The following is a 72,089-nucleotide window of genomic DNA, read 5'->3' on the forward strand; positions in this document are numbered from 1 at the left end:
CTACCATATTAGATTTCTCCATATTAATCTCTTGTTCGGACACCGGTCCACATAATTCCATGACATGTTCCAAGGACCCTATGGCTTCCTGCGTAGCATTGCAAAAAATAATCGTATGATCAACGAACAACAATTGTGAGACTTGGGGGAATCGCCATCCCCTAATATTTTTGTAATAGATAGAGCGTGCTGACGTCATTGAGGGGGTAATAAAAATACAATTATATTGTAACAGCCAAAACTGTTACAATAGCCGTTAAAAATTTTGTGTGTGCCTAAAGCCATTATAATTTGTAGGCCATTACTAATTTGCTATGAATTTAATAACAACTACTTAAATTTGTAACGATTTTTGGTGAAATAAGGAGCTGTTACAAAGACATTCAAAAAAATTATTGGAAAACATACGAAAAGACGGTGTTACAAAAGTCATTACCAAAGACCGTTACAATATATTCTTTTTATTTTATTTATTGTAGAAATTCTTATACTAACCACACACACTCTCAACACTCTGATTTTCGTGCATATGCATTTGATTAGTTTGTAGATTATTACTTGAATTTTGGACCATTAACTAATGTTGATCATCACTTAAGTTGGTTGACCAGGTAACAGAGACTAATTTAATACTTTATTGTGTTTAATTTATTTAATTATAGTTTACTTATTTTAGTTTTATAATTTTTTATTAATCTTATATTATATTAGTTATTATGTATTCTCCTAAATAGTGTAGTGTAATATTTATATATAAATTTATAGGTTGTCAAATTAGAAAATTAATCTTATATATATTTATGTGTGAATATAGTGATATATATATATATATATATATCATTATGTTATTAGAATTGAGGAGATGGATGTATTAATAAGAACCTCCTAGGAGGGCAGGTCTTACACCGGAGTTTGAGGATGGGCTTGAGACCTTCATAAAATGTGCAAAGGATAAGTGTGGACATATTGATGGAGACAATATTAGGTACCCTTGCCGAAAATGTGAAAATATAAAGTTCAGAACATCCAACGATGTTAGTTATCACTTATATATGCGAGGGTTTATGCCAAAATATGATAATTGGACTTTCCATGTCGAGAATAGGGTGCAGGAGTACTTTGAGGCTGTGACTGTCCCTCTAGTGTTGGAGGAGCAAACCCTAACTGCCATGTCGAGGGTAATTATTCATATTGGGAGATGAATAACATATGAATTGGGCGTTAGAGGATGGTTTTTGATGCAGTCGGGTCGAGTTATTTTTTTTCTTCTCAGGATAGTGTGCCTGATGATGGTACGAGATCCTACCCTATTGATGCGGGTACTAGTTCATATTATTATAATGGTGGCCCCTATGATTATGAGTTAGAGTTGGCAGACCATTTTTACAATGTAGTGCATGCTGCCGACCAACCATTATGGTACGTTTGGACCCAATCTCATTTTACATATGTTGTTGAGCTGGTGGATATCATGGTGGATGGCCATATTTTTGAGCGATCATATGATCGAATATCCCAGTGGGTTTAATAAAATATTTCCCTCAAGTCACACTCTACCGAGAGATACTACAGCACAGACAAGTTGATAAAGGATTTGGGTTTACCCATTGAGAAGATCGATGCGTGCAAGAATGGATGCACGCTGTATTGGAAGGACGATGTCGATTTGGAGTATTGCAAGTTTTGTGGAGACATTAGGTACAAGCCAACGCAAGGGCGAGCCCATGCTGCAAGAAGTCCCTGTATGCCATCCTTAAATACCTGCCACTTACTCCCCGTCTGCAGAAGTTGTATTCCTTGAGGTAACTAGCAAGCACACAAGTTTGCAAAGGGTCATTGTTCACCTGCTGTATGAAGCTCACATTTGGGGGCCAGTGCAATACAGATGGATGTACCCATTTGAAAGGTTCCTACATGAGTTGAAAAAAAAGGTGAAAAATAAAGCACATGCCGAGGAATTCAATTTGTTTTCTTCACAGTACTTTGAGCCGGACGTGCTATCCAAATGAAACATGCCTCGTAGAAATGATGAGCGTATGAGTAGCGACAATGGAATCCAGGTGTCTATTTTCAATTACCTTGGTCTGGCTAGTAGTGCCTCGAAGAAGTGATGGCTCAGTAGAACAGAACGACACATCATCGAGACATACATTTTAACCAACTGTGAAATAGTCACACGATATTTTGAGTAAGTTGTTATTTTCAATATATATATTTGTTAATTAGTGTATTTATGTATATATATATATATATATTTGTTAATTAGTGTATTTATGTATATATATATATATATATATCATTTATCTGATTAATATATGTACAGATCATACTTGAATGAAATGTACCAACACCATTATTCGGTCGACCCAATTATTGATCGACTTGTATCGACTGAGTTCAAGTATTGGTATAGACGACGTGTAAGTTATACATTTTTTTTAATTTTTAAAGGTACGTTGTGCAACAAACAAAATATTTGATTAATATATGAACGTGCAGCTACATCCCGAGTTTAACTACATGGACAACAAGCTTCAGAAATATCATTATTAAAAGAGGATTTACAAAAACAATTGAGAAAAGAATATTGGGTTAAATTCATTTTGACCCCCTGTGATTTATCAAAATATCAAAAATCCCCATATGAAACTTTTAATATAAAAAATCATCCCTATGTTATGAATAAATAATCACACCACCCCCTGATCAACTTGAACCTATTTTTTTAGAAACAATGACTAAAACACCCCTTCTAGTCAACTGGTCAAACTAAATGCATTAATATATAATTATTTTAATTTACAATATATATAATTTATAACTATTAAAAAAAAATAAGAATTATAACCACCCACCCCCGCCTCCCCCCCCCCCACCATCTTTTTTCCTGCGCCCGTTTTCTTCCCCCCCACCCGCACCTGCTTCACCCCCACTCCCCGCCTCCCCCTCCCCTTCACTCGCCCTATCGCCTGTCTGGGCAACACCAGATCGGTCGACCAGCGTCGCCTAGAAGTGGAGGGCGACACGGTCACTCGCTGGATTGGCAATCGCATCGCCCTCGCTGGAGATTGGCCATGGCCATTGCACAAGGGTGAGAAGGGTGCGCGTGCACCCTCCTCTTCAGCAACGGTGGCGGCGAAGACGTCGCCGCTGCTGTGTTTTTTTTTTAAAATATATATTTTTAATTAATTTAATTAAAATTATATTTTGTTATATAAATAATTAAATAATTATTATATAAAATAATATTTTATTATTAATAAATATATATATTAAATGTGAGAGAACGGAAAAAATGTCAAAAAAGGGTATTTTCATAGCAAATTCACAGTAAAAGCGCATATGGTCAATTTTTATATGGAGGAATTTTTTTAACTTTATTTTATATCACAGGGGGAAGGTATTTGATACTTTAATTTTCATAGGGGTTTTTTAAACATTCATATTATCACAGGGGGTTCTCTGGATTTTTTCCTAAGATAACCCATATTATGGCATATAGAATATTTAAAAAGTGAAAACTTGAGGAGAAAACATAGCGAAATAAACCAAAATCGAATAACTATTAAGAATGTGAATGTGAGCTGGGATCCAGTTTGATGCACAGAGGCAGCAGCAGGAAGAAGACTCGCATGTTTGTGAATGACATTTTCCCTTCTTTCTTTAGTTTGTGAATACGATTTGTATAAGTTGAGTGACAAGGCTTGAGGTGTGCGCCACATGTTGCTGACGTGTGGCTAGGCAATTAATTAGTTAATAGATTTTTTCTTTTCTGTTGGTCATCTTCTCGACGTCTTTGTATTTAAGAATAGAGTACTACACATTTGTTCCTTGAGTTACAGAAATAAATTCAGGTTCTTCCACAGCTTCTCTAAATTACTGTGTTGATTTTCTCTTTCTCAACATGGTATCAGAGCCTTCACAATGAAGGACTCTGAACATCAATCTTCTCAGATAAAATATCTACAATAAATTGAATATGGGGACAACAGGCAGTGGTGCATCTTTGCACATTACTCAAGACCAAGAGCTGATGCAATTACAATCATCCGATCACCCTGCTATGGTTATGGTTTCTGCGTCATTGATTGGAAACAATTACTTCGCCTGGAGTAGAGCTGTCAAACGAGCTCTCACGGCAAAAATGAAACTGAACTTTATTGACAGAACTGTAGTGAGGCCGCCTGGAAACACAGATGACTTTAAACGGTGGAATCGTATTTATTCTATGGTTACCACTTGGATATTGAATTGCATGTCCAAAGAATTGGTTGAATCCTTTATGTATGTTAGTTCTTCACGTGAACATTAATTGGAGTTGGAAGCTTAGTTCGGCGAGAGCAACAGTCCTATGGTATACCAACTACAGTGAGAAATTGGACAACTTGTGCAGGGAAAAATGTCCATCACGGAATACTACAAGAAACTGAAACGTCTTTGGGATGAACTCTTGTGCCTAGCTCCCATGCCGAAGTGTATATGCACAGGCTGAACTTGTGGAATCACCAAATCCATGACTGAGATGACAACCTCGAACCAGTTGATTCATTTTCTTGTAGGATTAAATACTACTTTCGATCATGCACGCAGTCAAATACTGTTGTTGGAGCCTTTACCTTTGGTGACGAAAGCGTATTCCATGCTTCTGAGGATGAAATAACATATGCAGAAGAATTTGAATGGGGTGGATATGCTTACTGGTGCAGTGTTTAAGTGAAAACACAGAGCTTTAGAAGGAAATCTCCAACGGATAAACAGCAGCAGTTCTGTGATCATTGCCAAGGATCAGGGCACTCTAGAGAGACTTGTTTTAAGCTTCATGGTGTACCTGATTGGTACAAAGAGATGTCTGATCAGAGGAAAAAACTTGTAGGTAGAGGGAGAAGTTTTCCTGCTACAGTCACAAATGAGCAAAGTTCTATTTGGACTGATGAAATTACAAACATTGTGGATATCATCACAGAGATGAAGAAGCTATTACACGATGAATTGCCATCGGATCCCTTGCAGGTGAACTTTGCCCAACTGGACAGCAACATTGCAGGTAATAGTATGGACTCTACTTCTGTTTCTATCGATTCTTGGATTATTGACAGTGGAGCTACAAGCCACATCTGCGCAAACCTTCATCTTTTTCACTCTTATACTAAACCTACACATCCCCTCACCATTCAATTACCCAATGGACATACACAGTTAGTTTCACATATAGGTTCAGTCTATCTTTCCTCGGATATCATCCTCACATAAGTCCTTCATATTCCCTCCTTTTCTATCAACCTACTTTCTGTTCGTCAACTATGTCATTCTTTACCTATTCAATGCAAGTTTCTAAATTCTACTTGTATTTTGCAGGACTTGAGGACTGAGAAGGTCATTGCAACAGGAAAATTAATAAGGAACTTGTATATTTTTTAGTCTCCCATTGTATCTGAAACAAGTCATCCTGTATCATTGCAGTTTCTTAATTCTTGTGATGTTGATACTGTAAGAAATGTTGTTGTTTGGCATCAAAGACTCGGTCACCTGTCCAAGAGCTCAATGCAACATATTCATTCTTGTCCTTTCCATTTCCAATGAAAGACCCATGTGATATCTGTCACCTTAGCAAAATGCATAAATTGTTGTTTGCTTCCAGTGAAACTCGCTCCACTTCTATTTTCTCTCTTGTTCATTTAGACGTTTGGGGGCTTACAAGGAGCCCACAACTTCTGGTTTTCACTATTTTCTAACAATTTTGGATGATTTTAGTCGTTCAACATGGACATTCCTCATGAAATTCAAGAGTCAAACTTCAAAAATTTTTCAAAATTTCTGTAAACTTATCTCAACTCAGTTCAACAAATCTATCAAATGCATTTGTACAAACAATGGTTCTGAATTCCTTGATGAACACTTCCAGTCTTTCCTTCGTTCCTCTAGCATTCTTCATCAATGTAGTTGTGCTTACACTCCACAGCAAAACGGAGTTGTGGAACGTAAGCATAGGTCCCTTCTTGATATTGCTCGGTCTATTATGTTGTAAGCTTCTTTTCCTCGTCATTTTTGGGGGATGCCATTCTTTTTGCAACATATCTTATCAATTATTTTTCCACTATATATCAAGACTTCTTGACTTAGTGATTTTGTCTGCTAGTCTACTAATCACGATTCTCCACCCATCATCGCTACTTTTAGCTTTGCGTATTGGGGTTTTGTTGCTTCATTGTCTGTTTTGCAGGAACCACGTAATTATAAGGAGGCTTCATATATTCCTGACTGGATGATGTTATGAATCAAGAATTGCAGGCTTTGGAGCGTAACAAAACATGGGAGATTGTTCCTCTACCTTCTGGAAAACGCCTTATTAGATGCAAGTGGGTTTACAAAATCAAGCTTAAGGATGATGGTTCTGTGGAAAGGTATAAGGCCAGATTGGTGGCCAAGGGCTATACACAGGTGGAAGGGGTGGATTATACCGAATGTTTCTCCCATGTTGTGAAGGCTATGATGGTCCGTTTGTTCTTGGCTATAGGCACTGCATTCAAATGGCCCATCCACCAAATAGACATCAACAATGCCTTCCTTCATGGGCATCTTGATGAGGAGATTTTTATGCTTGCGCCTGAAGGTTATGAGGTTGCTCCATGTCATGTTTGCCTCCTCAAACACTCCCTCTGTGGCTTGAAACAAGCCTTTCACCGGTGGAATCAAGAATCTACTGGAAGCTTAGCTGCCTATGGCTTTCAGCAATCTACACACGACCACTGCTTATTCTTCAAATGGTTGGATTCTGGATTCATTGGTTCTTGGTTTATGTTGATGATGTGCTCATCATGGCGCCTTCTGTCTCCTTAATATCACATGTAACGTCCTATCTTCATGCTCTGTTCACAATTAAGGATCTGGGTATTACTCGGTTCTTTCTTGGCCTGCAAATTGCTCGATCAGATGTTGGGACCTCTGTTACCCAAACTAGGTATACCTTGGACATCATCTTTGATTGTGGCCTACTTCACGCCAATCCTGCAGTCCGTTACCTCTAGGCCTCAAGTTGAAGTGTGTTGTGATGACTTGCTTTTGGACCCTGAACCTTATCGTCGTTCGGTGGGTCGCTTGTTGTGTCTTACCTTCACTAGTCCTGATATCTCTCATGGCGTACAACAGTTGAGTCAGTTCCTTTAACGCCCCAGCTCCTCTCACTGGCAAGATGCTTTGCACTTGGTTCGTTTTTTAAAAAGCACCTCTGCGAAAGGTTGTTTCTGTCTTCCTCCAATTCCCTCTATGTTCGAGCTTTCTGTGACTTTGATTGGGCTGCTTGCCCTAACACTAGACGTTTCCTCACTGGACTTTGTATCTTCCTTGGACCTGCTCTTATCTCTTGGAAGACCAAGAAATAATGTATTGTATCTCGCTCTTCTACCGAGGCTGAGTATCGCAACATGGCTGCCACGGTTTGCGAACTCCGGTGGATTTCCTTCCTTCTTCGTGATTTTGGTATTGCCATTGATGGTCCTATTCCTTTCCACTGTGATAGCCGGGCGGCTTTGCACATCATGGCGAACCCTCACGAGCGCACGAAACATTTGGATATCGATTGTCATGTCGTCCGCGATGCTTACAAGGATGGGTTCCTTGCTCCTGTCTTCATTCGCAGCAGAAATCAACTTGTTGATCTTTTCACGAAGTCGCTCTCTTTTCTTCCCTGTGTGCAAGTTGGGCTTGTTTCTTGGCTCCCTAAGTCCAACTTGTGGTGGGGGGGGTGTTGAGAATGTGAATGTGAGCTGGGATTCAGGTTGATGCACAAAGGCAGCAGGAGGAAGAAGACGCAAATTTTCGTGAATTATGTTTTTCCCTTCTTTCTTTAATTTGTAAATACGATTTGTATAAGTTGAGTGACAAGGCTTGAGGTGTGCGCCACATGCTGCTAACGTGTGGCTAGTCAGTTAATTAGTTAACAAATTTTTTCTTTTCTATTCGTCATCTTGTCCACCTCTTTGTATTTAAGAACAGAGTACTGCACATTTGTTCCTTGAGTTATAGAAATGAATTCAGGTTCTTCCATGGCTTCTCTAAATTACTGTATTGATTTTCTCTTTCTCAACAATAACTGATTGATAACCTCAAATTCACGGTGAGATGGATGAAATGCTTCATTCAGATCCAATGCTCACACACGATGGACAAATTAAGGTAGAGTTTGTAGAGTTTGGGAAAATGGAGGAAGGAAGCTTGCTTAATAGGGGAGGAAGGCAATAGAAGTAGTACAACCCAAGCCAAGTACACGATGGAATGATATGATAGCTTTGTCTTATCAGAAGGGCAAAAAGTTATTTGTTAATTTAATCAATTCCAATATATTATATAGTAAACATGACATAGACTAATACTTCCATACTCCAATTTTTAATAGTATTAAATAACATATCATAGTACAATTAATCACATGTCATTATTATAATTTAAATCACAAGTTAATATATGACACGTTTATCCTATTGTAATGTAAAGTAGGCCTTATAGTCAATGTAGTATGATATTAAAAATATAATTTTCTCCTTAAAAGAAAACAAGAACATACCTAAAGTATATATCATAATTAAGCCTAGTACTGAAACTAAATGGTGAAAGTTTGAAGAGAAAACTACCCCCACAACCCCCTCTTTCCCCCCCTACCCAACACACACACACACACACACCAAAAAAAAAAAAAAGAGAATTTAATTTAAGGGTAGAGAGAGTTGATCGAGCCCTTGAATTTATTTATCCTAACCTAGCTACAAGTGTTCTTATCAATTATCATACAAAAAATATTACAATATTACTAGCCTGTAAAAATCTCATTGATGATACCATCCAAAATGGCATCTCCAATCTCCATCGAAATTTCCTCTTTCTGCTGCTCTAAACCCGTGCTCCATTCTTCTGCAGAAGCCAACAAATCATAGCCCAGCAGATGAACTACATTGGTTTCATCCACTGGATTTTGGCTCCACACCCACACACTTTCACACACAAGTTTCCAAAGCTCATCAGCTCCCAAGATTTTCTTCAGCTGTTCTCTCATTTTCTTGGGGTCTCTTTTCCTATGCTTTTCTATCACTTCCCTCACACAATCAACCAGAAGCTGCTTCGTTTGCTGCAACGCTCTCTTGTTTATAATGTACTGATCATAAGAATTAGACCCCACGAGTTCCTCCAATTCTTCGGTGGCCTGCTTTGATTTGTGTTGAGATATTGAGGTTGAGCATTCGCCCTGTAACGTCGTCTTCGAGTTGTAGTCCTCTGTAGAAAGTTTGTGTCAGTTTCTTCTGAAAGGTAATTTGGTGAAGTAATTAAAACCTGTTGTAAGTGAAGATTTTTGAGGAATGGATAGCTTACCTTCATCTGATTCGGTTTCTTCAAGAACGGAAACTGGGCTGAGCTGGTTATCTCTATGCTCAATAGATCTCCATTTCATCTCTCCGTCTGCATCAGCCTGTTAGCTTCAATATCGTCGAAACGTCAATCAGTTGCACAAAAATGTGAACAATCTAGCTATGGCATGAACAAGATTCAACTCTACCTCTTCTTCTGAGAAAAGATTGCCATTTTCTGGGGGACGACGTCCAATATCTGCTGCGACACAACGTCTATCCTCCTCTCCACTTTCTGAGCAAGAATCAGACAGATTTGTGTCTGTGCAGCTCGCTGAAGAAAATTCATCGTCATCCACACATTCTCCGCTTCCATGATTGCCAGTTGGAATACCTTTTCTATTGCATCTTCCACGGTTCTTGATCTTGTGCTTGTTATGCAGCACAAGCCTGCCAAGCACTGCTTTAACGAAGTCTGAGCAGTTTGAGACGGCGTGTTGTCGCTTCTTCAGCCCGCAACAAGTTGATCTCTTAGCAGAATTTAGGAAGTTGGAATTTGCATTATCAAGACTCGTAGCTCTGGAATAATAGCCTCTTTCAAGAAGGTAAATCTCCAAGGCGAATGGCTCTTGCTGCTCCTGGAGAAAGTCTCCTAGCAATTTTGGCATGATTTTTGGAGCTGGAAATGAGCTGAGTTTGAAGTGTGGGTGAAGGGCATAAATGTGGGGTTTTTAAATAAGGAGATAAGGAGTTGGTTTTGCTGTAGCGTGCAATAAATGAAGAAAGATAATGAATTTCTGTTCGGTTTAGGACTGAAGAGCATAAGGCTGCCGAGTCTAAAGCCCGGAGACATAAATTTGAGGGGATGGGCATACAGTCATAGACAGATTACAATGTTCGAAGTTGTTGGCCTTTCAAATACGATAAAGCATGAGATGCAAACTCACGGGGTTTGTGGTATCACAATGCACCTCTATAAAGTTGAGTGGCAAGCGTGCGGGTTCTTTTGAAAAACATGCATTTTTCGTCCTATAACTTTGACAATTGTACTTCACTTTTTCTTTCATCCAAGTTAATATTTTCAATAGAAATTTAACAGAACGAGCTACTCATTTTTTTTTTCTTTGATTATTGTCTCAATTACAAAATTGAAATAAGAATTAATAAAAAATGCCGTAATATCATAGTTATAGATGTGGCTTTTGCAATTTACCCCATGTGATATCGCAAACAAATAAATTACCTCTGTATAGTAAAAAAAATAGTAATTTAACACCCTATACTTTTTAAAAGGGTGAATAGTAATTTATCCCCATGTGATATTGAAAATGAGCACATTACACCCCTATGAAAAAATAATATAGCAATTTACGACCCCTTTTACATTTTAACATGATGCAATTTACCTTCCTGTATAAGGAGGTAAATTGCTTCATTTTAAAAAATATAGGAGGTTAAATTGTTGTATTTTAAAAAATACAATGAGGTAAATCGCTATTTATTTTTTTATAAGGGGGGAATTTGCTTATTCGCAATATCACAAGAGGGTTGCTTGCATTTTTTCCCTTCTTAATGAAGCAATGTATCTCCCTTCATTTTAAAAAATACTAAGTAATAAATTATTATATTTCAAAAAATACAGAGAGATAAATTGCTATTCTTTTTTCATAGAAAAATAACGTACTTATTTATAATATCATATAGGGTTGCTTACATTTTCTGTGTGATCTCTTGGCCTGGTGCATTAGTGTAAGTAAAACGCGAGACTTGAAATGCTTAATTTTTTTGAATTTAAACTAACTAATTTATGGTAATTATTATTAATGACTACAATTAAACCCCCTCACATATTAGAATCATTTATTGAATCAGAAATGTGTAATTGATGGAGATGGCATTGAACAGCCACTTAATGATTATTGTCTTCTGGCAGCTGTGTTAAATCGTCATAAAAAAATAAAATAATATATGGGTAAAAGTGTGAATTTCCAGTTAGTTGAGAGACTTGAAATTTGAGTTTGTATAATACCAAACAAAATATTTTAACTTAGTTGTTTTTTTCACATAATCATTAGCATAAATGATTACTTCCCTTAGAAGGCTCAATCTTGAGGTCAAAGTAAAACTATTTTTTTTTTAAAATAAATGGATGAATAAATAAGTTAATAGAAGTTGTGTTGAAACATGAGTTTGTTGGATCTATAAACAAGCAATGTTTTAAGAATCGCATCAGATCGGTCAGTTCGAACGATTTAATCGAGAATTGATTGTGTCTGGACAGACTTGTAGGGGCAAAATTGCTCCAGTCAAAATCCGTGCAGATAGGTCAAAACCAATGATCCAATAATCGATCAAAAATCAATTTAAACTTATTTTTTTATAAAAATTGTTTATATATGTAGTAAAATATTGTTTTTCTTTTATTTCGGGCTTAAGCTTTTCAGTATTTATAACCTAAAGTGTTTAAGGTTTGCTTATATTTTTCCAAAGTGGGATTATACATTTGATTCAAGCTTTTTCATATTTATAGCCTAAAATATTTAGATTTGACTTGTACTTTTTCTTTTATGTAGGACAATAAACTTGGCTTAAATTGGTCTTAATATTTTATAGTCTAAATTAAGTTTGACTTGTTTTTTCAATGTGGGACAATGAGCCACTTGTAACAGTCGAAAGAGTTTTTTTCCTTCTTTTTCTTCATCTATTTCTTCTTTTTTTCTCCAATTCTTTTTAGCTTTTTTTAAAATAAATAAAAATTATGAAGACACTAGTTGCTACCTCTATTTAATTCAAAAGATGAAAGCAACAAAGCATTCAATCTCCAAGTGTTTGTGGGTTTTAAATTTTTGATAGTTTAAATTTTATTATTAAATTGTTATAAATTGTATTTCTTTAAAAGTATTGTTATACAATGTATTATTTAATCAATTGATATCTTAATATGCTATAAATAAATATATATATATATAATATATTTTAAGTCAATCAATTTTTTAATCTGATCCAATCAATCAGACTGATGATCCAATTACCCAATAATTTATTCAATCCAACCATCGATTCAATTTTCAAAACATTATAAGCAAGTAAATAGAAAGTTGTGCTGCAACATCAGTTTGTTCTCTCTCTCTCTCTCTCTCTCTCTCTCTCTCTCTATATATATATATATATATATCTAATCACATCACCTCAACTATTCTTATCCCACATTATAAATTAAACGGGTTAAATACAATTTAACCCCTATAATATGTGAAATGAGCAAATATCCCTTGATGAAAAAAAAATTAGCAAATTATTCCCTTATGTTTCAAAAAATGAAGCAGATTACTCCCTCTATTTATGGTTAGATAGAGGGGTGCTTATTTTTTTAAAACACAGGGGATAATTTTCTATTTTAATTTTCACAAGTATTTTTTTTACCCATTTATCAAATCACAAGGTGGTAAATTGTATTTTTTCCTAAATTAAACTAATCATACTTGGGATACGAGTAAAATAGTTAAACTCCTCTCAATAAGTGTGTACTACACGAAATAAAACTAGAGACGACATATATCCCTTATAAAATAATAGAATTCGTTGTCAGTGTAGATCAGCAATGAATTTAGTAATGATATTTTTTTATGGAAAAAAAATGCAAGGAACTTCCTTGTGATGTTGCAAATGAGCAAATTACCCCTTTATGAAAAAAATCAAGAGCGATTTACCTCCCTATATTTTTTAAAATACAACAATTTACCTTCCTATGATTTTTAAAAATGAAGCAATTTACCTCCTTGTATAGGGAGGTAGATTGCTTCATTTTAAAAAGTAGAGGAGGGTAAATTGCTATTTTTTTTTCCATAAGGGATAATATTCTCATTTTCAATATCACAGTGGGATATATTCACCCTTTTTTTATTGATTGATCGTCGTTAATTCTAAAATTAAATTATCCCTGATGAGGAGAATTACACAATTACAGAAATACTCCCCTATTTTTAGCAAATTACTTGCACCCTATGACTGCGCAGGTGGGCCCATTACACAGGTGCAACAGCGGCGGTAGCAGGTTTGACAGAGGGTGACGTGGCACGCTTTCATTGGAGCCACGTGTCGCACATATAGAGGGTACCGTATAAGTATAAATATCCTCATTTATGATATTCCAAATGCGTTTTCAGCACTTACTTTTACCGCCATATTTGTGTTCTAATTCGATCTCATTTTCGACCCCACCTTTTCTAACTTAAGCATCGGAGGGCCGTCTAACGTTTGTTGTGTTCTCAGGATCCACTCTAGGTAACTTAAAAGAAGGATTTAGCGATCACGATCCAGCGATCCGACCTAGCGACCCCGATCCAAAAATCCTAATTTTGAGCAACCTACATTAATCCCGTATCATGTTTTTTCTAAAAATTTCGAACCCTTACATATTAACAAAAATTCATTTTAAAATTTTATTCACTTTATTACTAAACCAACGACTTACTGATTCTCTCTCTCTCGACTCTACCGCACGAACGCAATCTTAACGTTGTCACAATGGTCCCATAACTGTTTGTCTTCTTCTAAAGCTACCCATTACCCTCATCAAACACATAACACGCGAATTGGAAATCCATATCCCCTCCGCCGATGGACTCATTCCAATCCAATGATTATATATTTCTATAGAGTGAATAGTAATTTATCCCTTTATAATATTAAAAATGAGTAAATTATCCTCTTATGAAAAATATATAGCAATATAGTATAAGAAAGTAAATTATTTTATTTTAAAAAGTACAGGGGAGTAAATTGACGTATTTTAAAAAATACAGAGAGGTAAATTGCTATTTATTTTTTATAAAGGTGTAATTTGCTCATTTACAATATCACAAGGGGTTGATTGCCTCCCTATTCCTATATATACTATATATAATCTCTCTTACTTGGGATTCTAAGCGGTCATTTTAAGCTTTCCGACCAACCTTTTTGATTAATTAAGAAACACACATTTAAAGAATAATAAGTTGGGAAAATACAAGTAATTCCATGTGCGTAGACCTCAAACCTCGTTTTCATGCAACCCCCCTCCACCCACCATTTATTTATTTATTTAAAGTTACCCAAAAAGAAAAGAAAAATGATTATATATTAGATACACTGGCTTGAGGTGACAATACAATATATATATATATATATATATATATATATATTCTCTTTAAGTTATAATTATGTTTTGATATTTAAATTATTATCCTTTTTATATTTTGACGTTTAAATTCTTTTTTTATATCAACTCATCATCTCATTTTTATAAAATTTTGCACATTCGTTATAACTATTTTTTAACCAAATTTTTTGTCGTTACATGCAATACTACAAGAAAAGTTTTGATGATAAAGTCAATGTCGAACTGATTAGCCAATAAAATATTCGTTATTAACTTACATTTCTTAAACAATTCGATGCTAAATTTGTTAGTAAGTAAATGTTCGTTGTTAAATTCATTAATAAGTAAATTTTTTATATTAAACAATGTAGATTAACAACGAGAATTGTACTTGCTAATTAGCTTGATGCTAATTTTTTTTTCCGTTGCTATTCACGAGTCATTTTCTTGTATTGAACATGTGATATATTTTTTCCGGCAGAAAAATTAACAAAAAGACAGCCGTACATGACAAAGTACAAATTTCATAAAATTGAAATGATAAGTTGATATTAAAAAAAAAAAAAAATTGTGATGATAAAGTGTAAAAAAGGCATAATTCAAATAACAAAATTAATTTACTCTAAAGATTATAATAAATTAATACTACCTATCACGGTTAAATAAAATAATATAAATACATAATGTTAATCAACATTTATTAATAGGTTTTTACTTTGATCAAAATATATAATTATTAATTATGATTAATATTTTGATCACGTCTGCAAAAAGAATAACAAATAGCGGTTTGTATGCCGCTGTTGTTAACTGGTATTTGCAAGTTTGCACTTATGATCATACTATCGATTTTTACCCAAACAATTAATATTTTTTAAAAAGTAATCAATCATATAAAAATATTATCAAAATTGCTATATAAGTAATTAATTGAATGTCACCAATAAATATTTAATTTGCTGTGATCTTAGTAAGGGACAAGGAATTGTTGGTCGTTGATTTGTTTTTTAGTGGGACAAATTGGCTACCTTGATTTGCTACAATAAATTTAATTATGGTAGTAAAACAATAAGAAGATTCGAGACATTTAAAAGCCGAATTGGGGATTTTCTATTTCTTTGTCATGTTCTATTTATTATTTTAATTCATATATATACGTTTGGGATAATTATACTTTTCTCCCCTGGATTTGGTATAAATACATATAATCCCCTTGTATTTTGAGAAATTACATCTTGCTACCCTAAGGTTTGCTTCTATTTAATAAATAAGTCCCTCCATTAGTCATAATTCACTAAATTTGTTGAAATTAACAGAAAAATTAAATAAAAATTAATATTTACTCTCAGTTGGCTTATTACTGATTTATTATAGGCCAAATAATTACTTTTGTACTAAACTATCCTTGTAACGATGAAATATACCTCCTCACATGCATTAACGCGTGGAGACGTTTGAGGGCAATTTGGTCATAAGAAGATTTATTTGACAAGTAATAAGTCAATCAGGTGTAAATATAGATTTTTTTTTTCAATTTTTTTGTTAACATCAACAAATTCACTGAATTTTCTCTAACAAAATGACTTATTTGCTAGATGGAAGCAAAAGCTCAAACCACAGGGGCCCGTCTATGTGCAATTACACCGAAACTCAAGTGTGCTAGATGTGATTTCTTAAACCACAAGGGGTTTTCATGAAATTACACCAAACCTCAAGGGTGCTAGATGTAATTTTTCAAATCACAAAAGGTTTACGTTTAATTACACCAAACTTTAGGAATGGGAGTGTAACTATCTCTATACGTTAGGTGTATTATTTTTTTAAATAAAATAAATAGCGTATTCTTTGTATATGTATATATATTAATTAAAATAAAAAATTCAATTCTTTGAAAAACAGGCAAGGCTACAAAGTATTCGACTTGGAGAAGCTAGCCAGCAACAACTATTACGCATATTTACGCAATTATTGGTAGGATGTGAGGCTGTTTGTCTAGCGAGCATCAATACGGCCCTCACCCACCATGCTATATGAAAATATTTTCATTCAGGTGCTGTTGAGAGATCAAAATATATATAAATAAATAAATAATCATCTAACATTTTTTTAATTATTTATAATCATGAATTGATTAAAATAGACTATTAGAACAACATCACCACATTCCATGATTTTCCATGTATAGTCGTTATAAAAACGGTAAATTTATATTGACATTTTCTGAAATTAAGTCTAAATGTATAAATATTTTTTATCTTTTGTAAACTTATAGAGACATCTTCTGATAGGGTGTTAGTGTAATATACCTAAGGTGTTGTTTGTGTTATACTTTTATAAATGAAGGAGTGTACATGTAAATACAGTTACAATTTTAAGGAGTTATTTGTAATTCTGTAAATGGTAGAGGGTGTTTGTGTATTTGAATATAAACTCATGGCGTGTCCATGTAATTTATCCTCGTAAAAATTACGAATCATGAATCATGATTAATGTTGTTATAGCCAAAAGTAAAAGACCGTGGTGCATAGTAATCAACAACGGTTTTACAAGGGTTATTGATCATGGTCTTAGCAAGCGAAACAAAACATTAATTACAACTAAAAGGGTGAAATAGCTTTTTTGGTCTCGTAAGTTAGGTCTGTTTTATTTTTGATATCATTTATTAAGGAATTAATACTTTTAGTCAAGTAACTCACAGAAATTAACACTTTTGGTCCTCATTCACTTTTTTGTCTACAATTTACAAAGGTCGGTCACATGGGCTATGTGCCGAGTGTATGGCTGGTAAGTATTTTTGGATGGAGAAAAAATTGACCCATTTTTCAACTTGGGACCACCTTTAGGGGTTATACAACTGTATTTGAGGGAGAAAAATAATCTTAAAGGAAATTAGGGCAAAGATGGGGGTTTGTTTTTTGATTCTCACCATTATCATATTTTTGTAAGTCGAAGCAGATTGTAGAAGCAACAAAAAAAATCATCTCTTTCACAAGTGAATCAAGTTGGCCAAGTGGAACATCTATATACTACTGTTGAAGGAAGGGCCAATTTTCTTTCCAGTGAAAAGTACTTAATGGCCACGTGTTGGGCACGTGATATATATCGTTATATTGTAGATGAAAAAGTAGATAAGGACCAAAAATACTAATTTTTGTATGTTACGGGATTAAAAGTGTTAATCCAGTAATAAATGTAACTAAAAGTGAAACAGGCCTCACTTATTGGATAAAAAATATTATTTCCGTCAACTAAAAATTACGGTAGACGCTCTCGAAAGCAAAAAAGCCATAATAAATATTTTCATTATGGTTAAAATTATGACCAATGTTGATAGTGGGAGTCAAAACTTAAGTTTCATAACCATTTGTTTGGCCGTATATAGTTGATTGCATTAATTTAATATGATGTTTAAGCAATAGTCTTATCTGATGTCGGAAAAAATCAAATATTTTTATAGTAAATTTTAATTTTATTTTTCATAAAATGTCTTCTCTGCCAGATGATTTTTCAGAAATTAAGATTTGTAGCATTTTATTTTAATTAATGTTTGAGAATTTGGAACCTCTGGGATTTTAATTTGGTGAAGGAAAGTGAAAGAAGAAAAGAACAGTCAATTTTCTTCGCAATTTTCTGTTTGATAGAATAGACAAAACTTATTTGTCTCTCCTGGCAAAGTTTCCAAACTTTTCTACAGGCTAATGTTGCCCGTTTGTCAGCTAAGTTCCAATCCATCTGCAACAGTGTCACTGTTCAAAGGTTACTACTTATGATGTCTCCATGGCCAAAAAAAAAAAAATTATTCACCTTTCTTCATCCAGATAGCAATATATAAATGGAAATTTAATCATCGACTTGGCGTAAACCTACTTACCCAAAGGAGGTATTGCTTCATTTTAAAAAGCATAGAAGGGTTGTTATTATTTCTTTACAGAGGGGTAATTTACTAATTTACAATACTACAGGGGAGTAAATTGCTATTCACCCTTTAATATTAAGGATTAAATGAAATTTTGGTCCTCTAATTATAGTCAAATCCCATTTTAGTCTTTTAATTTGTTAGGATTTGGGTTTGGTCCTCTATGTATTTTAATTGCTCAATTTTGAGACTTTTTTCGTCGGAAAATATCCAGTCCGCCGAACAGTGGCCGTGAACTTCAAATCCTTGGATCTCCGCACCACGTTGATGAAAATGGCTAGGACTTGTCTCGTTAGAATCGCAAGGAAGAGGCGAGTCGAACTGTAGTGGTCCGCGATTGCCGTTCGTACGGATCGTGGCGAATTGACCCAAAGAGGATGCGGCGGTGAAGGTCAAAACCCAGTCTTTGTGGTGATCGAAACCTGAAATTGATTGAGGGGTTTTGTGCATCTTGAGCTGGGGAATCGAACTGTATATGTGGCTCTCAGCAATTTTGAGTGAAGGTGGCAAATTTTTAGAAAGAAGGTGGCAGAAAAAGAGGGGTGGAATCAAGAATCGTTCGGACGGTGGCCGTGAACTTCAAATCCTTCGATCTTCGCACCACATTGATGAAAATAATTGGGACTTGTCTCGTTAGACTCGCAAGGAAGAGGTGAGTCGAACTGTGGTGGTCCGCGACCGCCGTTCGTACGGATCACGGCGAATTGACACGAAGAGGCTGCGGCGGTGAAGGTGAAAGCCCAGTTTTTGTGGTGATCGAAACCTGAAATTGATTGAGGGGTTTTGTTCGTCTTGAATTGGGGAGTCGAACAACATATGTGGCTCTCGGCAATCTTGAGTGACGGCGGCAGATTTTTAAAAAGAAGGTGGCGGTGAAACTAGGGCGAAAATAGATATTTTTCCGGCGAAAAAAGTCCCAAAATTGAGTAATTAAAATACATAGAGGACCAAATCCAAACCCTAACTAGTTAAAGGACTAAAACGGAATTTGACTATAATTAAAGGACCAAAATTACATTTAATCCTAATATTAATATCTTAAAGTGCCCACCTCACACGCAAATTCCACATATACTGAATCCTTTTTTTTATGTATGAACAGTAAAAATATATGAACCCCAAAACGTATTTGACCTGATTATGATACAATATCAAACAACTAGTTCTCTAACAGCAATTTTCAGTGCCATAAAAAATGAGAAACCTTAGGTTTTTGCAGCCGACGTGGTCGATCCCTCACCGGGGATTAAAACCCGTAATCTCATTGGTATTTGTGGCCAATCCAGTGATAAATAATAAATTTGGTACAACATTCCCTGAGCATGTAAAAAATGTTCATAAATGAGAGGTTCGACAGCAGGTGTAGATAGGCCATATTATGGGCATGAGAGCTGCTTCACAGCGCAGGCCATGCCCAGAAATGTGGTCCCTTCCATCAACTACGCACATAAGTTTACTGATCAAAACTAGTCTCTGCTTAAATTGCTATAAAGTTCAGATATATCTGCAGGTGCAGTGCGGTTTCCAGAAATCATAAAAAAAAACCCACTGAAAGTTACTTCACAAACACACAACATCCAGACAGAATTGTTGGTAGCAGCTGGTGATAGGCTTTACAACTATCATGTGGTATTTTGGAAAATTTGCACTTTTAGTCCCACATGATAGAATGTGTTACATTTTTGTTCCCACTGTATACAGATTTAGTACATTTAATTTCATAAAAAAAATATTGTAACATTTTTCGTCCAATAGAATAAGAATCATGGCACATTTAATCCCATATATAAGATTATATGTGGCACATGATTTGATCCCATAGGATAGAAATTCTATGGAACAAAAAATTCTACAATATTTATCCTATAGGACTAACTGTATTAAGCCAGTAAATTGTGGGATAAAAAATGCAACACACCTTATCGCGTGGGACTAAAAGTGCAATTTTTCCTAATTTCTTCTTCTTCTTCTTCTTCTTCTTCTTATTATTAATATTATTATTATTATTATTATTATTATTATTATTATTATTATTATTATTATTTTCATTTTTTATTTTGGGTGTATGTTATCTTTTTCAATTGGTTTTACTTTCTGAAATTTTTGTTCACGGCTAATGTTGGTTTTTTGTTTTAATTTTATTAGCTTATTAATATAATTTTAAATGGTCATGCTTTGAATTTCGACACGATATCACTACAAAAAAATATTTCAATAATAATGAAAAAAAAGATAGTGTTAAGCTAATTAGTAAGTAAATTTCCGTTACTAGTCTACATTGTTTAACAAGAAATTTACTTGCTAACAAACTTAGTAATGAAAATTTACTTGCTAATGAATTTAGCAACAAATAATTTAAAATATATATTAAATAATATAGGTTAAAAACGAAAGTTTTACTTACTAATTAGCTCAACACTGATTTTAGCATCAAATATTTTCAAAGCTATTGAGTCATTTTCTTATAGTATGGTCACTAAGTCAAATACGACTCCATAAACACACTAACGGTTAACTATGGCTAATTACCATGGTTGATAATAAATAACAGTAGTAAATAGTCATTCACCATAGCTACACAACGATTTGTTGAGCGTAGTTTTTGCAAGGGTGGCAAAAACATTTGACATGACGCTTAGTCATGGAAAATACTATTTTCATAGTGGATAAGCTAAATTTTTACATTAAATAATTTTATTTAATCAATTAATAATAGTTATTTACCACGACTTTTAGTTTATAGCCATTAAAATGTAGGCAAGAGTAATTTTTTTTCCCTAGTGATGGGTGCGATTTTAGCACAGGTTCAAAGTTCTTGGATCTCGATGTTAAATTTGGGCTAATTGAGTAAAAGCTCTTGAGAAAGAGAACCTGCAAACCAAAAGATTATCACTCCAATACTTAAGTTAGTTACGGATTTAAGAATAGATGAATATAGAAATAAATTATGATGAGAAATTATGATAAAAGTGCGAATTTCGTATGCAAGAGCACAAAATTTGAGCAATAAAGTAGTAGCAAGAAGAGTTTTAGAGTGTGGGAGAGAGGGATCCTTTGGGGGTTACTCCCTGTATTTATAGAAGAAGAGTCCTTCTACAGAAAGAATCCGAGGAAGTCTATCTGGTGAGGGGGGAACCGAACATCCAGCGGAAAAGGCAGGATTTGGGGATAAGGCTCCTCCTTATCTGTTTCTTTAGCAAAAAGTTTCCGAATGAAGGTGGAGTCCTTCCTCATGCAGACTCTTATCCGATGAGGAGTCCCTTCAAGCTGCAGAGTCCAACTTCTTAGGGGCACTTCTCTTCCTTTGGTTTGGCTTGGAGGGTATCCGGATTGGGCCTCCTCCTTAGGCTATACTCAGTAAAGCAAGCTTCCTCCTGGGTTGGGATTTGGGGTGGGGGAACCCTTTTGGGCTAAGCGAGATGGGCATTCCCTATAGGCCGACCTGAATTGTAGGAGGTTCTTTTTTGGGTTAAGCACGGTGAGTTGGGCGGGCTGCCTCTCTCTTGGACTGGTGGGCCTATAGTTGGGTCTAGTATCTCTTCGTGGGTCACTCTCTTCTAGGCCATACCCATCATTCAGTCCCCCTCCCCCACATTAAGGAGAACGGACGCCATCTTGATCCTTAGAGTAGGAGATCCTGCTCCGCCAGAAGGGAAGACCCGTTTTTGTCTACGAGGGAGGAGGGTACGTCCTACTTCCCTGGATGAAAAACTCTAGTATTTTGGAAAGGAGGCACCTTCTTGTCTGGTGTCCGTCCATTCAGCTGTTGTCGTCTCACTCTTATTGGAAAACGGAGTAGCAGCCTTCTGGCAGGGTGATATGATGGCTGCAATGATGGTGGGGTTAGCGTGTCCTTGGTGAAACCGCCACACGCACGTCCAGTGGCCCTCCTTCATGAGCATCGTAACAACCCCTCAATATGGCAGTTACCAAAGACGTGGGTTAAAAACCCCTTCCTTTGCAACTTCTCGAGTCTTTCTTCTTCCTCCTCGAAAAAGGTTCTCCTTCAAGGGCACCAAGATCTTCATCCAGCTTTCCTTTTCTTCTGTAAGTACTTCTGCTTTTTCCTTCAAAAGTTTCTTTATTTTTTTTAAAGATATCGTCCTCCAATGAGTCTATTCGCTTCCTTAAGAAAGTTTACGCGAGTGATGATCCTTCCGAAGCCACCTCCAAGAAGGCAGACCTTGTTCCTCCTTGTTTTAGGGGGGTTGAGGAGGAGCCTGAGGCAACCACTGCAGCTGCCTGTCGCTTGATAGATGAGGCCACCAACGAGTAGGAGGGGGAAAACGAAGGAGAGGGTTCCTCTCCTGAGGGAGAAAGGGTGAGGTCTTCACCCGAGGAGGCTGAGACACTCGAGTCTTCAGCCATGGATGAACCCTCTGCGTTCATTCTAGGGGGAGTCCCTTTGGTGGAGGAGGAAGAGAAGGTATCTCAGTCACCATCAGACTGGGGGCCTTCGATCCTGCGAACGTCCTCCATCAGTATGCTTCTCTAGGAGTCTCACGTTCCTCTCGAGTTTGTGGTATACACTCCGTCCCCTATGAGTGTCCTTTCTTCCCCTCCCCCCCAACTATTTGTGCTTCTTCGCTGCCCAACTAAGGTCTAGGCTCCGCTTTCCCATTCCTCTTTTTTATTTCGAGATTGCTCATATATTCCAAGTCCCTTTGAACCAGTTGGTTCCGAACTCATTTAAAATTTTGGCCCATTTTTTTTTATAGTTCTTCGATTCCATGTTTACCCCGCGACTGCTAATGTATTTGCTATGTGTTACCGTCTTAAGAAGGCAGAAAAAGGTTTTTCTATTTTGTTCCTCATCCTGGTGTGTCCTTCTTACATTTCCCTCATGTTCCAAAGCAATGGAAAGTCAGCTATTTATTTGCCCTTCCCCTTCATGCCTGGTCTTTCCCCAGGCAATGGATTCATATGAGACCCTCCCCCTGCACATGTAGGAACAAGGATAGTGGTCTTGCCTACTTTGTTTGAAAGGTTGAATGCCTCTCCCTATAACTGACGATCCTTAATTGATGAGAGGTTACTGGGGCATTTTGGGTTGGCTCCTGTGATAGAGCCTTTGAGGGATTCTCTGGGTATTCCTTTTAAGTCCTTTACTTGTCATTGCTTCTCCTTCTTTATGTCTTCTTGGAGTGTTGATTTGTCTTGTTAGTTTTTTGTGCAGAGAATATAATGTTCAGCAAATTGATGCAAGACCATGTGCTAGGGGGTCGTTCCAAGGGGACCCCGACTCCTAAGTCTTCAAAGGGGGCCCTTGCTTCTAATGACTCCAAAGGTAAGCGCCCTACTTCCTCCTTCTCTCCTAGTCCTATAGCAGGGAGCTCCTCCAAAGAATCGAGGACAGGAGCACTTTCTTCTCAAACCTCCCCCATGCCTCCTGCGGCCCTCCCTCTAAGGAAGAGATGGACTCCAATACGCCCTTCCCGTGCTCCTTCTGTATGTCTCCACAGTCATCACCTGCTCGACCAAGACAAAGGAAAAGCTTCCCTGGTGGTTGATTTGAGGAAGGGGGTTCTATCTTCTTAGGACGGACAACTGCTATCTCCTCTTGCCAGGGAGGAATTAGAAGGGAAGGGGGGCCTCTACATCTTCAAGGTACCCTCCTGTCTAAACTTGATGCCTGTATTCGTGTAGCTTCTTCTGACAAATTTTGTCTTTTTATCAACCGCCTCAATTTCTGAAGAACTTTCTTCCAGGTCACAGGAGACCCCTCTTTCCAACGATACCCAGACGCGCAAGAGATTTAAAGAAGTCCCTACCAAAGAGACCCTAAGAGAAGGCACTGGCCTTCACTTTTTGCGTGGCAGAGGGCACCTCCAAGGCTGCAGCATTGAATCTCTGCAGATACTCCCTCAAAGTCTCGTTGTCTCTTTGTTGCACAGCGAAGAGGCTAAGCTCCGTCTTCCGCAAATTTCAGCTACTAGGAAACTGGTGTAAGAAGAAGGATCTGAACTCCTGAAAGTTTCCTATTGCTCCAGGAGCAGTTGGTTAAACCATTGTTCCGTGGCCCTAGCGAAGGTAGTCACGAAAACTCGACACTTGATCCCGTCCGTGTATCTGTGGAGCAACATGTGTTCTCAAAACATGTAAGGTGTTCTTGAGGGTTAGTCGACCCATCATACTCAGCAATGGTAGGGTTACGGCAATTGATTGGGAGCTCGTCCGCTATCACAATGTTTGCGAAGGGGACACTCAACAATTTTTCTCTTGGAATTCCCGCTATCTGGTGCTAAACATCTTGGAGGCCTTTTTAAAGATACTCCAAAAGGGCCAACCATTATTAGGGGACCTTCGGTGGATTTGTTGGAGGGAGCACTTGTATCCCAGTATAGAGGGCTCCTGTCACATCAACGCCTTCTCTTGAGGGAGTTCCTTCTATTCCTTCTTGAAGGGTACCCACTTCCAGCATGGGGCTGGACGAGCAAGTATTAACATCGTTATCTGCTCTTGTACGGCTGCTGCAACAACTTGTTGGATCGTGCCCACCAAGGCTGCGAAAATTTTGCCTAATGTGGTGTCAGAGGAGGTACTTCGCCTTGGGGATCAGCCAATGGCTCGGTCACTCTAGGAGACAGCAGCGGAGCCGGGAAGGTTGGGGCGGACCCTCCTACTAGTGCTAGGGAAGCCCCTGCAACAACCTGCAGAGACTAATTGTTCTCATGTCTCTCCGCAGTCTTCTGCTTGTTAGCGGGATTGTTGGGAGTCTCCATGGTATCTCACACGTTTAACTCAAATTTCCCACAGACAACAGCAATTGATGCATGCAATTTTAGCACGGGTCCAAAGTTCTTGGATCTCGACGTTGGATTTGGGCTAATTGTGTAAAAGCTCTTGAGAAAGAGAACCTGCAAAACAAAAGGTTAGCACTCCAATGCTTAAGTTAGTTCCAAATTTAAGAATAGATGAATATAGAAACAAATTATGATGAGAATTATGATAAAAGTGCGAATTCCATATGCAAGAGCACGAAATTGGAGTAATAACGTAGTAGCAAGAAGAGTTTTAGAGTGTGGGGTGAGAGGGATCCGTTGGGGGGTACTCCTTGTATTTATAGAAGAAGAGTCCTTCTATAGCAAGAATCCGAGGTGTATCTGGTGAGGGGGGAACCGAACATCCGGCGAAAATGGCGGGATTTGGGGATAAGGCTCCTCCTTATCCATTGCTTTAGCAACAAGTTCCCGAACGAAGGGGGGGCCCTTCCTCATGCAAACTTTTCTCTGATGAAGAGTCTCTTCAAGCTGCAGAGTCCAACTTCTTGGGGGCACTTCTCTTCCTCTGATTTGGCTTGGAGGGCCTCCGGATTGGGCCTCCTCCTTGGGCTATATTTGGTAAAACAAGCTTCCCTCTTGAGCTGGACTTTAGGGGTAGGGGAACCCTTTTGGGCTGAGCCAGGTGGACCTCCCCTATGGGCCGACCTGAATTGTAGGATATTTCTTTTTTGGGCTAAACATGGTGATCTAGGAGGGCTGCCTCTCTCTTGGGCTGGTGGGCCTATAGTTGGGTCTAGTATCTCTTCGTGGGTCACTCTCTTCGGCCATACCCATCACCTAGTGACATCTGTTAACGCAAATTCATATACCTATGAACATAGAATCTTTGAGCCAGAACGTGGATGATGTCCTTAAGATCCTTCCCCATATACACAAGGACCTTACAGATCTTATCGCAGAAATTGCAGATCTGAAGAGAAACCAAAGTGAGAGACTTGAGACATCAAAATCCAGACAAGAGCAAATCAGGGATGCCCTTGGGACAGTACCTCTTCTACATCAGAAGGGGAAGGCCATAGAGGTTCCAAAACCGAAGACCAAAGAAAATTTGATCATCGCATCCATTAGATCCATAAAATAATAGAGGTGATGAGAGCTGATCCATCAGATTCACAAGAATTGACAGAATCCTTTTCCCAACTCGGGATTGTAGATTTAGTCAATATCCAAACCAATAAAATCACTCCAGCATTACCACCGTGGAGGGAAGCACAGGTTCCAATGATCCTCCACAGGATCATCCAATGAGAGAAAGTGCGGATTTTCATACTAATGCCACTCCAACATTCGTGGGAACTAGGCTAAAAGAAATTCCAAGTAGAAATCCGAGAAGAGCGCTTGAAAATACACCTCGGGTGAGGACCATGCTCCAGCCCTTGCATCCATATTGCGCTATACTTAATCTGGATGTTATCGATTTCCGAAATATCGAGAAATTGATCGATAATTGGGTTGCAGTCATCAAGATAGCAGTGAGTTAAGTTTGGAGGGTTATGTGAAGATCGGACGGGATAATACCCCAGAAGATACCAAAGCTAGTATCCTTGGGAGAGATTCAAAAGGCGCGATAGTAGACTGGCTAGGAAGGATTATCAAAACACACTTCATCGGAGATGGTTACTTCGAAAGAAGTATGGCAGAAAAAGCTGAAGAATATACACAAGCTCTCTTTAGCTTTGAACTAAGAAGTATTTGCACGGCAGATGAATATATCTATTGGTTTAGTAAGTATTTTTTCCAGAGTGGAGTAGCAACTCCAATGTTCTTTGAAAAAATATGCAGTCCATGGAGGGAAATGTTGATTCAGTCATACAAAGTACTTGAAGGACAGTTAGATTCAGTTGCAAGGAGAATGTGGTTCCCTAACGACAAACTGAGGGATTGGTATTATCAAGCATCCATCTAGAAAAACATGAAAAGACTGAGACATACAGTCAAATGAACTCCGCTCTGTTGTGATAATAATGATTTTCTGACTATTATAAGAGAATCAAGCGAACCAAGAAAAAGGAGGAAGCAAAATAGTGTCTCCTACCTTAGGAGTTCCAAAAGCCAGATCATATAAATCTGGACAGAAAACAGGAACAACAAGGGCTTTATCCCAAGGATCTAGACAAATAGATGCAAGATCCTCCGAAAGAACCCCTACAAGAAATACTTTCAAACGGGCCCATACCCGAGCCAATAAAAGTTTTAAAGACAGTAATTGTTGGACTTGCGGAGTAAGAGGACATATATCTCCTAACTGCCTGCAGAAGTGTGGTGAATTGAGAAAATTTGGAGCCATGGATGATATTCTAAGCACAGGATATAATGGAGATTTGGTACCCATCTACCAATTCAAAGATCTTCCATCAGATGAAAGTATCTATGGGGAGCAAATAGAAACTGACTTGGATGGATCTTCAACCAAATCAGCATAATTACAAGAAGGGAGATAAGCTTCAAGCCTCAGAAAGCCTGTCAGGATTCTTTTCTAGAATAACGGTATCAAACAAAACTATGGAAAGAATCATAAGACAAAATTGTAACCTCAACCCATACGATGGATTTAGGATTGGAGGAATTGGGAAAGTCCTAAACTAGATAAGACTGAACTAAAGGAAAAATCACATAATCTACAAAGTAAGTACAGGTAAGTTTGCTATACTTATGGAACTTACTGGTAATGTGATGGAAATGCAATTCATTCCTAAAGAAGAGATTTTTGAAGAATTAAGTAAGTTTAGAGAAGTAGTTGTTACTATGAAATGGATCAACATAACAACTATTGAAGTAGTAATAAAACCAACTTTTAAAAAAAAAATTGATTCAGAAATACATTTATCTATAATGGATAGAAGAATCAATAACCTAAGAGACGGTTGTCTTGGAACAAAGAAAGGGAATCATAGGAAAATTAATGATTGACATTCATCCAAGAATTGCATACAACCTAACAGACCAAGATTTCAATAGAGTCTTAACCCTTCATCAAGATTTTAAAAAGAAAGACCTAATGAAAGAAGGTAATACACCATATTCTATAACTTATAAAATACTTATGCCCTTCACTAAAGTTTATTTCTTAGGAAAGAGTATATTGAGATTCCTACAATATCAAGGAATTTGCTAAGGTTATAACACCAGATTCGATTAGGATACCTAGAATAGGTGGTGTCGATATTGTAATAGAAGATCACCTAGTTTTAGATCGAACATTTAGCTCGAGAACTTAGTTTAGTAGCAAGATTTCCTTTTCGGAAGATAGTATTGAAGGCTACAAAGGACAGGATGAAGAGTTATTAAATGCTTTAACTTCTCAAGAGGTTAGGGTAGATAACATAAAACTTAGATGCCCTGAAGGATGGGAAGAATTACAAGAAAGAAAAAAAATTTCCCTTGTGATGGCTTATGTCATTTGCAGCAACCTATTATTGATAGATATGAAGGCATATTAGAAATAATAGGCCATGAAATTCTAGTTGTAGGTGTTGTAGGATGAGATATGACTTAAGGGTTAAGTTTCCTCAAAAATCATAAACCACGGGGAAGAAAATATAATGGAATGGAATTCAGTCTTAATGGTGTTACCATAAGGATTGAATGATGAGTCCCTTTTCTATATACATATATGTTGGTATGTTATATGATCAATATAAGATATAATATTTTGTAGCTTATATTGATTCAGGGTCAGGGATTTGCACAACAAAATCTGGAGTTTTTCCTAAGTAAGCAAGGGAAACCTTACCCATTATTGTAGGTAGGAATATTTCACAAAAATCCTAATACTCAATAAGGGAATACGAGAAGCTAAGATTATGAGTGGAGGAGCATTTGGATCACCCTAGTTTAGGGTAAAAGCACCCCCAATTTACTTTTGTGATAAGGGTGGCGATATTATGCTTGGCAACAATTTCATTCAAATATTTGCAAGATATATGCAAGATAATCAAAGGAATCTGTTAATCTTTACTACTAACTGTGGTAGTGAAATACAGGTTTTGAGAAGAGAAAAAGGCATTTAGTAGAATAATGCCTATAAATTCTCGCAGCAAACGTGGTGATTTCGATGCCAGATTAACTCATCCAAAAATGCAGGATAGGGAGAAATTTGGTAAAGTTCTTTCGTCTTTCAGACAACAGGGACTTCTTGATAGCAATAGCTTCCACAAGGAATCCGAGGAGGATATTAGGAACCTTAAAGAAGCACTACAGGAAATCAAATCGCTATAAATTACGAGGAAAGCGAGTTTTCTATTGAAAACATCAACAAACTCATCCAGAAGAACTTAAGTGAAAACCCTCTAGCCTGGTGGGATAAGAACAAGATAGAGGCTACTCTGAAAGTCGAAGAAGAATGCAAGTACGAGTAAGTTCCATACAAACCCATCCAAATGAACATGGAGGATAAGAAGGATATGCTGATGATTATCAAAGAGAATATCAGTCGTGGACTCATCGAACCTGGAGTTTCCATGTACAGTTGCCCTGAATTTCTGGTAAGAAACCATGGTGAGATAAAAAGAGGTAAACCCAGGTTGGTAATAAACTATCAAGGTATTAATAAAATGTTAGAATTTGATGGTTATTACATTCCCAGTAGAGAACACTTAATTTATTGCATTAAAGGAGCGAAACTGTTTTCTAAATTCGATTGCGAATTTGGTTTTTATCAAATTAAGATGGAGAGTGACTGAAAAAAGTTTAGTTAATGCAACCCAGATATTTCAAAGAGAAATGGATAATCTTTTTAAGGATTATTTTGAGTTCATTTTTATCTATATTGACGACACACTGGTTGCATATAATGATATGAAACAACTTACGAGAACCAATTCGAAAGGTATCACTTTCAGGGATGACTCACGAGTTGAGGAAGCATGACCCTAAACATGCCTTTAGAGTACAGGGCTCTAGACCTATAACATCGGATTCAAGTACCGATTGCACAAGACCGTCACCAGACTCTGGTGAAATGGCAATAATTGAGTCGTAGGAAGTGCAAACTTCTGAGGATTTAAGTTAACCCAGCACCTCTAGGGCTAAAGAGCGAGAGATATCCTTAGTCCAATGATAGGCACTTATAAGGTTAATACTAACGAGTTGATATCTTGTTCTGCTTGGCAGGACTACCAACACGTGTGGAAAAAACTAATTTCCCACAAAGGAGTGAAACCAGGTAAGACCATTATCAAAACATCCGAAAAATATAATAGGGTTTGGATATTAGAAGGGTCCAAACTAGAGGATGTTAGAGAATGGTATGATTTTTGAGCTCTTGCTTCAATTCATACTATGTCACAAAGTTTTTCGAAAATTTCAAAACTTCTGGAGTGGATTAGTGGGACAGTTTTTTGGTAAAATAACCCCCGCAAGAGGCTATGTTCAGTAGATAGAATTTGCATCAGTTGCTCCAGAAACAGCAGGAAAGGGGTCTCATCCAACATTTCATTTTATGAAATTGCAGAGATCGGATATGGTGGCTTTCAATAAAATCAAAGCTTCCTCAAGAGAAGTTCCCCTATTATCAACATTAGTGACGACAGTATCTCTACTAGAAAAGCTTGGGATTATGGGTCTGTCTCACTTAGATGGACACGGTCGAGTATCCATTCAAAATTTTCTCCAACAAAGTAAATGGGTCGTTCCTGTTAAATTTCATGACGGGAAAAAGCACTGAGTTTGTGGATAGCTTATTTGAGAAGAAAAAGATGTTGATTTGGAAAATAAGCGACCAGCGACCGAAGCTACAAGGATGAACAGGTGCAACAAGTTGCATATTGGGCAATGGCATAACTATTTATGTCCTTGCTGTGAAAAATAAGAGGAGCCCCTATTCGGGACAAAAATTCGGGTCACACAAAATAAACCCAAACCAAACCAGGACAAGGAAAAAAGAATTTTTTTTTACAAAAAGAAGTAAAAAAAATTAAAGAATGTAAAAAATATCAAGGATAAGACTGTCGGTAGAAAAACGACAAAGGCCAACAGTCAGCAAAGCAGGAAAGCCAGTTAGCAATCACATGGCCGACAAGCCATTATGACCAACAGCTGGAAAGGACGCATTAATGACGAACGCAGTGATGTCAACCGAAAGAGACAAGATGATCACAAATGCAATGACGTCATCAAAAACAAGTTTGGAGTCCAAATTTAAAGTCCGGGACGCTTATAAATAAGGATGCAATGAAGCAGATTGGGATTATCAGAAAAACTTCTCCAACTCATCAAAATATAATATTCAAATTCGGAGTCTTTGTATTTTCAATTTTCATAGTTTATGGGGGTATCCAACGAGTCAAGCCTCTATCATATGAGAGGGTAAATAGTTGTCTCCTCCAACTGAGGACTAATATCTATGTAATATTCCATATTTTTTTCACTAAAAGTAAGGCTTCTGTTCAACTTGTTTGTCCAAAATTCTATTAAGTCTCTATATTAGAGTCTCTTTTACGCCCTAAGATAGGAAATGAAATAGGGCTGTGTTGTTTTGACTGAAGGAATCAAGTGCATGCGAACCATCTGCTGCGATAGTGTGGTTGGAGGAAGTCCGTAAAATCGAGAACTTGGAATATACAGAAATAGAACGGTCAAAGCAATGTATGAATTTATGGGGTTTTAATTTATTTCGGAAGCATGTTGGGCCTAATTCTGAGCATGATGGTAGATTACCCAATAATAGCAAAAGGATTTGATTATAGGACGAATAATGTTAAAATTCTGGAAACTTTGGGACCATAAGTTCAGACCAAGTATGGGATTAGAAGTGATAACGCCTTATCTAATAGTTCAAAAAATACAATTTAACCTAAAAAAGTAGGGTGAAAAAGCCTTGAGAACAAAAAAAAAAAAAAGAAAAGGAAAATTTTCCTTAATGCATTTTAGACCAAATAGATTGCTTTTTCCTACATTTTAATGACTTGTTTGATTGTATTTTTATTTTCAAATTTTGAAACAATCATGATTATTGAAACTCATATTTTTTTTGTACGTATTTTATTTACTTTTTACTTGCAGCCAATGGCTTCTTTTCCCACAGGCAATGAGACTGAGTCTTATTCTTTTTTTCCTGGATTTCGATTCTTTTTATAATATTTGGTATAACTGCATGTAGTTTTTTGTAATTTGAAAAATTACACCTAGTATTCCTAACATTTATTTTCTTTCAATAAATAGATTTATTTTTTAGTAAATTTTAGAATTTGCAGACATTAGCAAAAAACTTGAATGAGAATTCATATTTATCCTAATTGATTTATATAATTATTGTAGTTCAAACAAATTTTTTCTAACCAAATTACCCTGTATATCTTCACTTTACACAGTAATACACACGAGGAAGTACATCTTCACCTTTATAATGTTAGTTTAATTAGAAAAGATTTGTTTGAGATGGAATAACTAAGTCAATCGAGGGTAATATGCATTACCACTCTTTTTTTTTTTCCCTAGATATCAACAATGATGCCACTAAACCTTTCATGAACTAAGGCCACAAGTAATGCACTTGCAAAGCCCAGTTGGTCCATTAGTTGGCGTTAACGCCCATAAGATTATCTCACTTTAACTTTGCTAAACTGCTAGACCTAGGAATCGAGGCTATTTCAACCAAACATATCATCATATTGTTAGGCAGACACATCAAACAACTCACCAACATATTAAGATGCATCATTTTAAAACATCTCTAGATGGATCCTAGTAAATTGATGGTAACCAAGCTAGTAATCTACAGGTAATCAATTTTTAGATTTCTAGGCAGACCTAGCAAGACTTAGTCAATAAGGTGTATCTTAGTCAATCCAAAGAGCTCTTATATAATTCTGTTAGTTAGCCGTCCAAAGAGCTTTCAAATGGTATAGAACTCTATATAACAAACTCCCACATTATGCTATAAAAGCCTATAAAAATAGAGCTCTTATATAGTTCTTTGGTAACATTAATCTCAGACTAACACTATAAAAAAAGGCGGGATTTGGCACGGTCAAAGCACCCATTCTAAAGCCCATCCCATCTTGGAAAGGTCCTTGAGAAACAGATATTGAAACATAATGTCAGGTTAAACATTTGTTTTGGGTTATAAATTTAGAACAGTCCAACCATTCCAAGTTGAGTTCCAAACCAACAATTACTAAACCCGTTCCACATTCCGTGCCAAATAGTAACAAAAAATCATTGAAACTCAGTTGGAAATACTATATTAGATTTAGCAACGGTCACAACCAGACCGTTCCTATATCTATTGCAATAGATGTACCAAAATTGGCAATTCAAAAATGTATTACAAAATGAAGTACAATTTTGAGTGATTTTTCTACACACTTAACAAAATATGCCAAAACTCATTCCAAAATATGATTTTTATTTAAGATCGTTCCAAAAACTGGTACAAATTGGAATAGTTCTTTTAAATTATTTTCTAGGTGTTGCCAAGTTCGTTCCAACTAGAATTCAACGTCTATATTTCAACGGTTTTACTGTCCATTCCAAAAACAGTCTCAATTACCGTCCCAAAAAATATGAATTAACGGTTACTTTTTAACGGCTAGATGCGTGTTCCTACGCTATCCAACACAACAGTATAAGATGCTATTTACATCTATGTAAGACTAACAATTTTGTACATACAAATATACTTTATCTTTTGAACATTTATCGATTTTATTCGTAACATTATATATTTTCAATTGCCTTGATTACTTGTTGGTCTACTTTTTTCTCATCATTAACATATCTCGGACGATTTTTTTCTATATTTTTTATTTTTTTAATTTTTTGAAAATTCATTTTGTGACACTATTAGGAACGGTTTGTCATATTTAGGAACGGTCTTGTTAAGATCATAAAAAAATGACACCGTTTTGTTTCATTTGGAACCGGTTTTTGGAATGGTTACAATATAGGAACTGTTTTTTAATAAATGCTCGTTAACAAAAACGACGTCGTTTTACTCACTAGGAATAGGCTTAGACGGTTCGTTTAAAAATGACTGTTCCAATGCCCATTCTAAAAATTAATATATATACAATACTTAGCAGATTTTTTTCTCTCCTTCTTCCTCTTCTCCCCCCCCCCCCCCCCAAAAAAAAAAAAATTGGTCAAACCCGCCTAGCACCCCTCCTTTTTTTCTGCTTCAACCCCCACCTCCCCCCCCCCCCTTTTCGTCCATTTTTTCACAAAATATTTTCGAACTATTTTGTCAAAATATTTTCTAAAAAAATATTTTGAAAATAATCTAAAAATATTCTGAAAATAATTCTTATTATTTTTCTGTACATTTTTTTTTTATTTTCAGAATTTATGTAATTTTTTCAAAATTTTCTAATTTTCTGTAAATTTTTGGAAACTTGACAGAAAATTTTTGTTCATTTTAATATTTTTTCTGTCAATTTATGCAATTTATTCATAATTTATGCGATTTATGTGTAATTTATACAATTTAATAAATTTTTATGCAATACATGTGTAATTTATACAATTTATGTGTAATTATGCAATTTATACAATTTAGGTGTAATTTATGCAATTTATTTGTAATTTATGCGATGTATGTGTAATTTACACAAATTTCTTTAATTTATGAAATTTAGGCAATTTAATAAAATTTTACATAATAACCACATTAATAAAGATTTTTTTGACCAATTTATGCAATATTAACAATATTTTACATAATAAATGTAAATAATCATAAAGATTGGAACATTATTCATATTAATAAATTTTTACATAATAATAAAAAAAATTAAAAAAATAAAACAATATTCCCAATAATACATTTTTACATATTAGTCTAAATTAATCACAAAATTAATTTACACCAATTTGCCTAATATTAAACAATATTCACATTGATAAAATTTTACATAATAATCAAAAACATTAAAAAAAAATTGGAACAATATTAATTCCCAATGATATATTTTTACATAATAGTCTAAGTTAATCACAAAGTTAATTTGAACCAATTTGCCCAATATTAAACAATATTCACATTAATATATTTATGCATAATAATTAAAAAATAAAATAAATTAGAATAGTATTCCCAATATAGACTAACATTTTTACATAATAATATAAATAATTACAAAATTAATTTAGTCCAATTTTTTCAATATTAATATTTTTACATAATAATAAAAAAAATATAGTATATTCATTCTTATTAACATATTAATATCAATAATCGAAAAATTTAGACTAATAGTTTTAATTAATTTGTGTAGATAATGTCTAGTGGTACGCCGTCTCTCCCACATGGTCGAGGGCGTGGATGTGGTCGTGGCCCGCCACTTCCACCGGTACCGTCGTGGGAAGCATCCCTTCGACCACCTACACCACCTGATACACCCGCAATGTCTCCCATCCCGCATACTCCAGATGATGATGGTATATTTAGAGTTGCATATATGGCTGCTGATGATGCGTTACAGCAGCCTGCCACACCAGCAGTTGCTCCACCACCACCATCAGTGCACCAGTACATCAGCATTGATGCCGCGAAGTAAGTTTGTTTAACTAATTTTTTATTGTTAATTATTTTATCTTAAAAATGTAAATGTTTAAGGTCTGACCGCCAGTTCCACAAGCGCATCAATGCGGTTATGTGGGGACATTTCCCCCACCCATGGTGTGTCTAAGGCAGGTGTCGCCAGACACCAACATTTCTGGTTCGATAGCATGAAGGTAATCAATTTTAAATTAATTTAGTTTTATCTAATAATCTAATTGTTTAATTTATTTTACTAATATTTTGTTTAATTTTATTACTGCAGATGACCTACTAGTGGGACTGTGACGATGAGTCTATGTTCCGGGTCTTCCACATCTGGGCCGGGAAGTATATCCAGAAGACTCTTTCTGTTGCCCAGTCCAGCCTGGTTAGGCCACTATGGCTGGCCAACGAGGTCTGGCTCTAGCTTCCAGCATATTGGGCCAACAAGGACTTCCAGCAAAAGTCCTCCAAGAATAAGGCGAACGAAGCGGCGAACCGCATGGCGTTCTCAACTGTGTACCGGGAGGGTCTTCCTCAATCGGTATGCATAAGAGGAAGCTAGTAAGTAAATAATAGTATTTGTCTATTAAATCATTATTTTTAAATACGATGCTAATTAACTATTTTTTTCTTATAAAAGAGATAGAGCTCGGACAGCCGCCCAAACAAATGGAATTATTCAAGCGCTGCTACAAGAAGAAAGAGGACTGGGGTTGGAGCTGGCCGAGGGCGACGGAGGTGACGGTAAGCAGCTAAATTATTAATATTATTTTTTAATAATTAATATTCTTCATTTAATAAAAGTACTAACGATTTTGTTTGTTTTGCAGGAGATGTTCTAAAAGATGCTGGAGGATCATTAGCCTTAGCCCACGGCCAAGGACTTCGATGCCCCCATCGAACCGGGGGTTCAGTGGCGATGACGGGGCAGCAGATGTGGCTGGTTGCAATCAGGGACAAGAACAAGGGTTGAGTATTCGTCTTTGCCCACGTCTCTAGCTGCACATTCACATCACCATCGCGACCCCCACCGACACCGCCAAACCTGGCCATGGAAGACCGCATCAGCCGCCTCGAGACGATGATGGCCGACATGATGGCCATGATGAGGGAGATGTGGGCCTCCTCGTCAACTGCAGCACCGCCTCCGACGAACCCCCTGGGCGAGAATGAGGACGCTGACAAGAAGTGTTTATATTAGGTTTTATATTTTTTTTGTAATTAAATATTTTTTCATATTAATATAATAATTTTTTAATTACTCATGTTTCATAATGTTTATTAAATTCTATTATTTTATATTTATTCAATTAATTAAATTTATAGATAAAATTAATTAAAATATTATTAAGTTAATTTATATATTTGAAAATGTATTAAATGTATAAATTTATTTATTTATTCAAACTTATTAAATATATTAATAAATTAACAAAAAATTGTAAAATTCAAAAATTAGGAACGATTTTAGTAATATTAAAGAAAATATTACAAATTTTGATAAAAACCCGTTCCAAAAACAGTTAGAAAGACCGTCCCAAAAAAGTGTTCCAAAACTGGATGAACTGTTCCAAATACAATTGGTAAAACCATTTCAAATAGGTGTTCTAAATTAATGCATAATCGTTCCTAATACAATTACTAATCAGTATCTAATATGTGTTTCAAATTATATAGAACCGTTCCTAATGCTATTGCTAAAATAATTTTAGAAACGTGGTCCTAATTCACTAACCCATTGCAAATTATAATTCCAAAAATAGTTCCTAAACTGATCCCAATTAAAAAGAAAAAAATAATTCTAAAATTCAAGCTTGAGTATTACAAATACCATTCCAAATTTTCACCGATAAACATAAATTATCCATTCCAATAACTGTCCCTAACTGTTCCATTTCCTAAATTACAAAAATTTTGGACAAAATCGACATTAGGAACGGTGTATGATGACCGGTACAGTTACTGTCCCAAGTTGGAACGATTTTTCGTAAACCATTACTAAATTTTTGTAACGCCTACTGTACGAATTTCTTTTCGTTTCAAAACTATTCCAAATACCGCTCCAAATAAATTATGTGTTCTGCAAACCGTTCCAAAGTAAAAAAAAAAAAAAAAAAGTTCTAAAACCTGCCCCAAATCCTGCCTTTTTTTTTTTTTTTTGTAATGTAAACTCTCACTTATTCTCTCAATTCTCTCTCATTTTTTAGGCCGTTATAAGCTTATATTTTGCAGTTCACACAAATATTTATCACCTTAACATCAAATTTCACCAATATTCTCACTTTGATTTAAATTATCTTTTCAATACTTTTAATAACCGTTATTAACTTAAGCGACGAATTGCTAACATTCGTTTTGCAGGGTTGTTGTCTTGTTAATTTTAGGATTTCTTTGAAAATCATTCGACACATATGGTACGACTAAAATTTGGTATGCATGAAACATATTCAGTAAATTTTTTGCAACAGATGGATTTATTCATTGGATGTAAATAAATATAAGAGATACTAGATAAAATTTATCAAATCATAAATGATCTACGTGTAATTATACCAAGATTTAAGAAAAGGACGATGTAATTATCCCTTATATATATACATACATATAAATTTTTCAATCATTAACATTATAAAGTAATAATATATATTTTTTTCATAATATCCTAATATGACATCACTAATAATTTTAAATTCATAAAAAGATATTAACTATCAATTTTATTTAAATAAAAATTATACTTGATTTGACACTACCAACAATAAAAAATAAAATTATCATTCACATCAACTAAAAATAAAAGATTTGACACTAACAACCACATCAAATACGATCTCATCAACTAACCAACATACGTTATTATTTTTATATGAAATTTATACAAAATTTTGCAACATATATTTTTTGATTGATCAAATTTGCTTTTATTATGTTCTACTTCTGGATTCTAGTTTACATATGTTGATTGTATGTTCACTCGCAGCTTTCACTTTAATCTTATGCCATAATATAAAGGAATAATTATATTTACACTATTTAATTTATGATTTATTTATATAAATTATCTTTGCCTTTTAGATAATTACATATATACTCATAAAAGATATTAATATTATTTATGAAAATCACTTTTATTTTTAAAAAATTATACGTACATTTCCTGAAAACATCAATATTATTGCAAAAATTGTTCATGTTTACTGTAATTATGCAAAAAATAGAGATAATTGTACAAATTATAGGTAAAAATAAAGTAATAAAGTAATATATAAATTATAATAAAAGATTCGAAACTGCATAAATCTTGAAATATAGCTACAATCAATAATACCCACTAATCATTTCAAGAAAATCTCACAAAACTGTCAAAAATAATATTTGCTTTTACAATGACTATATATATATATATATATAATAGGGACTTGGCAATAAATAAAAATAACAGCAAGAGAAATGAAAATGCTCAGAAATTAGAACTGAGCTCAGAAGAAGAAAGATTCAATTTTTTTTTTTTTTAGCAAATTAACAATGTCCCATTACCTCAATATCTCATAAATCTAGTTTTTCATTACAGTAAAACAGAAACATGAGTTCCCTTCATTCATTTACAAGCACAAATCTGACAGAACCAATCCCTACCACCAACTACACCTAAAACCTTAAAAAGGGCCGCAAAAATGAACTAGAAACATAGGGGGGAAATTTTAAAATACTAATTGAACTAACACTCCCATAACCTAATTGCAGCACCAGAAAACAGTCGCTGCTTCTTTTGCAAAGTCATGTATCTTTCATTTCTACACCAGTTCACTTAAATTCTCTTGATCAAAAGGCAGGAGCAGCAGGGGACGAAACAGTGCAAGGTTCCTTTATCCTCATCCATCATCAACCAAAGAAATCCTGAACGCCCCTCCCAGCAAAACCCGGTCAGAAATCTCAGCCAAAACGGCATTAACAGTGAGCAAAACGACACTGGAAGAACAGTTATGCGGCTTGTTGAAAACTAGATCTGGCCCACTGCCTCTTTATAGAACTTTTGAGGTATGTATGACTGAGCTACTGATTTAGTTCTCTGTTTATACGACGGGGTAGATTGTTCAATTGCTATAAGAAATGGTGGAGAAACTTATAAAAAGATCAATCCATGAGGCCGAAAACCCTATTGAGATCACTCTGAGAGAGGCTTTCTGTGTTCTTGAACCTAAACTAAGACCCCCTTTTCCTTTAACTATCCCAACTCAGGAAGGGTACACAAACTTAAACAGCGCAATTCTTTATGGCATTTTATGTGAACCCCACATGGCTAAAGTTCACGTCAAGCATTTACATGGCATTATCACTGATGGGTACGAGTATTTCACGAGCATCCTTGTCAAGATTGTGATTGAATTATATGGAAAACTTGTTGATTCTGTGAAAAGGCAGTTGATTTGGGTGACACATGAGATGGTTGATGTGTCAGCAGTCGGGTATGATGGTTTGCTAGTGGCCCTTTTGAGGCAGATTGTAGGTGGGGATTTTGGTGAGGAGAACCTGTGGTTGTGTTTTGAGATGGTGAACCTTTTCTCAAGCAAATGGGTCTGTTTGCTAGAAGAGGTCCCCTTGGTTTTATCTGGTGCTTTATATGTGTTTCTGAGGTTATTGGCTGATCACTGCAGGGTGATGAATATTCCGAAGATTGAGTCTTTGAGGCAAATGGAGATTGCTTTTTGTGTCAGAATGTTGAGAGAGAACTTCTCTTTGTGTTTGAGGATTGGGAGGGATCTTGTTAGGCTTTTGCAAGATTTGGTTCATGTACCGGAGTTCCGTTCCATATGGAAAGACTTGTTGTATAATCCAAGTGCCTTTAAGGTTGATGGATTTGTGGATATTTCGCAGATGTATGGTACACGGACTTCGAGATGGTACTTTTTGCTTAGGATCACCCCGGAAATGGAATCTCAGTTGAGGTTTTTGCTGACTCGTGTGAAGTTTGGCAGCCAAAAGCGCTACCAGGTTTGGTTTGCAAGGAAGTTTCTTGCTGTACCTGAGAGGAAAGGTGTAGTTATTGACATTGTAAGATTTATATGCTGTGCGCACCATCCATCGAACGAAATTATCCATTCAGATATTATACCCCGATGGGCTGTGATAGGTTGGTTACTCAAGTACGACTTGAAGCACTATGTTGAAGCAAACTTGAAACTTGCTTTGTTTTATGATTGGATCTTTTTTGATGAAAAGGTGGATAATATTATGAATATTGAGCCTGCCGTTCTTCTGATGGTGCATTCCATCCCTAGATATATTGACATTACACATTCTCTTCTTGAATTTTTGTTTATTTTGTTGGATAACTATGATGTAGAGAGGAAGGAGATTGTGAGTCGGGGAATATCAACAGCTTTGCATGCACTTACTAGAAAAGGTGTGGTTCAATCACTAGACGTTTTAACTAGTTGTGATATGCTTTCTCCAATTTTCAAGGAAAGGCTAGGAAAGCTGCTATCAGACTGGCAGTTCCAGCATCGCAAGGAGTTTCAGAGTACCAACATCCCACCTGGTGGTATTCCATCATCTTCTTCAAGTCTGGAATCTCAGACATCTGCGTAAACTGGCTTCAAAGAACTGGTTGCAGTATTAATGTGGATAAAGCTAAAATCTATGTCACTCTTACCCTTTCAAAGAATTGGCTGTGATTTTGTCCACTAGCATTGTCCAGCAGCCAAAAATCTGCTGTAAATTCTGATTGAGCACGTGGTAATTCTGAAGCACGGAGGATAATGTTATCTTATTTAATTGAACCTTATCAAAATATGCTTATATTCTCTGTTGAAATCATATTACTGTCGTTACTCTTACTATAAAGGTTGTTGTTGTCTCCTAACTTATTGATTCCTCTTAAACTCATTCTTTTACATACTGCTTACCAGTGTTTCATGGGTAGTTGTTGATGCATGTAAAGGTTCTTGGAATTTAGCAGACTGATGTAGAACATTAGTGAATACTTTTACTTAATCTGTTCGGTATTAAATGAAGAGTTTCTGGAGTTATCAATTTCCTGAACAAGTATCTGTAGACACTTCTGCAGAAGAGATGTATATGCACACACCGAATATTGAAGAAGTGTGCCTCAGCATTTGGTTCCATTTAAGATGCTGAAGTTTTAATTTGCTTGGATGTTAGGCTGAGCTGAGAGCTAGTTTGTTTGAAGCAATCGAAGAGGAGGATAAAGTAATAGAGAAAGAAGAAGGTTTGCCTCCTGCGCTATTGGGTAGCTGCAATGAACGGGCAAAGCAACTCCATAACTCACCTTCAGGTAATTTTAGTTTCAGCAGTCTGTACTATTTTTCCAATGATGTTGATGCCATCTATGTATGTAAAACCAGGCCATATTTCTATCATCTCGTCTTTCTCTCATTCCGCATTCCTGATACAGAATATTTCCACTGACTTTGAAATCTATAAGAACTGCGCACCATTACTCATTGTGTATGACTCTGCAGACCAACTTAGAAACTTTTAATTTCTAGGGCATATTCAGTGAAGTCTCTTCTTATATTATTGAAAACAATTTTTGCTGTTCAAAAGTTATTAGGATTATTACTACTTAATCAGGTGGCTTTGGAGCTTCCAAGAGAGTTCAAGTTTTATGAGATTTTGTGGGCTAATATTTTCCCTTGTCTCACAATTTGGTGCCATAATTCAGGAAGGCTTCTAACTGCACTAATATGTGAATATTTGGACTGGGCTCAATTAAATCACACATTGAAAGTCTACCTTCCAGAGTGTAATTTGGTACTTTCTCCCACTGTTGTTACTTTGGAGGTCGGATTTATTTGTTTATGATGATGGACAGTTTTATCAATTTTATTTTATTTTTATTTTTCAATTTCCCCAAAGGATTCCTGGAAAAATGAATTAAAAGAATTCAGCAACAAGAATGGATATGACCTTAATCGGATTGGAGACAGCGGGCCTTTGCTTTTGGATGTTCTTGAGGGGTTTTTGAAGTATGAGGTCTGATGAAATCCACTTTGTATGTTAAACTGTAAATTAGTATATGCAGGCAAATATGATGTTAATATTTTGCCTTTTCTTGCATGGGTGTATAGGCAGTTACTGTAATAACATGTAACTGATATATCTTGTAATCCCCAAGCAAACAATTGTAGATGAGAACTGATATTTCTAGAGAAACTAGACAGTTAGAACTTTTTGCATCATGATATTTCCGCATGTGCCGAAAGGAAAAACTATCACATGTAACGCTAAGCAGGCGGCTTACCATGCTAAAAGACATGAGTTGAGTTTCTGTTGAGATCTGCTCTACTAGATGTCAATTCATATCATAGACTTCTATTTTCTTCTCTTTCTTAGAAAGCATAAGCTTTGTTTCATATTCGTGATGTGTGTTCTTGTAGAATTTGACTCAAGGAAGGGGTAGCAACAGGAGATCAACCACTCCTGAACATGAATCTCTATCAAACATGGAAGGTAGAAATATTAGGAGGCCTTCGCCGTCATCAGTTGCTGGGGGTCTACCTCCACTATGAAGGTTTATCATCACTTACTATTTCCTTATCTTTCTTCCTTCTTTAGCTTGGTTCATCTTTCAGTTCTTAACTTGTACTGCAATGATGCTTCTTGCAGGCCTGTTCCTGTTTCACAATCATCTGGTGAGCATGAAGGCAATTTCAAGTTGGTTATGCAACATTAGTTAAATTGTTTTATGTTCTCTTATTATTCTAAGTTTCAGATCGAAGAGCTGGGTAATCGACATCTGGCTATAGGAAAGATGAATACAATTGGAGATACAACACCGATGAACTTCCTGATGATGTAGTTCGTGCTTCTGCTGCTTTAGAAAATTTTGCAGTTGGATAGAAAAACTCGTCACTTGACCACATCATGGAGGTTTGTTTCTGAATCTTGACAATAACATGCTCTATATTTCATGCCATGTATATGGGGAAATTGGATCTCAGAAATGAACCGTACCCTTTTGGCAAAATCATTGGAAAATGTCGGCTAATGTTGTTACAAATACTGAAAGTGAATCTTAGTCAATCTACCTTCACTAGAATTGTTCTTGAATAAAGCATACGTGATATTTTGTTTCTGGAGTCTTAGTGAAATACAAACGTTTGGTGACATGTTCTTGTCCATAATTAGAGTAGAAATGGTTGGAAAATACACCAAACATGGAGAGGCAAAAAGCTTTGGGAAAAAAGAAGAAGAGCGGTTGATGTAAATTGGAAAAATTGTTACTGAAACAATTGATGTGAGTGGATGCCACAGGGAAAAGGAAGATTTTTGGCTGGCTCTAATAGGTAGTAATCATGTGCTTCATGGAACAGTGATGGTAGGGACTTTGTAATATTAAATCATAACATTAAATTACCTAAAATACTTGACTTCATCAGGAAATTTTAAAAGTTGATTTCGAGATGATTTTTAGAAAAAAAAGAAGAATTCTTGTGCGTTACTGGGCCAATAATTAAGGCATGTATTCTCTTATGTTTTACCTTCCAATAGTTCGAGTTTCAATTCCATTGGTATCAAGAAATAAGTCAGGATATATTATGTCAGGGGATGAGGAACATGCACCTAAAACAATGTTATCACTGGCTGCCCATGATGTAGAAGGAAAATTGTTAATATGAAAAGGAAGTCAACAACTAGTTGTGGGCAGAAGCTCCTGTGGGACAAACACAGATGTGAATGCTATTTTAATGTAAATGGTTTGTTCTTGAAGGTCATCTATCCGTTATCTTATATCCTCTATGTTATAGCGTTGTAGATATGAAGAGTTATAAGCAGCAAAAAAGAGAGTAACCACTTAGTTGAACACTCCTGAAATTAAAGCCACAGTTAAAGGAAAACACTAGGTTATAGGTACCCTACGTCACAGTAAACGATTTGAGTGCTTATAGAACTGATTATGACATGGATGGATGAAAATTGTAGCTGACCTTTCTGTCCAGTATTAGCACTACTGTCGATGACCTTTTATTGGTAAAACCTTCGTCTGCTTTTCTTGCACCCTTATTATCACATTCACAGCATTACGCCTTCTATCCTTAACGACACCGTTCCAAGATTAACTGGCAAATCCACTTTGACATGGAATTAAACCTCAAACGTTTGTAATGAATTTCGTTTCAGGCATGCAGGGGATGGAATTTCTGAGGAAGATAGCATGGGGTAGAAATACCCCTTCTAACGGAACGAACTTTAACTTAGTTATCTGGATTTTTTATTAATCCAACAATATGTTGTTCGCGTGCAAGGTGAATATGTGCTCATGTATGCTACAAATTTGATGATACCTTTCTGTATTCTCTTCATTTTCTTTCTCACCTCCCACCCGGTTCGTTCTCACTCTCTTTATCTATTCTGATGTTACATCGAGAGCTAGTCCGAAGACAGGTTCTTATTTTTTTTCCGTAGGATGTAAAGATTGAAAATTTAACATTATCATGATTATCATGATTATCATCTGTGGTAGATGTCATCGGTCAGGCTTATATTTGGCTGCTTACATTGATGTAACTATTCCATCATTTTTCCTCCAAGAGTTAATTTTAATGTAATACAGCAGATGTTGGAGAAGATGAGATGAGTGGATGGATGTGTTGTATTTCAGTTAATTTGGCAGTAGCTCTCTAGTATCTGAATGTTTCTTGCTGGTTGTCGGCTCGATCTTGATTGTGTTTCTTTGGCGTGTTGCGTTTGGATGAGCCTAAATTCAGCTCAAAGAGGCAACCAGATGAAGACATTTCATTTGAATCGAGCTTGATTGATTTATAAGGGATATTGGAAACTTATGCCAAATGAATGCTTATTATGTATACTATATCGATCTATATTAACATAAAATAGAAAAAAAAAAAATAGGCTACACTCATAAACAACGGTCAGTGATACCGTCGCACCAATTTTAAAATATAGTAATTATACTTCTAATTAGAAACTCTTAAAATTCAATTGTAATTATTATTATTATTATTTTACAAAAGTGATTCTATGTCATTTTCTGATATCACTATGATAATTCTTTGTTGTGTTGGTAATACTTTAGATCGAATTTCTATTTTGAAATGTAATTTATTGATTTATATATTTATTTTTGTTTATAATATATTTTAAAATATGAAAGATTATTAATTACAGGTATGCAAAAATGACGTGCTATATTGGTTAGTATTATATAAAGAAAAGAGTTTTTGTGGACATAAAGTGGCGGTTTTGACACTATTGTATTAATTTTGTGATTTCAAAAATGCCCTTTAATTAATAAAATAATTAACTTATTCAATTTCTCAAGTTTAATATTAATTCAATTGCTCAGTTAATATATTTTATTCTTATTTACAATATTTATATTTTATCAAGAATTGAGCTGTTATAGTCACAAAGTAGTGATTTTGATACCATTATTATATTTTATTATTAAATAGATATGTTTCAATTCATAAGATATCTAACTTATTCAATTTTTTAAGTTTTATATTAATTTAACTGTTTAGTTATTTTTATTTATAATATATTTTAAAATATAAAAAATTATTTATTATATAAAACGGCTTGCGAGGACTGCTAGTATAATTTTTTATATTTTTATTATATTTCATACCTAAAAGTAGATAAACTCTAAGTAGTTTGATCCAAGCTACAAAACGCAAACAATTCTGTTTTTATACATATATAATAATAATAATAATAATATAAAAATGTAATTATTCTTGGCCAATTAACAATCCAACAAAACTGTCGCAAAAACTGCAGACTGAATTTGGACAGATGCTCTTAAGCAAGCAGCAACTACCCTGGATTCTCTCACTAAACCCACCAATGATTCTGTAAATTTAATTTTTTTCAAAATGTTAATATAGTATTTTTTTTTCCAAAAAAACATTTAAGTTTAATCAATGCGCATTCAAAGCGGATGCAATTCATTAATTATTTAAATATTTGATTTCGTTAGTTAGTCAAACCTAATTTAAATAGTAAAATTTTGAGACTCGATAACTATAAAATTATAAAATTTAAATTTCATCACTATGTATGCTTTTGCATACTTTAATTAATATTTATATCTATTTTTTTACTAGTTTGTTAATTACTAATTATAAATTATTATCGGTTATTTTTTTTAATTAAAATATCTTTATGAAGATGAAAATGAACCTTCTCGCATTCATTAGAGTGTGAAGATATATAAGGGTTTGACCTACAATAAGTCATTGATAAGTCAATCGAAGTTAAAAATACTCATTTTTATTTAATTTTTTTGATAATATAATTAAATTCAGTGAATTTTAACTGAAGAAAAGATTTATTTATTAGGAAAAATAAACATTATGGATACTATATGTAAATTTTTAAATAACATAGGTCTAATATAATTATATAAAATTTTAAAGAAGAGCAGTATAATTATATAATAAAAGTTTGATTATACGCACATATTAAATGTATATTATTCCCTATCATTTAAAAATATATCAGTACACTTCTAAAATTATAATTACGAATAAATTCGAGATAAAAAAAATTATAAATATACATCTTAAATTAAAACTAAATTGATGGTATAAATTTATAATTTTGCAAATAATGAAAACATGAAATGATGTTGATATAATATAACCTAATAATTAAAATAGTATACAAAAAAATAGTTCAACACTATTTGACATTAAAAGGTATAATTATGGCCATTTTGTGTGGCATGAAAAGACAATTCTGCCCCGCTGCTCTTAGCCAACAAGTGAAGCAATTATGAGGGTACACTTGTCTTTTCACACTCATTTCCCAGCCCTAAATATTAACTTTAAAATGTTGCCCCTAGACTTTGTGCTGTTCAAAGTTTCTAACCCAATAGTATATTTTATTTATTTTATTGTAATCAATAAACTTTCCAGAAAAATTTTAATACTTTATTTTAGGTATTATTAGCACTTTCTGATAGTAAAAAAGTCTTTATTAGATGATTTTAGTGCCTTTATGTTCTATTCTATTTCAAATCAATATTTTATAATTCTTCGTACTTTGTAATTTTTCGTATTTAATATTGTTATACTTTAATTTAGATGATACATATATCAATACTATTATACAAAAAAAAACATGAATATGTATATATATATATAGTTTATATACATTGTGATAATTTGTTTAATTTCTCTATTGTTTCAATACCTATATACAAGTTACTCTGAAAATTAAAAAAGAAACAATAAGAAAGTCGAAAAATATAGTATAATAATTTCTTGAAATGCAAGTGATATTTAGAATTTACTATATATACTTCAATATAAATTATATCATATATAATTATTTTTTCAAACATTTTCTATAATTAAAAATGCATGTATATATGTATATATATAATACATATGAAAGATATTTAAAAAAAAATAAAGAATAAGTTTGTGGGTGGTTTAAGAATAAACCAAGAAAAAAGGGGCCAGAGTGCAATTTTGACCCACCAGCGAAAAGGTAAATACAAAAAGAGCCCTGTGTCCGAATTTAACTTCACTCTCTCTCGCTCTCTTTCTCTTCTATCTGAAAATCGTGTTTGGTCTACTTTCCTTGGACCCCCTCCGCCCGCCCCACCCCCCTGGGGTCCTTCCTCACCTCCCTCTTCCCCTTTTCTTCAACCCTTCCTCTTCCTTTTGTTGGAATATTGAAAGACTGTGCCGTGGAAAACCACTGTCTTGAAAGCGAAATTTCGGTACTACCGTGGTGCAGATAGTATAAACCGATCGCTCCCCAAGGTTAACACAGCTATTACTTTCTTACACGCGCACTCGTGGAAGAAAGCTTGGAACAGCGAACAAAATATAAAACTCCGAAGTGAAAGAAATGAAATGAGCTAGAAGAAGAGAGCTCTAAGTTTTCTGGGTGTAACAAATGAATGAGAACTCATGCCTATTCATATAGCCATGACTAAGTAGATGAAATCAATTGGACTTATCCAATCATTAATCCAACGGGTATAATAGAATAAAAAAGGATTTGTTGATTAATTAGCTAAAATTAAGGCAAGGGACTTGGTCTTCTTTTTAGTCATTCCTAACAATCCCCCACAAATGACTAATATAGAAGAAGAATATGATTTCTGAGTGAAGGAATAGATATACTTAAGCATTAATATCTTTCGATTGAATTAATGCGTAGTGAAGTGAGGCAATCAATTTGGCTAACGAGAGTGGTATGGCTCTTGAACTTTCGATAGCTCAAATTGAGTCCCCCACAATCACGTATGAATTCCTTAGTGTTCGTTGTTCCGCGATAAAGTTCCGAGCGCTATTAATGGCCATGCGCTTATACCTTGGGTTCAAATGAGTGCTCTAGAAAGAACTTTCATTTTTCTTTCATAGAAGGCGGCACACCTCCACACTCAACACAGATAGCTTCATCAAGCCTATAGACCACTCAACAACTGAGCTATGAAACTATCTTTTTGAACAGAGTCAGAGTTATCCATCAAGTCCTTATTAGGACCACCCAAACACAGGGCTATGGATTTATATGGTCAATACCATATTTCATCAATCAAGGGATTTTAACCCATTGCTCTTGAAGACTTAAAGATAATTCTCCTGGTTAGTCCTTTAGTGAGAGGATCTGCCAAGTTCCTCTCGGACCTCACATAATCGAGGGAGATGATCCCATTCTTTAGGAGTTCTTTCACTGCTTCATGTCTGATACGAATATGTCTCCTTTTGCCATTGTAAGCATAGTTCTTGGCAATTCCAATAGCAGCTTGGGAGTCACAGTGCAGAGACACTGGCACAGTTGACCCCCACAAGGGCACATCTCCCAATAAGTTTCTCAACCACTCTGCTTCTTGACCTACTAATTCAAGAGCTATAAATATAGATTCCATAGTAGAGCAAGCTATACAAGTTTGTTTTGCAGATTTTCAGGAAATAGCTCCCCCACCCAAAGTAAAGACGAATCCACTAGTTGAGCTTACTTCATCATTATCGGTAACCCAATTTGCATCACAAAATCCTTCTAACACTTGGGGGAATTTATTAAAGTGTAAACTCAAGTTTATAGTCCCCTTTAGATATCTTAACAAGCGACGTAGTGCATTCCAATGTTCATTATTGGGATTATGGGTATACCGACTTAGTCTACTCACAACATAAGTTATATTAGGTCTGGTGTAGTTCATGAGAAACATAACACTCCCTATGATTTTTGCATACTCAGCTTGTGACACACTATCACCTTTGTTCTTTTTGAGACATATACTTGCGTTATAGGGTGTTTTGACTGGTATTTCATCTTGACCACCGAACTTGTCCAAGATTTTCTTTATGTAGTGAGACTGACAAAGAGAGAACCCATTTTCTGTTTTTCTAATTTTAATGCCTAGGATTACATCAGCTTCTCCTAGATCTTTCATGTCAAATTGTGCTGATAAGAATCTTTTGGTTTCATCAATTCTTTCTATGTTACTACCAAAAATCAGCATATCATCGACATATAGGCATATAATAACACATTCTGTCCCAAACAATTTTGAGTATACACATGTATCTGATACATTTGTTTTGTACCCATTAGTTTTTAAAGTATGATCAAACTTTTCATACCATTGTTTGGGTGCTTGTTTTAACCCATATAGTGATTTTCTAAGTTTACAAACTTTATTTTCTTGGCTAGGTATAATAAACCCCTCTGGTTGTTCCATATATATTTCTTCTTCCAAGTCTCCATTTAGAAAGGCTGTTTTTACATTTTGTATTCTCCACCTCTATCAGATCTAAGTCTTTTAATCTTCTTATCCAATTGATTTTCGACTTCAGTCTTAAATTTAAAAAACATTTCAGCAGCCTCATCTTTTGATTTTAATAAATAAATTCTAGTGTATCTAGAAAAATCATCAACGAAGGAGATATAATATTTTTTACCACCCTTGCTTAATGTATTTCTGAAATCAGCTAGATCTGAGTGGATTAATTCTAGTAATTCAGTGCTTCTAGATGTGATGGAATTAAAAGGTTTCTTTACGTATTTTGCCTCTACACAGACTCCACATTTAGAGCATCCATTTGTGTCAGAAATATTTATAAGATTCATAGTTTTCGACCTTTTAATAGAGGAATAGTTTACATGTCCTAATCTACCATGTCAAACATCAACAGATTTCATCAAATAAGCATAGTTGGAAGAAATTTTATTAATAGCAGGCGAAATAGTGTTTAGAACAAATAAACCACCAGATAAGTATCCCTTTCCTACAAAGTCATTATTGCTAGTGATTATAACCTTATCAGATTCTAACACAATTTTCAAGCCAGCTTTATTCAATAAACTACCAGAAACTAGATTTCTACGTAAAGAAGGCACATATAGTACGTCATTCAAAGCAAGTGTTTTGCCATAAGTAAGTTTAAGGAAGATCTTTCCTTTACCCAAGACTCCGGCGGTTGTACAGTTTCCCATGAAGACACACTCGCCGTCCGTTGCGTCGCTAAGTTCATGGAATAGTGCTTTGTTGGAGCAGAAATGTCTGGACGCTCCAGTGTCTAGTATTCAGTCTTCTTTGTTCTCTATCAAGTTGGCTTCTACAACTACCGCAGCGATGATCTCATCATTTTCAGCTAGGTTGACTTGTGGAGTTGATTTAGTGGTTGGATTTTGGTTTGTCTTTTGTTGATCCTTTCTATGGTAGCACTAGTACGCTTTGTGTCCTAGCTTCCCACAGCAGTAGCACGATATTTTGTGCTTTTGGATCTTGCTGTCAGGTCCTTTGAACCTCTTGTGTTGATTGTTGTTTTGAAAGCCTTTTATTTTATTCTGGGAAAACCTGTTTTTAAATCCAGCAGACTCAACAAGGTTAGCTTTAACTGAAACAGAAAAGAGAGAAGTTTTCTTATCTTTTAGACGATTTGCTTCCTCCGTTCTCATATGGCTGATTAGTTCTTGAAGTGTTAGATCCTTTTTCTTGTGCTTCAAGTGGTTGCGATATTCACTCCAAGTAAGAGGGAATTTCTCCAGTAGTACGTTGGCTTGTAAAATTTCACACATTTTCTTGCTCCTCGCTTGGCACTTCAGTTACTAGGTTCTCGTACTCATAGATTTGGTCCATTATAGGCTTCTCATCAACCATTTGAAATTGAAGCCATTTGCCGACGACATACTTTTTTCTTCCAACGTCATCACCTCCGTATCTTGCCTCCATTGTAGTCCAAATTTCTTTGGCACTCTTATAGTTGACAAATAAATCGAATAGAGAATTGTTCATATTTTTCAGCAGATGACCTCTTACCATTTTTATTATCTCTGTCGTATTTCAGTTTTGTCTCGTGCTTAGATTTTGTAGTCGTCCCTTCTGCTGGAATTGCCGCTGCAGTAATGGCAAGAGTGGAGATTTCAGCTGGAGTTTCCGGTGGATTCTGGAACAGCACATAGTCCACGTCCAATTGTTCAAAAAATATGAGCAACTTTTGTGACCATCATTTATAGTTGGTCCCGTCAAGTGGCTCTAGTTTGGAGAGGTCAGACAGTGTTTTAGCAATTGGAACAGCCATTATAACAATATTTCGCTTTCAACTTGTTGGAATATTAAAAGACTGTGCCGTAGAAAACTACTGCCTTGAAAGCGAAATTTCGGTACTACCGTGGTGCAGATAGTATAAACCGATCGCTCCCCAAGGTTAACACAGCTATTACTTTCTTACACGCGCACTCGTGGAAAAAAGCTTGGAACTCATGCCTATTTATAGAGCCATGACTAAGTAGATAAAATCAATTGGACTTATCCAATCCTTAATTCAACGGGTATAATAGAATAAAAGAGGATTTGTTCGTTAATTAACTAAAATTAAGGCAAGGTACTTGGTATTCTTTTTAGTCATTCCTAACACCTTTTTCTCGTTCTTCAAAGCGTCACTCCCCCTTGTCATCACTCACACACTGAGGAATACGGAGAGAGCGAGAATACAGAAATGGGTTGGTTCCTTTGTTCTGGAAAATCAAAGAAGAAAGCAAAGAAAGATCAGGACAAGAAGTCTGATGATCAGATCCCATCAAATACAGGTTTTTGTGTTGGTGAGAGGCTTTTGGGGTTTCTTGTACATTGTGAGCTCTCAAGATTGTAGCTTTTTTGTTCTGAACCTCCTTTATTTCTTCTATTTTTTTCTTGGAAAATTTGGTGTTTTAGTTTTTACTGTTTTTCATTTGCTCATCAGGAGGGGGATTTTGCCTCTTCCAAGCAGGTTTTGTTTTCTTGATCCCACTTAATTTGGTGGAAATGCTTCTGGAAAATGAGCTTTATACCTTTTTTTTTTTTTTTAAGTGGTTTTTATATTAGTGATATATCATGTTTTTTTCTTAGACGAGGTTTTAGCCGAATTCCTGTTTTGTGGCCAAAGTTAAATCTTTAAATTTGCACTTGCATATGATTCAGATGAAACAATCGTTAAGACAATTTCGTCCTATGTGTATGCATTGATTGGGTCTAGACAATGTTGGTTCACTAAGTTATTCAGGTCTGAGTTGGATAAAATAATAATCTGCCTGCGAAAGTAGGAAACCAGTTGCGGAAATTGGACTGGAAGTAAAATTATTTCAAACTTTCTGCTACTTGTTTAAGGTTAGCATTTTTAGTTAGCTCACTTTATTCGAGTCCAGTATTACAGTAGCTTTAATGGAAACACCAAAGCACATTCACAATAAAACAGGTCTTTAGCAGTTTCTTTAAAATCATAGTCTTTAACTGTTCCATATGAATAAGAAAGAAACGTTCTTTTGATTCCTCTGTATCTGAAAGATGAAAATCTTTCAGGCCCCATTATCTAAATTCATCAAATTCCAAAAGATTACTGCCCTTCATTTCAACCTTCATGAAAATATGTTGTAGAGTTTCTGTGACGCTATCAAGGAGAGAAAAACAGCCAGTCACAATTTACCATCTCCTATTTGTGTGTTTCTTATTTCCAGCTGTTTGTCAATGATAATAGCATTAAAAAGATCCTTCAGTTGTAATTATCAATTCTGGAATTCGGATCTTTTTCTGTTTTGCAGATAGATAGTAAAGAAGGGAGAGGTCCATATTTTACAAGATATTTCACGTCTCAAAGACAAGAAAGACCGCGTTCAAGCTCAGTTTTTGCCTTAAGCAGCAAACAACTTGGATTCACGATCAAGTTTCGTAATATGTGATATCTGGTACAAAGCATATAAGGTTGCTTTACTTAATTCTCTAACTCATGAAAATTCTTACCTTTTATTTAGGTCACTACAACATTTTTGTTGGTGATCTCACCCCAGAGGTTACTGATGCCATGTTGTTTGCAGCATTTTCTGTTTACGCTAGTTGTTCGTCTCTCCCTCTCTCCCCCTTTATATATATGTGTGTTTGTGTGTCTCTACATATATATCCCGTCTCTGTTCCCGCCCTGAGGTGGAACGCACACATATCCTCTTAATAGCAGATTTCTTTAATTTAGCACTCAAAATTATAGGAAAACTAAGCCAGGAGTGTCTTTCAATTTTGTATGTTGAAGTACTTGTTTAAGTATTTGCCACCTTTTCAGTCTGTGGTCTGGTAATGCTGACTGTCTCTCGATTGGTCATAGTGATGCCAGGGTTATGTGGGATCAAAAGGCTGGGCGTTCCATGGGATTTGAATTTGTGTCTTTCCGGAACCAGCAGGTATGTTGTTAGTGCATCCTTTTATCCTTGATTTTGAATGACAATATTCTTGACTTAGCTGAATCCTTTGGATTTTCTTGTTCAGGATGCACAAAGTGCAATAAATGATTTAACGGGTGAGAAAAGTTTGGATTAATTTATATTTAAATAGTTTCTTTTTGATCTCAAAATGAATTGTCGGTTTGCTTTGATTAGTATAAGCAAATAAGGAATAGGAAAGTTACTTTTCTACTATTATGATATGTTCTCAGGGAAGTGGCTTGGCAGCAGGTATATACGTTGCAACTGGGCCACTCCTAAGGTGAGTAAGTTGGGTCAAAACATTAGTAAGCTGACATTAACAATATGAGGGTAAAAATAAAGGATTATGAGAAGGAACTAAGTTGGATACATGGCTCCATTAGGTGGTGCAAAAGAGGTTGTTACCTATTAAATGTTGTTAAATCTTCTAAGAGGATTATTTGGAAAAAAACTAAGCTGTTAAATAGTTTCTAACATATTTTGGTTACAATTAAGCTGTTAGACATGTGAGAAGTAAGATTGCAAGCTGAAGCAGATTGTAAGATTCATATTTAAGTTGCTGAATACATTTTAACTGAACGTATTTGATGGTTGTCTTATTTCTAGAGCTTATTAGGCTTTTCTTACAATGTTGCTCAAATTCTTATTTTTAGTAGATGTTTGAACAGAAGAATGCAGAAATGCTTTCTAAGGCCTTGTTGATATTCCTTTACACATTAAGGCTTTGTCTGGTTTGTATAGGAATTGGGAAAGTGCAAGTTGTGCTTATTTTACCTGGGGAAAGTATAATCCTTTTCTTTTAAGTTGTTTGCTATAAGACAACCATCAATATGTTGTATACTCCATCAAAGGGAAACCCAAATGCTTCCCCTACTCAGCACAATGAAGATAAATAAGAACTAATTTTACGATTATCTCTTTCCTTTTTGTTATGGATAATACTGTAAGCAAACATCAAGATGACGATTTTTTCTTTTTTGAATCTTCCCCTTATTCTCTGACCCCAAACCCACTAGACTTTATCTTATGCATTTCTTTATAAGTCCATTTTTGTTATACAGTCACCTTCGGTGAAACCAAAAAAAAAAAGTATTTTGTAACTAATCAAAAAGAAAAAACATATTTTTTAGATGATACTGATTTACAGAGGATGACAAAGAGGCAGCAAACAGCGATGTTCCTGAGGATAACCCACAGTACACCACCGTGTATGTTGGCAATCTTGCCCCAGAGGTAAAAGCCATCTTTGCCTTGTGCTTCCTCATCCTTCAGAGTACACACTGATCATCTTTGTTAATGAGAGCTTGGTGTTTTCTATTTGTGTGGTTTCACTAGTTTTTATTTTTCCAATGTGTAGTAAATCAAGTCATCAAAAAGTATTATTTGGTTCTCTTTAGATACACGCCTTGTATTCGTTACCGAACCCAGAAATGATAATGTAAAATCCCTTGGATGTTTGTTGGGAACAATGAACCTATCTCTCTACACTACATACACAATGGTTCTTTTCAAATCTGAATGTTTCTTGTCCCTATTTTATAATAAGTTCCTTGTTTTGTTCTCTAGGTAACCCATGTTGACCTGCATTGCCACTTCCATGCACTTGGTGCTGGATCAAATGAGGAAGTTAGGGTCCAGCGTGATAAAGGGTTTGTTTTTGTTAGGTACAGCACTCATGCAGAGGCTGCAATGGCTATCTCGATGGGGAACACTCAGTCATTCCTCTTGGCAAACAAATTAAGGTTTTTCTTCAGTTCTACTTGTTGGTCTGGAGAGTAATCATGTGGCTATGGATACATATGTTGTTGCAGCAGCATTTTGGAGAAATTTTACAATATCTCTCTGTTAACTGACTGTTAATCTTGCTAGTTCCCAACTGTGCAAATGCTACTGTAAATCAACAAAATGGTTTGTGCACTATGGGTAAGAGGAAAGCAGATTGCAGAGTAAGATGTACAGATCACAGAGAAATCTTGGATGAGGCTTTCAGAAATGGGTTAGTTGTACTATTAGGGCCAACACAAAATGATGTATATGTTTGTCCTGCATTTGTCCAATGAGAATGGACTCTAGTTTAAATAGAATACAGTCGTCTTCCATCTTTGATAGATTGCGCTTCTTGCAAAGTTATGCCCTTTCACCTCCTGTCGCTCTTTCCTCCCCTTTTGTGGATTCTTTTCATTGCCTTCTTTAAAATGCGAAGACAAGGATCTTGGACTTAATGAGGATTTATTCTCTTTCCAGTAAGTAGCCCACTGTAATGTGCGATTTGCATTGGAGTGTGGTGGATGCATATAGGGGTCACAAACCATTTATTTCTTGTATCATTCTCCAACTTTTAGCATTTGACTTCCGTGAATTCCACGTTTCTAATTTTCTGACCTTGACAATATTCTTGCATGCATACAGTGCTCATGGGGTAACAAGCCGACTCCACCAGGAGCAAGCTCAAACCCGCTCCCACCACCTGCACCTGCAGCCTTGCCAGGCCTTTCTGCAGCTGACCTTTTGGCGTATGAGCGACAACTCGCAATGAGTAAGATGGGTTCCGCAGGGGCAGCATGCTCTGAAAGCATCTATAGGAATGGGTGCTGGTGCAAGCCAGGCTATCTATGATGGTGGTTTCCAGAGAGTTGCTGCTGCCCAACAGCTCATGTACTACCAGTAATTTCATGATGATTTGATCGATATGTGGAAACTTAGAATGGCCAATCCCTTGAAAGCCCGTGTTCGAGGTCTTTTTTTCCCCAACTTTGTAGGATACCTTGTACTATTTTGGTTTTCGGGATGGTTACCCGATGCGACATATGCTATGCTTGCCGTATTGTAACCTATACGTGCTGTGTATGCCTCTTTTCATCTTGGAGTAAGTTTATGAGTAGCTTCTTTGTGTTATTTGGCCCCCTCAATTTTCCTCTTCGCGTAGCTACTTGTCCTTTATGCCCAGATCTGGATCCCTTCTCTTGGTGTTTATATTAAGTGATAATTGTATTTAACTCTTCAACTTATGGTTTGTTTGCAGTAAAATTGAATGGCTTTGATATTGTTATGAAATGTGTGATATTTGTTGGCTTTGACTTATTATTGATTGTAATTTTGCTTAACTATATTCTAGTACTTATTGGCGTTATCTAAATGCAACTTTAATTAACTTGATATTGATGTTAATTTCCCGCCTTCTAATATGCTGTCATCTAGTGTTTATCGAACATATAACTTAATTTTCCTGGCTAAATTATTGGTCAATTTTTCAATTACTTGCATTGCAGATAATGATCATTGTAAGCTTGTCCCTCAGCCGTGCCTTTTGAGATGCCAATAGTATTACTATTCTGTATGCTGACATCCATAGGTAACTTTCTCACTTGACCTTTGTGGATATTTTACTTTTGTAACAGTAAATATGCGGCCTTTGTTTTATTACATGTCTTTGGTTACAAGAAATCACACTTAGCTGGTTGAATCACTGTTTTATGTGCAGTATTAGAATTCTATATCTCCCTTTATCATGAAACTATAGCATTTTAAAAATCTTTTTCTACTTCAAACAGTGTTATCTATCTTCTTAGAATCCTGATATTTGACAACATATCAAATATAAATGCAACATATCAAATCAGGGGAGTTTGGGAAATATGCGATCTGCTGAACTTTTGGATCTAGTGCATAAATAAACTTTGCAGGGTCGTCATGGTTTACCATCAATGGATCTGAATGATCATCGGTCCATCTATAGTAGTTATCTGTGCAATAGTTGGCAGAGTCTTGTGGTAATGAATATCGAGATTTTTAGTTTTCCACTTGGCATCTTAGGAATTTTCTAGTTTTGGTCCTTTTCTGTTTTGATGAGCATTCATAAAGCACAAATTTGAAATATAAGTACTTGTTGATGTATTCACCAGGTATATATCTGTACGCTAGGATGTTCCAATTATAAAATCATGAAATCATAGTAATCCGGCAAACAATTGCTCTCATCAAGATCAAATCAACTGCATGCGATACTCAAGTGATAGATAATAACTAATTGAGGAAAATTACGTCCTAAAACGTATATATAATAAATAATTCTTAACAACTCATTCGATATTTTTGACAATGAAAATTCTGTTTTTGTCTCTTTTAGTACATCAAATCTGGTTATCATTTTCACTGCATAAGATAACATGCCCAGCGTGGAAGTTGACGGTCGGGTTGCTGGCAACATAAGATAGAGTTTCTCTTTTGGACAACTGGTTTAGGTGGCCTTTCTGGGCAATTTTATATCTCAAACTCGTTACTATAATACTGGAAATGAGATATTATCTTTGTTCTGTCTAAATTCCTTAGTTTCTGGATTGAGCCACATGGTCCCACTCCAGCTTAACATCATATAAAAACATCACCATGTAAATATCCTAGGAGAAGAGTTCTTTATACCATGAACCAAATTGTTTTTTATGTGCAACGTGACAGCTTTGAGAATAGTAAACATGTAGGAATTCAGGAACAAGAGGTTCAGCGTTGGTGAGTTTCAATTCTATGAGCTGGTGATCATGAAAAGCTGTACTTGCGGAACTCTGGTTCGCTTGTTTTCCATCACCGTGTTGTTTACTTGATAACCTAGACGATTGAAGTTAACAAAGGCAAGAAAAGCGTCTCGTCTTCGATGGGTGCAGGTGGGTGGTAGCGTTGAGGTCTCATGTCTCTAATTGCTTACAAATTTTGGGACATAGTCTCAGTTCTAATTGAGTGATAGGATTAGGCAATCAGGCAGCGGCCGGTATCCTTGGGCTGTGTCTACTAGGCTGGATATCGACCAAAATGTCTCTTTTCTCGCATTTTGCTTAATCCCATTTTGTTGCACACAGCCCACTGCCATGGTTGGATAACTGGTCGATTGCCCACACGGATATTATTTTTAGTGATCAAACTGTATAGTTTGATTTATAATTATTAATTACATTTAATTAATCTTAAATAGTTTGTGTGGTGGTCGGAGTAACTTTTATGGGTTCTCAATTATTTTCAAAAGAAAAAAATATACCCAAAATAAAGGGGTTGTGCAGTCTCATGTTTTTAAAATTTAAACATATCTGAGAAAAGCAGCTAATAAGACCAACACCATTGATACTACCAATACTGTCAAATACTCTCTTTTTGTTGATCTATATCTCAAAATTTTATTATTAGAGAGGTTCTGAATTCAAATCTCATTCTACTTATATTATACCATTATTTATTATTAACGTGATCAAGAATTATTTTTTAATTAAAGAAAAGAAGGCATGATAGTGATTGAAAATGAATAATTTATGAATATTATAATATGCACGGCGAACACCTTAAATATACTTGGGGTGTGTATTTTTGTACGTATAGTGTGTATATATTAATTTAAATAGAAGATATAATGGAATTTGCAATAGAAAATCAAAATCAATCACTTCAGAAAGAGAAGTCATGGATAACATTAAAAAAATTGCATTTTTAGTCTCATATTTTACGATTATTTTCAATTTAATTATATTCATTATGATTTTTTCACATTCCTATAAATTAGAATTTTTTTTTTAGTCTTTATGTGACTTTTTCGTTCAATAATTGATGGAGAAGTCACAAGGGGGGGGGGGGGAGGGGATTAGTACAAACAGGTGCCAGACTGTTGGTCCTGTGACTTCTCCATTAATTATTGGACTGGAAAGTTATTTGAATACGGAGATGAAATATAATTCTACTTATGGGAAGCAATATGATAAAATTATAATAAATGGGACTAAATTAAAAACGAGCTTAATTTATGGGTCTAAAAACGCGATTTCCCCAATGTCGACTGAAGAATTATAAATACTCATTCATTATAAAACTCAAAAAGATTGTGTGTCAGAGAAAATGAATAGAGCGCTGCTAGATTTATAACGGGTTTCGCTACAAACAAACTCAAGTGCATTAATTGAATATTCGTACTGTAATATCTACTTTAATTTGTGGTTGGTGATGAATATACTGGATTAATTATGAAAATATCTTTTAGATCTAATTAGTATCAGCTTATTTTCAAGGGTATTTATAATGATAGAAAAAGATAAAAACGCGTTTTTATCATATTAATAATCGTCAATTTCTTGATTAATAAAAAACTAAATGGTTAAGTCTTTTGCATATTATTTATATTTTATATTATATAATATACATTAGTAAGTATTTTTATATTATTAATAAACATATACGTCGTACTTTTTATATTATCAAAAACTACTTTTAGTTAGTATTATATATACATGCATAATTATATACTTTATTTTTATAAATTTATATATTTTTTTAAATATTGCACATTTTATACGTAACATATATGCAAATATGAAGAGTCACCCTTCCCTCTAGGCCCCCTTGGTGCATCATCATTTAGCCCAGTAGACTAACTGACCTTCACCATAGATACTTTTTTTTTTTTTTTTTTTTTTTCAAAAACCACCTAAAGGTGGGGAGCTTTTCGGAGTCCCCAGTTTTTCTATATTAAAATTCATAAAATAATTACAGCGGGGAGAGCCACCTCCCTAGAATATCTAGTAAAGCCATAAACAAGGAGTACTACCCCCTTACAAATAGAGCAACAATAAACAAGGAGTACTACTCCCTTCACCATAGACACTTGACTTTACATAATTTCACATTGTGTTAAAATTCTAGATACGATTTTTAACTTTTCAATATTTATTAGTAAGATTTTTCTTTCCAAGATATTACAAAAGGGAAAAAATGCAAATAACTCTATGTGATACTGTAAATAAATAAATTATTTCTCTAAAAAATAATAATAATTTATCTTTCTGTATTTTTTAAAATACAACAATTTACTCTCATATATATTTTAAAATGAAACAATTATGTCCATAGACAGGTAGGTAAATTGTTTTGTTTAAAAAAAAACATAGAGAGGTAAATTAATTTTTTTTTTTATCACAAAAAAATAATTTGCTCATTTACAATATCGCAAGAGAGTAAATTGCATCAAACCCATTACAAAAGGGAGAGGTGTGGACTGCTTTCGATCAAATCAGCTGCTTTTTGAATTGTTTTATTATTTTGAATGTTATCTTGTTATTGCTATATTCTTATAGACGCATTGTACATGCGAGTCAGTCACTGAGGGTCCCTTTTTAGCCTTCTGACAGAATTAGTCATTTACTATTGGACTACTAATTCTATAAAATTATAATTATAGTAGATCAAACGAAAAACCTAATATTTAAATTGAACAGTTTATGAATCGTTAGTTCATATTAATTAAAATATGAATTATTAAAAACCCCTTTTATTATTTAATTATTACAATAGTTAAGTTAAGAGGATATAGTTATCATGTAATTCTTTTTTATCTAATAAGAAAATGAAAAAGAAAATCAAGTCCTATAAATTAGGGAATGGCAATTTTGATCCGGTGCAAATTAAAATTTATCATTTGGTCCTATAATTTTAAAAATTATGACAAATTTTAGTAATTTTCAGTCAGTTTAATTGAAAAATTCCGTATGGTCATCTATATCATCACCTAAATAAGAATTTTCGGCAAATTAAATGATATAACAATTCAATATATACAGAGAGAGAAAAAAAAAGAGATATCGATGCAATAAGCAGCAAGTGAGTCTAAGTCTACTCGGTCTTCTTTTTGTTTCCTTTTTTTCATATTTTTTTATACCTTGACAATACTAAGGTCCCGTTTACTTTGTTTGATTATAAAATAGTCTATTGTTTATTTTGCGAGATTGGAGTCTGGTACAATAGCTTAAACCCTGTATTATTTACTGTAAAAACTCCATATCTCATCCCACCAATTTGGTGGGTTGAGTTATCACGAGAATAGTGGCCATTGGGCAAGGACTTGAAATATCTTTTTTTGTCCCCAATTCTTCACCTATATTTATCTTCACAATTATGTTGGTAATTTAATTTCTTTATTTTTTATGTTGGTAATTTTATTTTAGGATTTTTGACTGTAACAATATTTTTCGCGTGATTATTTAATATTAATAGTGAATAATTTTTTCTGTAAGTTTATTTTAATTATGTTGTTTATAAAATTCTACGAATTTATTATTTATTATTTTTGTTTTAATTTCATGTGACGAACTCAATTGTTTATCTGAAATTTTGCTAAATGTGTGTCATAGTGTATATTGCACAATGTGAAAACTTATCTTAATTTTAAACTAATTTATCTATGCTATGGTGATTTTTCAAATGGACTTAAAAACAGAAGAGGGGCAATATGGTCATTTAGGCTTTAATACAAGTTTTATCATATCAAGTAAACATCTTAATAATTTTTTACCTTAAAATATAATACAACAAAGTAAACAGCTAATAAATAATTTTAAATTTTTTAATCATTTATTTAATTAAAAATAATCCTATCACCCATTTAATCGAATATTCAAAGTAAACAGAGTCTAAATAAATTAATTCTATATTTTTTTTATATCTTGATAATACTAAATCAATGAATTCAAATTTAAATACTTATAAAGTACATTGATAATATTAAATTAATTAATAAATTTAAAAAAAATAATAATTTACTATACAAAACAAATACATATATATATTTATGAGATTCGAACTCACTATTAGGACTATCGTGTCCTAATAAGTCTAGCCATTCCAACTAAAGTGGTATAATCGTTACTCATTAAAGAGCCCAAATTTTCTGTTCCTTAAGGCCACCCAACATCTCAATCATTTCAAGTTGTTCATCAACTAACCTCCAAAGACCAAAATCTACTCATAAAAAAAATATTATTAATTAATCACTACATATAATTATAAAGCTAAATTGTAACTACCTTTTCTAAAATTTGGTATAATTACGAATACCCTATCGTTGTTTCAAATATTATCAATAAACCCCTGATTTTATTGGTTGTCTAACAATTAACCAAACTCGTAAGGTTTCCATCTATTTTTTATGACGAGCTGACCAAAATACTCATGTAGATTACAAATTTTATAATTTTATTTATTTTTTTATGAACTAAGTGGATAATTTTTTTATATTTTTTAAATATTTTCATCCATCCTGTTCGATTTTTTTTATAAGTTTTTAATCTTTTAAAAAAATAAAAAAATATAGTAAGGGCAAAATTGACAATTTCATATCTCCATCCAAAGATTATATAATATCATTAAGTATTAGCGGATATTTATAATTTTTTAAAAATAAAAAAATATTCATATTTATATCAAATTTCAGGAGAAAAGATTGTTGTAATTTACTATAATTATAAACTCAACAAGTTAGTTGAGGAAGTTGGGCAGATGGGGTTGGTTGTGGATTAATTACACAATATTCCAGCCAGGACTACTACAAGTAATTGATTAAAAACTGCACTTTATCTACAAATATCATCATGCGTTAATGAAACATCAAATAACACAAAAACCAGGTTAGGACAAGAGAGAAGGGACTGCACAGGCCGGTCTGAGACGGCCTCATCAATCAGCCGGCTAACACTCCTGCCATTTGCCAGCACACAACACCCTGCCAACCCTCATTTTTTCACCCCTTCTCCTTTATAACCCCCTCTATTTGTAGACTTAGTCATATTTTTCCACCAATAATATCAATAACCCTATTTTTTAATCGTTTATCCATCGAGGTTTCTAATCTCATGGCGCCCAAGTTATCACCGGAGACCTCCAAGAACAGCTCAAACGTCAATCCCGTGAATAATCCTGGGATGAAAGCAAAACGTACTAGGAAAACCATCCCTCGAGACTCTCCACCTCAACGTAGTTCAATCTATCGCGGGGTTACAAGGTCTAGTTCAGAAATGTCGATAATGCTAATATTTGGTTACGTTTGTATGTCGTATTTTCTTAAAGGTTGTCCGGATTTATATTGGTTTAGGCATCGATGGACGGGGAGGTATGAAGCGCATTTGTGGGACAAGAATTGCTGGAATGAGGCACAAAACAAGAAAGGCAGACAAGGTAGTATTCATGTGTACTTCAATGTACTTGTTCTTTTTCATTAATGTTTTAGTACCCATGTAATAAGTAGGTACTGATTTTATTTCTTCATGCTGATTTCTTGGTGGGATTATGATTCCGTGGAAAATGCAGTCTATCTTGGTACGTAAATAACAATCGTTTCTTCCTTCCGTTGATGTATAGAAACATCGGTTTTTGCAAAGAAACTCATTACTAATGATTGAATTTTGTGTTCCGGTCCTGATCAGGTGCTTATGATGACGAAGAAGCAGCCGCGCATGCCTATGACTTGGCTGCACTTAAATATTGGGGTCAAGACACTATTCTCAACTTTCCGGTACTTGACTTTATTACATCGTCGTCACAACATTGTTTAAGTTGAATAATCATACAACCTGTGCGTGAACATAGGAAATGTTAATAATGAAACATAGTCTTGGGGGTTGATTCCTATGTTTCACATACAATTGTAGTTATCAACATATCAGAAGGAGCTGACAGAAATGGAGGGACAATCCAGAGAAGAATACATTGGATCATTAAGAAGGCAAGTGTTTGATCAATGGGAATTTTCTTTTTAAAAGTATTATTTTGTCGAAGAAAATGTAATTTATTTTGATAAAATTACATTTTTGGTCCTGTAACTATAGGTCGTCAGAACTTTTATTCTGGTAACTTCATTTATACATTTAGTCATTTTTTTAATGAATTTAGCGTGAACATATCTCATATTTAGTCGTGAACATATCTCATAAGTTACAGAACTAAAAAAAGAAATGCTACCACCTATAGTTATACGACGAAAAATATAATTGTAGCTTTTTTATTTTATTCTCAAAATGTTGATCAAGGCGAGTCTTCTATTGAAATTACAGGAAAAGTAGTGGTTTTTCGCGAGGAGTGTCAAAATATAGAGGAGTTGCAAGGTAAATACGCTTTCTTTTTTGTTTTTATTTTCTTTTTAATTATTCTTTTTCTTACAGTTGTTATAATTTAATGTGGACAAGCTAAAATCCAGTGATTATGCCAATAAATGAGACAAGATGGTCTTGTTATGGTTAAACCTCCAACAACCTAATGGCTTAAGAATTTAAGTGCATTTACAAAGTCAATGAATTTGGTTCAGATACAAAATAACACTTAGATTATTTTATGTAAAAATTTGAATTTTTTGTCAACTTTCAGACATCACCACAATGGAAGATGGGAAGCCCGAATTGGAAGAGTTTTTGGAAATAAGTACCTGTATCTTGGGACTTACGGTAAGTATCAAAGAAATGTCCAGAATCCAACAATTTGACTAACTCCCATGTTTGGTAAACGTCTTTGCGGACAGCTTAGTTTGATCTTACCATCTAGCTAGTTAGGCAAGCAAGTTCAACAACTTTGCATGTTCCCTTTTGTACATCTTTCTTGTACTAAATAGTTGAACTGAAATCTTGCAGCTACACAGGAAGAGGCCGCCATTGCATACGACATGGCGGCTATAGAATATCGTGGGCTCAATGCTGTCACAAATTTCGATCTCAGTCGTTACATTAAGTGGCTAAGACCTAATTACAGCAACCCTAACAAGACAAATATTGATGTGGAGATGAACTCGGCTCCTAGTTCGACCAATGACTCAGGCAGCTCAGCCTCCATTCACCGCCTCCAACCACCATCAGAGACCAGCAACGCCACCTTATCTCAGCCACGGCCGGCTACTGCTACCTCAGCCCTAGGCCTTCTGCTGCAATCATCCAAGTTTAAGGAAATGATGGAGATGACGTTGGCTGCAGAGTGCCCGTCCACACCGCAGGAGTCTGATCCACCACAAAGCAGCATTCCTGAAGATATAAAGACGTACTTTGAGTCGAACGAGTTTTGTGCGTACAACGTCGATCAAGGGGACGATATCTTTGGCGAGCTGAACTCTTTCATGCAACCTATGGTTCAGTTTGATTCAATGCTTAATGGGGAAGATCTGGTGCTATAACTTAATTGTTTCAGATATTTCAGGGTTCTCAGAGTATGAAAGTAGAGTGAGATTGATTGATTCGGCTGATTATATATGCCTGCTACAAGCTACAATTCTTTGATTATCATGTTTTTTTGTAGATACTTATGTAATAAAGTCCGAAAAGTAGACTATGAAGCTCAATTCTTAATTATTCTTAGTTTTTTATTTACGAATTAAGGTTTTTCCTGATCAATCTTCTTAGTATGATGAGATTGTTCAAGTTGATTATTGATGTATATTTTTTAGGGTGAATTACGTCGATACTGTCAAGATTAGATTCAATGACAAAATTACTGTACATTTCCTGAGGGGGTGTCGTTGTAATTTACCTCAGAGGGTATACTTGTAATATTGACTCCTAAATAGGGGGTGTACTTGTAATTTTATAAAGAGTACGGAATAGTTATATAATTAGACATATCTTAAAGGGTACCAATATAATTTATTTTATTTTTTATTCATTTGAAAGATTGGTTTAGGTTAGTTGTAAGTGGTTGATATTATGACTTTGTGTTTCCATCCATTCAATGAATTAAAACAAGACGGCATATGTATTGGCACAAGAAAGGAGTGTTGGGAATGACTAACAGTGATCAAGTCTCTTGCTCTCTTAGTCTTGTTTTTTGCTTATGTAAACAAAAAAATTCAATTTTTTTGTTAAATATCAATATATCCATTGCATTATGTGAGGATGGGATAGAGTCCCATTTTTTCCAACAACTAAGGCATGGTTCTATAAATAGGGCTTGAGTTCATTTTATTTTCCAAACCAACATTTTTTAGAATAATTCCTTTTGCTTTCTTTCACTACTTTCTCTTCTTTCCTTCTGAATGTTTTGTTCGTCGTTCCAAACTCTCTTCCACGAGTACGCGTGTAAGAGAGTTATAGCTGTGCTAACCTTGGGGAGCGATCAGTTTATACTATCTGCACCATGGTAGTACCGAAATTTCACTTTCAAACAGTGGTTCTCCACGGCACAGTCTGTTATTTTTTTCCAACAATTGAAAGCGAAATTATTGTTATAATGGTTGTTCCAATTGCTAAAACACTCATGACCTCTCCAAACTAGAGCCACTTGACGGGACCAAGTATAAACGATGGTCACAAAAGTTGCTCATATTTTTTGAACAATTGGATGTGGACTATGTGCTGTTCAAGAGTCCATCGGAAACTCTAGTAGAAATCTCCACTCTTGCCATTACTGCAGCGGTGATCCCTGCAGAAGGGACGACCACAAAATCTGAGGATGAGACAAAACTGAAATACGACAGAGACAATAAAACAGTGAGAGGTCACCTGCTTAATTATATGAATAATTCTCTGTTCGATTTATTTGTCAACTATAAGAGTGCCAAAGAAATCTGGATTACGATGGAGGCAAGATACGGAGGTGATGCTGCTGGAAGGAAAAAGTACGTCGTGGGTAAATGGCTTCAATTTCAAATGGTCGGTGAGAAGCCTATAATGGACCAAATCCATGGGTATGAGAACCTAGTGACTGAAGTGCTGAGTGAGGGCATGAAAATGTGTGAAATTTTACAAGCCAACGTACTACTGGAAAAATTCCCTCCTACTTGGAGTGAATATCGCAACCACTTGAAGCACAAGAAAAGGGATCTAACACTTCAAGAATTAATCAGCCATATGAGAACGGAATAAGCAAATCGCCTAAAAGATAAAGAAACTTCTCTCTCTTCTCTTTTAGTTAAAGCTAACCTTGTTGAGTCTGCTGAATCTAAAAATAGGTTTCACCAGAATAAAGGAAAAATTTTTCAAAAGAACAATCAACACAAGACATTCAAAGGACCTGACGGCAAGATCCAAAAGAACAAAATATCATGCTACTGTTGTGGGAGACTAGGACACAAAGCGTACCAGTGCTACCAAAGAAAGGATCAACAAAAGACAAACCAAAAACCAACCACTAAATTTACTCCACAAGTCAACCTAGCTGAAAATGATTAGGTCATTACTGCGGTAATTGTAGAAGCCAACTTGGTAGAGAACAAAGAAGACTGGATACTAGACACTGGCGCATCCAGGCATTTCTGCTCAAACAAAGCACTATTCCATGAACTTAGTAACGTAACAGATGGTGAGTGTGTCTTCATGGGGAACTCTACAACTGCCGGAGTCTTGGGTAAAGGAAAGATCTTCCTTAAACTTACTTCTGGCAAAACACTTGCTTTGAATGACGTACTATATGTGCCTTCTTTACGTAGAAATCTAGTTTTTGATAGTTTATTGAATAAAGCTGACTTGAAAATTGTGTTAGAATCTAATAAGGTTATAATCACTAGGAATAATGACTTTGTAGGAAATGGATATTTATCTGATGGTTTATTTGTCCTGAACACTATTTTCACTGCTATTAATAAAATTTCTTCAAATTTTGCTTATTTGATGGAATCTATTGATATATAGCATGGTAGATTGGGACATGTGAACTATTCCTTTATTAAAAGGTTGAAAACTATGAATCTTATAAATATTTCTGACACAAATGGATGCTCTAAATGTGGAATCTGTGTAGAAGCAAAATACGTAAAGAAACCTTTTAAACCCATCACATCTAGTAGTACTGAATTGCTAGAATTAATTCACTCAGATCTAACTGATTTCAAAAACACATTGAGCAAGGGTGATAGAAAATAGGCTTAAAGGCAATTTTCGTTCCCTAACTTCAAGCCATTCTCGTTTTAGTCCCCTAAGTTACTAGGGTTTCAATTTGGTCCTGTAAAACTGAAAAATTCTCAATTTTGATCCAAATTTTGCCGGAAAAATGAGGGGCTCGCCGGAAGAAGTCACATGCCAAGCATGTGACTTTTTAAATTAGGGGTTAGATTGTGATTGGCTGGAAAAAAAGATGTGCGCAGACATGGCGCTTAGTTGCAATTTAAAAAAAAAAACAGGACTGACGTGGAAATCAAAGTCGATGAAATTCACCCCGAAATCGCCCGCCAGTCGCCGCCACCTTCTCTCTTCAATTCCTTCATCGTTACTTGAAACTTTTGGCCACCACATATACCATTCGATTCCCCATAGCAAGGAGAACAAAACCCCTCAACCAATTTTGAGATTCGACCACGATAGCGATTGGGCTTTGAAATTGACCGTCGCGGACAGGACGACCCACAATTGAGGATTGATACCATTGGATTCGTCTCCTCACTGCGGTTCTAATGGGACTAGTCTCATCCATTTTCATCAACTAGGTGCAAAGATCTATCGTTTTAAAGATCTCGGTCGTCGTCCGCCGCGACTGCACCTTCCGCCGGAGTTTTCTCCTTCATTTGAATGAACCACCAGCACGGACGACCACCGTTGAAATCCTCTCATTCTGGCGAATCTTTTGAGACCAGTCCCATCGATTTTGGTCACCTCTGTGCAAAGATCTGACAAAAGCTGTCATCTGCCTTCGCCGACGGTCGCGCGCTCGATTCTCCGCCGTATGACGGCGGATTTCAGGCGGAGAACCACCACTGAGCTCGCTACAATGGCGGACCTTCCTCTCCGATCAGAAGTGGCCACTGGAGCCTCAATGGAATCGGCCTCCTTGGAAGCTAACACGATCAACTCAGCCAACTCGACTGAGTTGACTCACCCGATCATGCAACAAGAACAGTAGCAAAGCAAACAGCTGACGTGGATATTTATCCATGTCAGTCATGTTTTTTTCTTTTTTAATTTCCAACTGGGCGCCACGTCTGCGCCACATCATTTTTTTTCCAACCAATCACAATCTAACCCCCAATTTAAAAAGTCACATGCTTGGCATGTGACTTTTTCCGGCGAGCCCCTCATTTTTCGGTGAAAATTGGATCAAAATTGAGAATTTTTCAATTTTATGGGACCAAATTAAAATCCTAGTAACTTAGGGGATTAAAACGAGAATGCACTGAAGTTAGGGGACGAAAATTGCCTTTAAGCCTAAAAAATATTGTATCTTGTTCGTTGATGATTTTTCTAGATACACTAGGATTTATCTATTAAAATCAAAAGATGAGGCTGCTAAAATATTTTTAAAATTTAAAGTTGAAGTTGAAAATCAATTAGATAAAAAGATTAAAAGACTTAGATCTGATAGAGGTAGAGAATACGACACTAAATTCTTAAAAGAATTTTGTGAGATTAATGGAAAAATTCATGAAATGTCTGCTCCTTATACACCTCAACAAAATGGCATAGCCGAACAAAAAAATAGACCTGTGAAAGAAATGATGAATGCTATGCTATTTAGCTCAGGTATGCCTGATAATATGTGGGGGGAAGCAACTTTATCTGCATGCTATATCTTTAATAGAGTTCCACATAAAAAATTGAATAAATCCCTTATGAATTATGGAAAAGATTTGCTCCTAACTTTAGACTTCTTAAGGTGTGGGGTTGTCTAGCTAACGTAGCATATCCAGAATTTAAGAAAACAAACATAGGACCTAAAACCTTTGACTATGTGTTTATTGGATATGCCCAAAATAGTGCAGCATATAGATTCAAGTGTTTAAATGATAACTCTCTCTGTGAATCAAGAGATGCTGAATTTTTTGAACTGGTTTTTTCGTTAATTAGAACTTCTAGAATGGACGTAGCCTCGTCAAGCAATAAACATTTATTAACTTCCTCTAATTCTATTGTGAATGAACCTACAAGAAGTAAAAGAGAAAAAACTGGACATAGTTTTGGACTAGACTTTCTAACTGCTTTCCTAACGAAACACCAAGGGAAGATAAATGAAGATGATCCTAAGACATATATGAAAGCAATAACCTCCATAGACTTTAGTGTCTGGAAGGAAGCCATTAGAGATGAACTAGATTCTATAATGTTAAATCATACTTGTGATTTAGTAGATTTGCCTATAGGAAGTAAGCCTATAAAATGCAAATGAGTTTTCAAGAAAAAATTGAAACCAGATGGATCAATAGACAAATTTAAGGAACGATTAGAGGTTGTGGGTTATACGCAAAAGAAGGGAATAGACTATTTCGACAAATATTCACCTGTGACAAAGATTGCAACCATTAGAACTCTAGTTGCGCTATCAGCTATTCTTGACTTAATAATCCATCAAATGGATGTAAAAACAACCTTTCTAAATGAAGACTTGGAAGAAGAAATATATATGGAACAACCAGAAGGGTTTATGGTACCTAGTCAAGAAAATAAAGTTTGTACACATATAAAATCACTATATGGACTAAAACAAGCACCCAAACAATGATATGAAAAGTTTGATCATACTTTAAAAACTAATTGGTACAAAGCAAATGTATCTGATACGTGTGTATACTCAAAATTGTTTGGGATATTATATGCTTATATGTCGATGATATGCTGATTTTAGGCAGCAACATAGAAATAATTTATGAAACCAAAAGATTCTTATCAGCACAATTTGACATGAAAGATTTAGGAGAAGCTGATGTATTCCCTAGGCATTAAAATTAGAAAAACAGAAAGTGGGTTCTCTCTTTGTCAGTGCCACTACATAAAGAAAATCTTGGACAAGTTCGGTGGTCAAGATGAAATACCAATCAAAACACCCTATGACCCGAGTGTATATCGCAAAAAGAATAAAGGTGATAGCGTGTCACAAGCTGAGTATGCAAAAATCATAGGGAGTGTCATATTTCTCATGAACTACACTAGATTTGATATAACTTATGCTGTGCGTAGACTAAGTCGGTATACCCGTTATCCCAGTAATGAACATTGGGATTCACTACGTTGCTTGTTAAGATATCTAAAGGGGACTATAAACTTGAGTTTGCACT

General features: G+C 35.2%; 4 protein-coding genes across 29 annotated transcripts; 3 read left to right on the forward strand and 1 right to left on the reverse strand.

Moving 5' to 3' along the window:
* Nucleotides 1–8,714: 8,714 nt before the first annotated feature.
* Nucleotides 8,715–10,235, reverse strand: LOC105155614 (uncharacterized). Its single transcript, XM_011071511.3, has 3 exons — nt 9,545–10,235; nt 9,361–9,457; nt 8,715–9,264 (listed from the first exon to the last, which is right to left on the reverse strand). Exons 1-3 carry the CDS (start codon nt 10,001–10,003, stop codon nt 8,804–8,806), a joined length of 1,017 nt encoding a protein of 338 aa, XP_011069813.1. The 5' UTR covers nt 10,004–10,235; the 3' UTR covers nt 8,715–8,803.
* A 28,954-nt stretch (nt 10,236–39,189) lies between these two features.
* EMB2739 (embryo defective 2739) lies at nt 39,190–45,285 on the forward strand. Of its 8 annotated transcripts, none has more exons than XM_020692009.2 (7): nt 39,190–41,951; nt 42,342–42,430; nt 42,536–42,652; nt 43,057–43,190; nt 43,286–43,311; nt 43,392–43,549; nt 44,801–45,285. In XM_020692009.2, exon 1 carries the CDS (start codon nt 39,767–39,769, stop codon nt 41,243–41,245), a length of 1,479 nt encoding a protein of 492 aa, XP_020547668.1. In that variant the 5' UTR covers nt 39,190–39,766; the 3' UTR covers nt 41,246–41,951; nt 42,342–42,430; nt 42,536–42,652; nt 43,057–43,190; nt 43,286–43,311; nt 43,392–43,549; nt 44,801–45,285. The 8 variants fall into 8 exon arrangements, with proteins under 8 accessions (XP_020547668.1, XP_088732772.1, XP_088732776.1 ...); XM_088876646.1 differs by having other exon boundaries at nt 42,346–42,430; XM_088876650.1 differs by lacking the exons at nt 42,342–42,430; nt 42,536–42,652 and having other exon boundaries at nt 39,190–40,787; nt 41,120–41,392; nt 41,819–41,951.
* Nucleotides 45,286–52,501: 7,216 nt separating this feature from the next.
* Nucleotides 52,502–59,297, forward strand: LOC105155615 (oligouridylate-binding protein 1B). Of its 19 annotated transcripts, none has more exons than XR_016063342.1 (10): nt 52,503–52,711; nt 53,687–53,846; nt 54,241–54,316; nt 54,402–54,432; nt 54,568–54,617; nt 55,485–55,570; nt 56,002–56,079; nt 56,747–57,072; nt 57,607–57,689; nt 58,805–59,297. XR_016063342.1 is itself a non-coding variant. In XM_020692073.2 (8 exons), exons 3-8 carry the CDS (start codon nt 54,254–54,256, stop codon nt 56,871–56,873), a joined length of 435 nt encoding a protein of 144 aa, XP_020547732.2. In that variant the 5' UTR covers nt 52,502–52,741; nt 53,687–53,846; nt 54,241–54,253; the 3' UTR covers nt 56,874–57,232. The 19 variants fall into 19 exon arrangements, 5 of the variants coding, with proteins under 5 accessions (XP_020547732.2, XP_020547734.2, XP_020547735.1 ...); XR_016063343.1 differs by having other exon boundaries at nt 58,816–59,297; XR_016063344.1 differs by having other exon boundaries at nt 58,824–59,297.
* Nucleotides 59,298–63,725: 4,428 nt separating this feature from the next.
* LOC105155867 (AP2-like ethylene-responsive transcription factor At1g16060) lies at nt 63,726–66,622 on the forward strand. The gene is made up of 8 exons (XM_020692026.2): nt 63,726–64,139; nt 64,230–64,312; nt 64,445–64,453; nt 64,561–64,649; nt 64,786–64,859; nt 65,188–65,238; nt 65,498–65,574; nt 65,758–66,622. The coding sequence occupies exons 1-8, from the start codon at nt 63,991–63,993 to the stop codon at nt 66,288–66,290; spliced, it is 1,065 nt and encodes a 354-aa protein (XP_020547685.1). The 5' UTR covers nt 63,726–63,990; the 3' UTR covers nt 66,291–66,622.
* Nucleotides 66,623–72,089: the final 5,467 nt, after the last annotated feature.

The sequence above is a fragment of the Sesamum indicum genome, linkage group LG2 (assembly GCF_026168435.1).
Source record: "Sesamum indicum cultivar Baizhima isolate 11 linkage group LG2, ASM2616843v1, whole genome shotgun sequence".
NCBI lineage: Eukaryota > Viridiplantae > Streptophyta > Magnoliopsida > Lamiales > Pedaliaceae > Sesamum > Sesamum indicum.

Excerpts from the sequence above, each read along its gene's own strand:
- LOC105155615 (XM_020692073.2), top strand. The coding sequence starts at position 54,254 with ATGTGGGATCAAAAGGCTGGGCGTTCCATGGGATTTGAATTTGTGTCT. Across the intron at positions 54,618-55,484 it reads GCAACTGGGCCACTCCTAAG|AGGATGACAAAGAGGCAGCA; the intron begins GTGAGTAAGTTG and ends ACTGATTTACAG. Across the intron at positions 56,080-56,746 it reads CTCTTGGCAAACAAATTAAG|TGCTCATGGGGTAACAAGCC; the intron begins GTTTTTCTTCAG and ends GCATGCATACAG.
- LOC105155867 (XM_020692026.2), top strand. The coding sequence starts at position 63,991 with ATGGCGCCCAAGTTATCACCGGAGACCTCCAAGAACAGCTCAAACGTC. Across the intron at positions 64,650-64,785 it reads ACACTATTCTCAACTTTCCG|TTATCAACATATCAGAAGGA; the intron begins GTACTTGACTTT and ends ATACAATTGTAG. Across the intron at positions 64,860-65,187 it reads TACATTGGATCATTAAGAAG|GAAAAGTAGTGGTTTTTCGC; the intron begins GCAAGTGTTTGA and ends TTGAAATTACAG.
- LOC105155614 (XM_011071511.3), bottom strand. The coding sequence starts at position 10,003 with ATGCCAAAATTGCTAGGAGACTTTCTCCAGGAGCAGCAAGAGCCATTC. Across the intron at positions 9,458-9,544 it reads ATCTTTTCTCAGAAGAAGAG|GCTGATGCAGACGGAGAGAT; the intron begins GTAGAGTTGAAT and ends TGAAGCTAACAG. Across the intron at positions 9,265-9,360 it reads AGAAACCGAATCAGATGAAG|AGGACTACAACTCGAAGACG; the intron begins GTAAGCTATCCA and ends AACTTTCTACAG.
- EMB2739 (XM_020692009.2), top strand. The coding sequence starts at position 39,767 with ATGGTGGAGAAACTTATAAAAAGATCAATCCATGAGGCCGAAAACCCT.